We start from the raw sequence: 72,089 nt of genomic DNA, 5'->3' as shown, positions 1-72,089 counted from the left end.
CCATGTTGAAAATGGACAAGGAGATGAGATCATGGTTAGCTCAACTGGAGCAACTCAAGCAACTATGGCAAAGCATTGGCATTTAACACACTTCTGTACATACGAGATTGAGTCCTTTGTCAACGTGGGCCAAAAATAGCCCTCTCTCAATACCTTTAGAGCTAGGTTTTTCCCCACAGCATAGTATCCGCAGAAGCCTTCGTGTATTTCTTGCAAAATAGTCTATGCTTCCTCGGGCAGAACACATCACAGGAGGGGCAACGATTTCCCTCGTCGATATAGGATCCCCTCAACCATAACATACCATGTAGCTTGATACAACACCTTTCTCGCATCCTTCCTATCGTCAGGTAGCTTTTCGGTTGTGAGGTACTCCACTATGGGGGTCATCCGGGTCGGTTTTATGTTAATCATTCTGACCTCAACCATTTTTGTTGTTATACTCAAGCTTTCCAAGAACTCCACCGAAACTACATTGAATGTATCTGCCTCTTTGTAGGCAGAGAGTCGAGCCAGAGCATCAGTGTTGGAATTCTGCGCGGGGGGTACTTGCTCAATGGAGCTAAACTCGAACTCAGACAACTCGCCCTTTACCTTAGCTAAATAGGCCACCATCTTGATGCCTTGAGCTTGGTATTCCCCCAATATCTGATTGAAAATGAGCTGAGAATCACTATAACATTGGATGGCTTTTCCCTTGAGCTCTTTCACCACCCTTAGCCTTGCCAAAATGGCCTCATATTCCGCTTCGTTGTTGGATGCTTCAAACTCGAACCTGAGGGTTGTATGGAATCGATGTCCTTCAAGTGAGATTAAGATTATCCCAGCTCCCGATCTGTTTTTGTTAGACGATCCATCAATGAAGATTTTCCACAATTCCTGCGCTGGCTCCCTTATAAGCTCGTCCTTAAAACTTGTGCACTCAGCCACAAAATTAGCAAGGGCTTAGCTCTTGATTGCCGTTTGCGGCATATATAATATTTGGAACTGGCTAAGTTCGAGGGCCCATTTTAATAGACGTCCCGAAATTTCAAGCATTTGCAAAACCTGCCTTAAAGGTTGGTCGGTTAAGATGGAAATAGAATGGGATTGGAAGTATGGCATGAGCTTCCTTGAAGCCAAAATGAGATAGAACACAAGCTTTTCTATCAATGGGTACCGTGATTCATCTCCGAGAAGCCTCTTACTTACATAATATAAGGGTTTCTACCCCCGATTTTCTTCTCGAACTAACAAAGCACTGACTGCATTTTCCGTCATGGCCAGTTAAAGAAACATACATTCTCTGGATGTTGGTTTTGATAGTACGGGAGGTTTAGCTAGGTGTGTTTTCAGGTTGTAAAATGTATACGCATTCTTCGGTCCATTCAAATTTCTTGTTTCCTTTGAGCAAGTTATAGGTTGGTAGAAACTTGTCAGTGGATTCTGAAATGAGCGGTTTAAAGCTGCCACCTTTCTAGTTAGGCTTTGTACTTCCTTATGCGACCTGGGTGAAGGCATTTCTAACAATGACCTGATTTTTTCTGGATTCACCTTTGTTCCCCTTGTGTTGATTAAAAACCCAAAAAAAATTCGCGATGTAACTCCAAAAGTGCACTTCTAGGGATTTAGCTTCATGTCGTACTTTCTCAATAGACCAAATCATTCTTCCAGGTCAGATACATGGTTACTGGCAGTGTTTGATTTGATGAGCATATCATTGACATACACCTCCATGTTTCTCTCGATCTGTAGGGTTGGTATGTACCTTCAATGTTTTTTAGTCTAAATGGCATAACTTTGTAGCAATATACGTTATGCTTAGTCATGAAGCTGGTATGCTCTTGGTCTGTAGGGTTCATCGCGATATGGTTATATCCAGAATATGCATCCATGAAAGACATGAGCTCGTGACCAGCCGTGGAGTCTACCAACTGATCAATTATTGGTAGTGGGAAACAATTCTTGGGACAAGCCTTGTTGAGGTCGGAGAAATTGATATAAATTCTCCACTTCCCGTTTGGCTTCGGGAGCAGCACGGGGTTGGCAACCCAGATCGGGTTTTTGCTTCCCTCATAAATCTGCATTTAAGTAGGCGAGCTACTTCTTCTTCTAACGCTTCAGATATTACTGTCCCTAAAAGCCTTCATTTTTGGGAATTTGCAGGAACATTCTTGTCCAAGTTTAAAGTATGCATTATTACACTCGGATTGATTCCCACCATATACTCATGTGACCAGGCAAAGACATCCAGATTCTTCCTCAGGAATTCGACCAGCTCCTTCTTCCTTCTGGCTTCAAGATTTTTTCCAATTTTGACAACTCTTGAAGGTGCTTCTAGGTCAATATTTACTTCCTTGAGCTTTTCTATTTCTTTAAGCTTAGATCTATCCTCACCTATTCGTGGATCAATGTCATCTTGTTGGGTGACATCATCATTTCCTTCTCGAGGTTCTTCCGTCCCACAGATAACTTCCATTTCCAGGGACTCCTCATCTCCTTCACTTGTGACCATCGCCTGCTGCCCAGGTTGTGGTTTTCCCTTCATAGCAATGATGTAGCATTCTCTGGCAGTGAGCTGGTCTCCTCTTACTGTGCATATTCCCGAGGTTAAGGTGAAATTCATTGCTAAGTTTTGGATTGAGGTGATGGCTTCAAAAGCCATCAGCGCGGGTCACCCCAAAATCGCATTATACGCGGCCAAACAATAGATTACAACGAACTCAAGTATTTTAGAGACTGTTCGTGACTCTTCTCCTAATGTAACCACCAATCTGATCATCCATATGGTCGTCGCTCCTTCATATGAAAATCCATACAGAGTCATTGAGGTCGCCTTCAAATCAATTACGGACAATCCCATCTTTCATTGGGTGGACCTAAAAAGCACATTTATGGAACATCCATTATCCACCAGTACCCTTCGGTTAGCGAGCTACACATTTACCACCAATGGGTCATTATGCGGGAATTGAACATGGCTAGCATCCTCTTCCGTGAAAATGATTGGTTGTTTTTCCACCCACTGTTGTTTCGATAACCGCTGCTCCAGGAAAAACTCCACATCGTTATGAGTTTTCAACTCATTAATATAACACTTTTGGGCCCCGTTGCTCGTGCCCGCTAAATGAGGTCCTCCGACAATAGTAGTTATATCTCCTCCTACTATCGGGGGAGGGTCGACTTGATTCATCTGAGCTCCAGGATGACCTGTCGGGGCTTCCAGAGTTGGATGAGGATTCTGCTTGGCAGGGTGATTGGGAACTACCCAATTTTGGGCGTACTAGGCTAATGAACCAGCCCGAATGAGAATCTCAATCTCATCCTTTAGTTGTCGGCAATCATCAGTATTATGAACGATGTCATTGTGGAATCGGAAAAACTTTGAGAAGTCACTATTTTCCCTCTAATGCCTTAAAGGCTTTAGCTTCTTCCACAGGAGGCAATTAGAATTGGCCAGGAAGATATGTTCCCGAGTGTCCATTAGGTCAGTGTAGGTGGCATAAACAGGCTTGAATTTCTCCACAAACGTGTTCTTCTTCGTGTCGTTCTGGTCGCCCTAACCATTTGCCTTCCTTTTGTTGTTTCCTGCTTGGTTATTCTATGTAACAGGTTAAGCCATAGCTACAACATCTATCATCGCTCCAGCTAGTTGGATTGGGGCCTGGCTGGTTCCTACGACAACAGATTGGGCCTCTTCAAAATTAACCATACCTAAGCTCGGACCAAGAATTCATCTACACTTTTAACTCCTTTTCATTGGAGTTCTTTCCATAGGTTGCCTCCCACCAGGATTCTTGTCCTCATCGCCATGAGCTTTGAGCTATCATCAACGTCCCTAGCTCGTGCTACAACATTGGCGAATCTACTCAGATATGCTTTCAGTGATTCACCAGGTTGTTGGTTTACATTGGCCAATTAATCGACATCTATACGAGCTGCCTGTGAACCTTGGAATGCTCTCTTAAACTTGGAAGACAACTTCTTCCACGAGCTTATCGAATGCTTCTTGTATTGTTTAGACCACTGTTTGGCATATCCGACCAGAGTTGCGGGGAACAGGATAGACCTTAGATCGAGCCCGAAATTGTGGGCCATCATCATTATGTTGAACATCTCGAGGTGATCGGATGGATCTGTGTTTCCATCAAATGTCGGCATGTTCGGCATCCTAAAGCCAATAGAATACATAGCCGCTGCAATATTTGGAGCGAAAGGTTTGAGCTCATCATCTGAGTCGCAATCATCTACCCCCTTTCCAGATAAGAGCATCTTCATCTGTTCCTCCATCAAAGCTAGTCGCTCAAGGGTTAGGTCCTTGGTCTCTAGTTTAGCTGGGGGCTGTTCAGTAGCTCCCATGCTATTGTATGCATTTGATGGGTTGTTGTCCCTCCAAGTCTGACCTTGGTTAGGTGGGACATTCCCATTGTCACATACGATAGACGGACCTCCCTCATGTCGAGTATAACTAACATCATCGTTACGAGCTAGATACCTTCTTTGTGAGTTCAAATGAATGCGTAGGTTGGGTTGTAGATCATACTGTGGACTTTTTCCTGGGCTTAGATGATTCCTAAGGTCTCTTTCAGACCTGCCTCCATGTTGGCTCCCCATCCAGTAACTTCCATTTGCAAAACTTATGGCCCGCGATTGAGATCAAGGACCTGGATTCTTAGCACGTACCCGTGGGGCGTAAGTATCTACTGACAGAGGAAGATTTCTCCTACTATTCCCGCAAGCTGGAGCATCTCGTTGTGGGCGAGGTGGTGTAGGATGTCTAACCAGTGATGGCAGATGCCTTATTGGCGAGGCTTTCCTCATTCCACCAGGACGAACTAAATTATCCCACCTCGGCTCTAACCCAATGTACCAAGTTTTCTGTGCCTGGGGTTCTGATCGTAGCATAGGAGGATTCGCTGGAGCATTTTTCCTTCGTGAACTTGTCCCAGCCTACACTGGTGGGTTGTTTTGGGCACTCCTGGGAATCTGTGAAGAAGGCATGGAGCTGGGGGTTTCAATTCTGACCGACCGACTGACATGCTGATGATGACCCCTATGATGACTAGTGGGTTTAAAACTCTGATAGTTTTTCTCTGAAGGTATAGAGCTCGGAGTGGCGGTCCTGACAAAACGACTAGGTTTAGACCAATTATTCCTGTGGGACTTATGAGACCCATTTTGCCTCTTTCCGACATTAACGTCGGTTGCAAGATGGGTTAACCAATCCAAGACCTCCTCGATATGTCTATTTTCCCTCGAGATGGCTCCTTAATTTGGAGTTTTCCATCTAGATGGGAGTCAAATATCCTGGATTAGGATTTGGTGGGAGTGATGCTAAACTCCCAGCGTCGTCCTAACCAATCGGTTGCTTTCCAAGACATTGTTGAACATCTGGGCCCCTTTCAGTGGGAACAGTAGTATGATAGGCCTCCTGCCCACCAGGTTGGTCCATCTCATTGTCATGCATTGATCGAGTGAGCACCATGATGAATGTCGACTAAAACTTGTGAAGCACTAATTTCCTCTCAATGAAAGCACCAAATTGTTGACGCGGTTTTTCGCCAATGGTAGATTAAGAAATCTAATAGGGATATTAGTGCTAAATTACAAATCGTAATGAAAGAATAAAAATCCTTTCGTACACACACAACTTTTACGTGGTTCGGTGGTTAAAATCCACCTAGTCCACGAGACAGTATTATTCATTTTCTCTCACAATTTCTCTAGAGTTTTAGTAATACCAAAAAGGCTCCTTCCCTTCTCTGTCCATTATCCATGATATTTATAGGGGAATTTCCTGGACAGGTTTGGGTAACCGCGTGAATAAATAAGGTATACATTTAATATAGATTATTCCCATTTACATTGGGATATGATTTGATAACAGAATAGAATATACTCATGGTTTCTCGGATAATAAATGATAGATATGAAATACAGCCTGGGCATTAATGAGCGTATAAGGAACCTCTGAATCTTTTGGGATCCTTTAGTATGCGTTCTAACCAGGTTTCCATGAGTTGGATATCTCACCCGAGTTAGTGTCCAAAGTTTATCTGAACCTTAGTTCGTATTAAGCTCAGAGTGCCCAAATGTGAATCTTGCCACTATAAGTCTCGAACTGGATTGTTATCCTAAGAGGTGGTATGATAGCAAAATATACATCATGTACGAATTGGATTGAGTCTCAAGCTACTCACATCATTGTTAACCAGATATCGTACTTGGCTATTTTTCCACATATTCATCTGCCAGCTATACCCGAGCTGAGTAATTGAACTCGTGCTATTTTTAGTTTACAACCGACTTCAAGTCACACATTTTCACTTTCAAAGGTTTTGAAAAAAATTTATCGTAGGTTGCATGAATGGTGTCACAAGTATCATACTACCATCCTTGCACCTTTCCTTGGGTAGCATTACCTTCAGTTGAGGTTGCAATGATCTCAACACAAAATGCATTGGACTTGATATCATTATTTAGGTATTCAATGATCTTATCATCAAATGCATTGACCTTAGTATCTTCACTTTCTCTTGCATTGATCTCATCATCAATTGCATTATATTTTCACCTTCACTTATGGTTGCATTAGTCTCATCACTACATGCATGAACTATGTAAATTCTCTTTAGGGTTATCATACATTCCTCATTAAATGCATTAAATTCAATTAAGGTCACAAATATCTCATCATCAATTGTATTAACCCTAATCTTATTGTGGTTAACTTTACAATTACCATATCTCACATGATGATCAATAACTTTACAAACAAAACAAGTATAACAATCACCCTTAAATTGTTCATTAACATTCACCATTGTACTCTTAATATAAGAAATAATATCAAACTCACAAAAATATGGCAGCAAACACATTTCATTCAAATTCTTGAAATCTACACATTTATAAATAATGAATTTGATGATACAAATCTCCTTAAGTATGTAATCCCATTATGTTGTCTCATCATTTGTTGATGAAGACTTTGAAATCATATCTACATTCATGTAGAGCATATCCAGATAGAACTTTATTTGATATTTTATGGTTATGTGTTGAACACAAACCAAATCTTGAAGCAAGGATTTGAAAGTTGTAGAAGATGAACAAATTTCCCTCGTGGTTAATTGTGCAAAACACTAAAAGAAAGTAATTAGAATTAGAGATTTTGATTGTTGGGAATATATGGCTTTACACTATCTAAATCAGCAATTAATAATGAGAATAGTTCAATAATAGAAACCCTAGATGCTAATCAAGAATCTTGTTCAAAGTATGACTACAAATCTTGATAATCAAATAAACATATTCACAATAAAATTTTATAAATAAATATTACAATAGTAATAAATAAAATTTAAAGATTACTCACCTCCAATATGACTCTTGAAGTCACCCAAAATCAATACAAAATTGGCAACTAAATCAACAACCCTACTAAAAAGCTTAAACAAAAACAAATAAAAATCAATTACATAATTAATTAAACTAGTTACATGATCATCAAACAACATATCAAGCTAGCTAGTTATAGAAAATAAAAAACAAATGTCACTAATAATCCAAACATTTCAAGTTCTAACATTGCCAACACTATTACTAATTGAAGCTATGTTTAGAAATTTAAATAGCAAGTCACAACAATTTTTAAATTTTACTAATATATATATAATTAATAACATTATATAAAATAACAAAATAAATAAAAAAAATATAACACAAATATACTAAAAATTAAGTATTAAATTCGGAATAATATAAAAAAATTAACACAAACAAAGTTTTAAGGTAACAAACCTTCTTTGATACTCAAAATAACATCTAAATCAATATTAGCAACTCTAAAACCTATATATAATAAACACATTATATCTATAAGAAAAAAAATATGAAAAAAATATAGAAAATAAAAAAAAATCATACAAACAAAGATTTAGTGATTCATACATTTTTTGAAGCTCAAGAACACAGTCAAATTCCAATAACAATACTCATTTTCGAACCCTAAAAATACCCACACCCAAAGTCTTTATTTTCTCCCTCAAAAATAAAAATGTGGAACTAATATTTTTGTTTTTAAGTAAGAAAAATAGTTTCAAATGGTAAAAAAAACATAAAAAATGGTATTTTTAGTGAAACTCTTGTGGGAGTACGACAACAGTGGAGGTTTTCTGGGTTTGGCATTTGGGATTTTTGCTTCCAATAGACGAATGAGGCAAGAGCTATATATTAAGGGTATTAAAAATCTTTTAGTTCGGTTCTTATATAAGAACCGAAGTAGAAAGTACCCTTTCTACTTTGGTTTTGATATAAGAACCGAAGTAAAAGCCTTTAGGGCCGCGTTTGGTTTGCTCCACTTTTCACTTCGGTTTTTTCATAAAAACCGAAGTTAAAAGTCCCAATATAGTGTGCAAACCAAACATGACCCTTGCTCATTTTCTATTTTAACTTCGTTTTTTTAAGAAACCGAAGTAATAGCTTATTTTTATGTTCTACCATTCCCAAAAGCGAAGTAAAAACTCATTGAAAGACTTTTACTTTAGTTTTTTTATATTCTATGTGTAAAAAACGAAGTAAAAGCTTATATTTCTAGTAGTGAAGATTTGGCCCGAACAGAAATCTTCCCCCACCAAAGCCTCAAAACATCACTAGGTTGCCCTTATCCGCCATCTAGACCATCTTTGTATGTCATCTAGGCCGCTTCTCCCTCACCAGCCATTGTTCATGCTCACCCAAGTTGACAACCATCACTCACCTTCACTAGTCTTTGCTTATGCCCAAATCCCTCCATTGCATGTGGAAGAAGAACCTTCTGGTCGTGTGGAAGGTCGCTCGCCTGTCTCAACCCCAAATAAGGAGAAAAATAAGAAGAAGAAGATTAGTGATATGTTATTTTAAGGTTTAGTTTTGGTAGTATTATTAAAGACTTAATCAAGTATAATAAAAAAATATATTTTTAATTTTTTTTTTAATAAAGTATGTTAAAAGCTATTTTTTTTTTTTTGTATTCTTAAAAATTTATTATTTTGTCATTTTAAAATAGTTTTGTTTTATTTTTAAAGCCAATTGTAGTCTAACTTGTGTCAATCCAATCACCACTCAACAAAACTAACAAAATAAGTATTAGCTACTGTGGCGATATATTAAGTGTTTTTCTTGTAAAAAAATGAGTATTAAAATACTATACTACTATATTGAGTATTTATGTTGCAAATATTCATTTTTGTTACTATAATTCTCTACATTTATTAAATATTAAGCACTTTGGGACCTAAAATAAAGCATTATCTAAATTCTAAAAAATAAGTCCAAATAAACTCCTCAATATGCTTTATTATACATATTTTTTTTACATTAGCTTCATTTATAGAATACTATTCCCCTTTCAAAATATTTTGTTTTATTTATTTCTCTTTTTCTTCTACCATGTTAAGCTTTAAATTTTTATTAATAGAAATATTTGAAATGGAAAAAAAATTAAAAAATATAATATTTAAATAATGTCAAGAAAAATAAAGAAGAAAATGTATGGTGAAATGTAAAATTTGGATGTAAAATAAAAAAAAAATGGAGATTTAGTCTAGTATTTTGAATAATAGAATTAAGAAACCATTCATTATCAGAAAAAGAGTTGAGAAGGTATTGAAAGTGCTCTTAATCTTTTAAATATTTTTAATTGATAATATCTCTTATCTTATCTCATTCTTTAATATTTGAAATAAACAAAACAAAATAAAAATATATAATATAATGTATATTATAAGGAAAAAATAAATAAGTTGATTGATGATTCATTAAATCTAGTGGTGATGTTTTTTTTCTTTTGAAATGTAATGGCGATGAATTTAAAAATAATATAAAACAGTGCTACTGGTAACATTGAAGAAAATTTAAAAGCTGTGAATGGTTAGTAGTATTTGAAGACAGATGGAGAGAAATTTGAAAAAAAAAATAGTTCAATTTAAATATAATTACATATTGGTTCATTTTAAAAACAATATATTTAAAAGAATAAATATCATTTTTGCCCCCCGAACTATAACCATTGTATGATCGTGCCCCCTGAATAATTCGCGATGTTAAAAATTCCCCCCGAACTATGCTCGTTACTAAAATATGGGACTTCTGTTAGATTTCATCCTATGTGGCTAACAGATTGATGACGTAGCATATTGTCTGTTGATGTGGCAGTGTCATGTATAGAATAATTATCAATTTTGCCCTTCGAACTTTGACCATTACCAAATTATACCCCTTTTATAAAAAATATATATGTTTTTTCTTAAAAATAATAATTAATTCCTTAATAAATAAAAAAAATTAATTATCAACAAATAACTCTTTTTTACTTTTTCTTAAACAATATTAATTAAAACTATTTTAGAATGAACATTTAAAACAAATACTAAAACAAAGAAAAAACTTTTAATTAAAGAGGTGGACAAAAGACTTAAATAAATTGTTGACCCTGATTTTGGTCAACTGACACGGAGTCAAAATTGCTTGATGTCGACAGATATGTTGGAATGAGAATAATGACAAAAACAATAAAACACACAGGAATTTATAGTGGTTCGGCCCCAGAATTTGGTAATAACCTACGTCCACTTGACCTGTTATTGATATAAGATTCAAATGAGTGACCAAAGAACTAGGGTTCAATGAGTTTCACAAACCTCTGAAGAACAAAACAATATATCGAATATGATAGCTCTAATATACTTGTAAAACTCTAATCTCAAATAATTAGAAAGCAAAAAAAAGTCCATTCCTTGAGCTATCTCTCTCTATTTATAGGCTCAAGGAAGATTACATTAATTTGTTACAGATATTCTTTCCTAAATAATCGGATACTCAGGAAATCATGGGAGATAGTTTCAGATATGATTATAACTGCATAAGATTTTCTCCAAATATAGCGAGTATACGACCAAGCTGGTCGTATATAAAGATTGAGCATTGCGCCATAGACATCTTTCTGGTCGATGGTCGAACAAGACTTCGGCCAGATGTCAGCCACGTGTACTAAACGTCTGCCATGTCATCCATGCCTGTTTTTTGGATAACATTTGCCCCCCAAGTTTGTTTAATGCGACCAGCAATAAAGAAACTTTAGGGAAACAACCGTTCATATGCCCCACGAAATCTGTCAAAATCCTCGTGCTTTTTTTAAAACCGTGACATAATTATGTCTAATCAAGCCTTTTCGGTTTTCGAGAAATCAATTCGACGGCTTATACACTCCCCCACGTTTCGAAAATGGGAAAGCCATGATTGCCACTTTTTGCCATACTTCAGCCTCTATAAGTAACCTCTTTATCTTTCTTATAATTCTTTACTCACTATTCCAATCAAGAACTTCAAGAACTTTGCTTCAGAGCCCAGAACTTCGAAACCATTCAAACGTCCTGCCGAAGATCTTCCCGACTCAAAATCTTTATTTTTCTAAATCTCCATGATTGCCCAGGTAATCACCTAGTCTTTTAAACTCTTCATTATGCCATGCATGTCGTTACTGTGCTCTATGATTTCCTGCATTTTTTAGTAGAATTTTATGAGGATTTTGTATAAACCATCTGATGCTTAGTAAGAGAGTGTATTTCTGATTTATATAAGTTAGGAGCTAGTTTGATAGTAAGGATCATAGGCTTAGGGTGTAAGATCGATGTAAAAATTCAATCTTTAATCTAGTTGAAAAAACTGGGTTTTTTTCCTGCCTTTTCGGAGTTGAAAAAGTTCCTTTTCATAAAACATTTTATTTCCTTTTTGATTCGTTTTTCAAACTGCTAGCACCAAACTTAGTTTGTGGGTAAGATGCTGCTGGTCAATAGACACGACCAACGTTATCCCAATCTTCCACGTAACTCCGCAGGCTATGTGTCTTATCTCCTCCTTTGCCTGTTTGCAGTTCATATGCAAGACCCTTGGGGAGGAGAAAGACCCATTGAAGATGACCTCCTAGCTCAGCTGCTTGAAGGCGAAGAAAACCCCTCTACTCTGATACCAGATATCCCTTTTTCTCGCCCTAGCCCAAACCCTTCTCCAGTTCCAACCCAAAGAATGGCTCGAACAAAAACAAAAGCTCAAAAAAGGAAAATCCCTAACTCCTCATGCCAGCCTACTGCTGATGCCCCCTTGACCAGTGGTCGAGGTGAAAATTTTCCTGATGCCAATGTTCAAAGGCATGCTCGTCCTCGACACACTGTGCAGCCAGATGTCGAGTGACATGTTGTTCCCCAGAGTAGAGTGACGATGCGAATGATCGCCAACTACTTAAATAAGTATAAACTGACAGGGGTGACCCTGGTAAGACCTTCCATCGACCAGAGGGCTAACCTGCCAAGCGGGGCCTACAGCGCCTGGTCGCTGTTTCACATTGAGGCAGGTGCCACTTTGCCTCTTCACTCATTCTTTCAGGGGGTGGCAAATTACTTTGGAGTTTCCCCCTTTCAAATCATCCCAAATGGATATAGAATGTTGGCTGCACTCTATGTCCTTTACAAACTCAGAAAATGGCCAGAGCCCACTCCCCACGAGGTCAACTTTCTTTTTGACCTTAAGTCCAACCCTAACCAAGAAGGCACGGGGTTTTTCCATTTTTGTCACCAAGAAACCGGGCGCACTTTCTTGTCCGACACTACTCACATCTCCAACGTGGGGAGGTATCACCAAGAATACTCCCTTACTCTCGACTTAGTCGCAGACAACCTGGCCTTCACCCGAGGAGGTAAATATTCTTACGTCACTAGCTTCTTCGCTTAGTGTTTTTCTGCCACAATGTCTTGACATTCCACTATGTTCCAAGCCCATGGTTACGTCCAACCCCAAATCCAGTGATGGAGTCAAGGGCAGAACTCTTAGCCAACATACTGAATGCTGATAAGAGTGTTAAAAATTTAGTTACTGAGGCTATCCTTAGGCTGGTCGGCCTCTGGAATCCTCAACCAGCGACGAGTGAACCTTCGGCGGAGAATGCCCAAGCCGAAGCGGAACCCGAGCAGCAACCCCAACCGTCTTCTCCATGGAGGAGACCAACTGGGGTTACGATCAGGGAACTTGTCACCCCTCGTCGAGCAGAGAAACCCTTGGCCCCCGAGGGCAAAGGAAAACAAAAGGCTGCCGAGCCTACCGAACTTTGTGACTACTCGTCGGATGAAAACGGTATAACAATCTCGCTTTTAAACCATTTTCCAATTCCCTCTCATCTATTTGATGGGGATGGCAACTTTAGGAATGCTCCCTCCTTAAATTCAGATTTCTTCTAGGAACTAGGTAGTTCAGTAAATAATGTTACGACCAGTAGTTGTAGCGCAGGTACTTTACTTGTAATCCTTTTACTTTTATTCTTTTATCCTGCATGATCATTTAGTCTTACTGCTTGTGTTGTTTCCTTTTGTGTAGGTATGGACTTTGAGGACGTCTTTGAGCACTATCAAGCTGCTGCTGCCTCTTCTGTCCCGAAGAAGGATAGCAAGAGGGCTCGAGGGGAAAGCAGCAAGACCCCCTCGAAGAAGGCTCGAACAAACGATGCTCCAATCACCGCCCCTTCCAAGGAGAACTCACCACCTCCGCCCCCTTCCGAGCAGACGACTCCCACTCTCATTAATCCACAACCTTCTTCTAAGGCTGCTGACAAGGAGGCATTGGACAACTTGCCCGAAGGCTCCCTGCCCAGCTTCGTGGTCGGCTCAGCCAAGGAGAGGATATACAAGCTCTCGAAGCACAGACGTAGCCAGGCCGCCATTACTGAAACTGCCTCAATGGAGGCTGATCAAGTCGTCAACAGAGGGTTGAACGAGATAGTTAGCATAAGTTATCTCCTACTACTTTATCATTTATGTCTGATTTCTTTTCCTTACTTTTATCTCATTCTTTGTCTTTAGGGGCTGCTAACTTTAACTGCTAGCTGGCGCCATGTTGGGGCGTTAGTTTCTCGGGGAAAGAACTTCAACTCCAGGCTTGCCCAGACTAAGCAAGCATTTGAGGCTGACTACAACAAGCTGCTCGAGGAGAATAAGGAGCTGTCCAAACAGAACGAACAACTGTACGAGGACCAAGCTACTCTCACCAAGGAGCTTCTGGACGCCCAAGATGCCTTGAAGAAAGCCAACGACTCCTGGGGAAAATTCAGGGAAAGTGCCAGGCTCAACACTCAAGAATGTAAGCAGCTTGAGCTTGATCTGATCGCCAGAAGGCAGGAGACGAGGGAGCTTGAAAAGCGAGTGTAGGAGCTCGAGGAGGACGGGGCCAAGAATTTGAAGAAGTATAAGGAGGCCACTCACCTCTGCTTCTATGAATTCTGGAAGCACAACCGGGAGGCCAACTTCAACTACCTGTCCGAGCGGTTGAAGAGGACTCTGATGGCGCAGTGCGCCATCCGGCTGGAAGAAGAAGAAAAGGCCAAAGTGCCTGCCGCTGATGCTGAAGCTGGTCCTTCGGCTGACCAAGGCACTCCTCCCAATCCTCAGGACCATCCTGTTCCTTAAAAGTATTTTTTTCTTTTTATTTCGTTTTCATGGCCCACGGGTCATTTTGTAAAGACAATTGGTTTTTATTGCTGCAAGGGCAGCTTTTTACTTTTAATTAAACAATTACACCTGAGCAGTACTGTTTGTGGTGTAAAAGAATGCCTTTTGATATTATAATATTTTGTCTATTATAACATCTGTTCGCATGACCGAACTTAGCATAGTACTTTGGCTTGATTTAACAAAATATCAATTTTGAAAAATACTCTAAGTACCGTAGCATGCTTTCACTTATTTTGTTCGTGTGTTTACATACCTCTTGGTATGCTTTGCTATCTATGTACCTTATATGCCCCCTAAGTGATCGAGGAGCTTTAAGTCCTTGGTCATTTGCCTTGACCATGACCTGTGCGAACATTACTGCTCGATAGGAAATTCAACACTTTATATACAACAAAACAACACACGTAACGAACAAATACTTGTAAATTTTTTTTACAAAGGTTGGCAAGAATGACTGGCTGCGCACAGTCCCTTATAATTCTCGTATTAAAATGGACTAAACATGTCTTTACGAGTGATCTTAAAAAGATCTTACACTTATAAGCGATTAGCCATACAGCGTGGCTAACCCTTTTTCAAAACTTGTAAAAAGTAAAAATTAATACAAGCCAGTCCTTTAAAAAGGGTTGTTTATTGATAATACTTGCGTAGGTGTTCTCCGTTCCAATAGTGTGGAACGAGATCTCCATTTAAGCGTGCAAGCTTGTAGGTGCCTGGATGAATGACTTCCTCAATTTGGTAAGGTCCTTCTCAGTTTGGTCCGAGCACTCCAGCAGTGGGGTCGCGGGTGTTTAAGGAAACTCGTCGTAGTACTAGGTCTCCGACGTTGAATTTCCTTTCTTTCACTTTCGAGTTAAAATACCGGGCGACCTTTTACTGGTACGCAGCTACTCGGAGTTGGGCTTTTTCCCGTTTCTCTTCAATTGTGTCTAGGGATTCCATCAGCAGTTGGCTATTTTGGTCTTGGTCGTATGTTATTTTTCGATGTGAGGGCGGATCTAACTCGACAGGCAACATAGCTTCATACCCGTATGCTAAGGAAAACGGGGTATGACCTGTCACTGTTCGATGAGAAGTTCTATACGACCAGAGTACTTTGGACAACTGTTCTGGCCATGCTCCTTTAGCGTCTTCAAGCCTTTTCTTCAGGGTGTCCTTAAGCGTTTTATTCACTGCTTCAACTTTCCCATTTGCTTGTGGATGTGCAACTGAAGAAAAGCTTTTGACGATTCCATGTCTTTTGCAGAAGTCTATGAATAAGTCACTGTCAAACTAGGTGACGTTGTCTGAGACAATTTTTCGAGGCAAACCATATCGGAAAACAATGTTTTTGATGACGAAGTCAAGAACTTTCTTGGTTGTTATGGTAGCGAGCGGCTCAGCTTTGGCCCATTTGGTGAAGTAGTCGACCGCTACGACTGCATATTTTACTCCACCATTTTCCGTTGGCAGGGATCCAATCAAGTCTATACCCCATACTGCGAAAGGCCAAGGACTCTGCATCTGCTTTAACTCGTTGGGAGTTGCGTGTGGGATCTTGGAAAATCTTTGACACTTATCGCATTTTCGCACAAACTCCATTGAATCTTCGTTCATAGTCGGCTAGAAATAGCCCTGCCTTAGAATCTTTTTTGCCAAACTTTGCCCCCCGGCGTGATCCCCGCAGAAGCCTTCATGTACCTCCCTCATTAGCTCTTTAGCCTTTTTCGATGTAATACATCTGAGGAGTGGCATGGAATATCCTCTTCGGTAAAGAACACCATCGACCAGTATATACCTAGCAGCCTGTCGTTGAAGAGTTCTGGCTTTGTTTCTATCTGCTGGCAATACACCATTCGTAAGATACTCCAAGTATGGTGCCATCTACGTATCCTCCATCCAGATTTCCATATTGGTTTCGTCTGCTCGTATGCTCAGCTCACGCAATCTTTCTACTGGCACAATATTCAAAGTGTCAGCATTTTTCGCGCTTGCGAGTTTGGCTAAGGCATCTGCGTTCGAATTCTGATCCCGAGGTATTTGCTGGAGGGTATACTTCTCGAACTGAGCCAACAGATCTCTAGTTTTATTTAAGTAGGCCACCATTTTGAGGCCTCATGCTTGATATTCCCCTAGGACCTGATTCACTACCAGCTGTGAATCACTGTGAATATCCAACACCTTTATGCTCATGTCTTTTGCCAATCTTAACCAAGTGAGTAGTGCTTCATATTCGTCTTCATTATTGGACACAGTGAAGTCGAACCTAATAGCACAGTGAAATTGATGCCCTTCTAGCGTTATCAATATCACCCCCGCTCCTGCGTGAGATTCGTTGGATGATCCATCCGTGAATAACTTCCACGAAGAAGCTTCATCTTGGGGCTCAGAGGCATTAGACTCTTTGCACTGCTCGTTGTCTAGGAGCTCAGTGAACTCGGCAATAAGATCAGCCAAGACTTGTCCTTATACTGCTGCTCGCAGTGAATATGTAATATCGAACTGCCCGAGTTCGACTGCCCATTTTAATAAACGCCCAGCCGCCTCTGGTTTTTGTAGTACTTGCCGAAGGGGCTGGTTAGTTAAGACTGTAATGGGATGGGCTTGGAAGTAAGGATGTAACTTCCTTGAGGCCAAAATCAAGCAATAGGCTAACTTTTCAATTGGAGGATACCTCAATTCAGCCCCGATTAACCTCTTGCTTACATAGTAAACCGCCTTTTGCACGCCTTCTTCCTCTCGCACTAGCATCGCACTGGCAGCAAATTCGGTGATCGCCAGGTAAATGAACAAAGTTTCTCCGTCCATAGGCTTTGATAAAATAGGAGGCTCTGCCATGTGGGCCTTTAAGGCCTGGAAAGCCTGCTCGCAGTCTACTGTCCATTCGAACTTCTTGTTGCCTCTAAGTAGATTGAAGAAAGGGACGCATTTATCTGTCGACTTGGAAATGAATCTACTCAGTGCGGCAATTCTTCCAGTTAAACTTTGCACATCCTTGATCTTTTCTGGCGATTTCATGTCGATCAGGGCTCTTATCTTGTCGGGGTTGGCCTCGATTCCTCTTGAATTGACAATGAACCCCAAGAATTTCCCTGATCCGACTCCGAAGGAACATTTGAGAGGATTTAATTTCATTTGGTACTTGTTCAACACATCGAAACATTCTTGTAAATCCTTCACATGTCCTTCTGCTTTTTTCGACTTTACCAGCATGTCGTCCACATACACCTCCATGTTTACTCCTATCAACTCCTTAAACATGTGGTTAACCAATCGCTGGTAAGTCGCACCTGCGTTTTTCAGTCCGAAGGGCATTACTTTATAACAGTATAACCCTGTATCAGTCCGAAAGCTGGTGTGATCCTCGTCAGGGGGATGCATACTAATCTGATTGTATCCTGAGTATGCATCCATGAAGGAGAGGATCTCATGTCCTGCAGTTGCATCGACCAGCTGGTCGATCCTTGGGAGTGGGAAGCAATCCTTTGGGCAGGCTTTATTAAGGTCTATGAAATCCATACAGGTTCGCCATTTGCCGTTAGGCTTGGGAACCAGTACTGGATTAGAGACCCACGACGGATAAAAAGCTACCCTGATGAACCCATTCTCCTTTAATCTTTCAACTTCTTCTTTTAAGGCTTTCGATCTATCCTTATCGAGCAGCCTTCTTTTTTGTTGCACGGGTGGAAAATTCTTGTCTACGTTCAGGACATGGCTGATAACTGCAGGATCTATCCCAGCCATGTCTTTGTGTGACCAGGCAAAGACTTCCTGGTTCTTTCGCAAAAATTCCACCAATGCATGCTTCGTGGTTGCTTCTAAGTTTTTCTCGACCTTTAAAACTCTGGTCGGGTCTTTTTCGTCAAGTTGGACCTCTTCCAGGTCCTCGACGGGTCCAACATTTTCCTCAAAATCCCCAAAGCGAGGATCTAAATCCCTATCCTTACTTTGGGCAACACCCTATTTGGTGACTCCATCACCAGATTGGGCTTGTGTATCAATAGCCATCTACAACCTATCTGTGGGAGTGCTCTTTGACATTCCCCTCTTCGCCTTTGTGACTGAGGCGTTGTAGCACTCCCTTGCTTCTCTCTGATTACCCAACACGCGTCCTACCCCTGCGTCTGTCGGGAATTTCATGGCCAAGTGCCATACTGAGGTGACGGCCCAAAGATCAACCAGTATGGGCCTTCCAATGATAGCATTGTACGCCGAAGGACAATCGACTACTATAAAAGTAGCGAGTAATGTCCTGGTAGTGGGTGTTGTACCTGCTGTCACAGGAAGTCTGATTGACCCTACTGGGGCGAGTCCCTCACCAGAGAAGCCGTAAATTGTTTGGTTGCAAGGCTCCAAGTCCTTAACGGACAACTTCATGCGTTCCAGCGAAGATTTGTACAGGATTTTCACTGAACTTCCTGTATCAATTAGTACTCTTTTCACCATCATATTGGCGATTTGAACGTCCACGACCACCGGATCGGAATGTGGGAACCGGACATGCTGGGCGTCGCTATCAGAGAAGATTATCTCACACTCCTCTGACCAAGCCTTCTTTGATGCCCTGTCCTCCACAGTCATCATCTCGATGTCCTGGTCGTGGCATAGGGTCCGAGCATATCGTTCCCTCGCTTTTCCACTGCTTCCGGCGAGATGCGGGCCTCCGCAGATGGTGAGTAAAGTGCCAGCTACGGGGTCAGGATGCAAAGGTGGCAAGCGTTGGCGTGTGGGCGCTTGCTCGTTTCCACCTGGAGCTTCTCGTTGGGAATTTCCCGAGGCCCGTATATATTTTCTCAAGTTTCCTTGTCTAATAAGGAACTCAATTTCATCCTTCAGCAGGTTGCATTCATTTGTGTCATGTCCGTAGTCGTTATGATAATGACAGAACTTGGTAGTGTCTCTCTTCAAAATATCCTTTCGAATGGGGGCAGGTTTCTTATAAGGCACACTGGAACTCGTGGCCGGATAGACCTCTCCCCGAGACTCAATAAGGGCAGTGTAGTTAGTGAACCGAGGTTCATAACGATTACCCTTAGCGCACTTATTGTCAGAGGTGGAAGGCTCATTATGTAGCCGTTTCCCCCCATTCTCTCCATTGCCATTGCCGTTCCTGTTGCCTTTGTCGTTGTCGTTGGGCTTAGACCCATTGGCGGCTTTGGCGGGCTCGACTGTCCCCTTATCCTTGCCTGGGGTTTTCCCTTCGCTGGTGATGGCATCCTCGAGCTTGATGTAGCGATCAGATCGATCTAAAATTTTCTGGGTAGTTCTGACCCCATGCTTTCTGAGGCTGTTCCAGAGAGGCATGCAACGCTTAACCCCTGCAGTTATGGCCATCATCTTGCCTTCGTCTCCCACTGTTTTCGCTCCAGTAGCTGCTCGCATAAAACACTGGATGTAATCTTTCAGTGGTTCTCCGTCTTGCTGGCGTATTTCGACCAGCTGATTTTCCTCAGTTGGGTGCACACGACCCGCATAGAATTGTCCGTAAAATTCCTTTACAAACATCTCCCTAGAAACTATACTTATAGGAGGGAATTTAAAAAACCACTCATGTGCGGCATCAGAAAGTGTTGCAGGAAAGATCCTGCACCGAGCGTCTTCGGAAACTTTCTGAATGTCCATTTGTTTCTCAAATTTGTTGACGTGAGATACCGGGTCACCATACCCGTCAAAGTTCAGAAGCGTTGGCATCTTAAACTTGCTAGGAGTTTCTGCCATAGCTATCCTTTGAACGAAAGGAGTGCCCTTTCTCCTATCGTGATTGATATAAGATGTTCTTCCCCCGACCAACTGTTGTACTACCTGGTTGAGGGCATCTATCTGGGCCTGCACGGCGCCAGGATTCGCCGGGGCCTCTGGTGCTGGGGGAACGTACTCGTCCTTCCGTTCCCGGCGATTGTTGAGTACGTCTCTTAAATCCTCGTCTCTTCTCCGCTGCTTGCTAGCTCTGAGCCGGTTAAAGACGTTATTTTGCCTGGGTTGCCCCCCAGCGTCACGTCTTTCGGGTTGGTCATCCCTAGGTGGTAGGCTTCTGCCTCCACCTCTTTCTTCATTTCTCCGACTGGCGTTTCCTCTGCCTGAGTCGACCTCATTATAGTCATGGCCATCTCTGAATCTTGATTGACTATGATGGGATCGACTGTTCCCTCGGTTGCCTTCCCGGGTTGGAACCTCCCGAGCGTTAGAGGGTGGCCTGTGTTGGTCGGTAGGTCCCCGTGCATTATCATGCCGTGGGGGGCTATGGACTGCAGAGCCTGTCTCTGAGTTCCTTCTGTTTCAAGAAGGACGCTGTCCTCTGCTCTGAGGGTTTGGCTTTTCATCCCTATGGTGTCTAAGACTGCGGGGCGGCTGCCCAACCCTATTCTGCCTTGGTTGCGGGGGATTGCCGCGACCAGCCTGGGATGGAGGTTGTGCCTCAGGGTCCCTCAGCGGGACATCGTCCTGAGGCATCGGTGGCTGCTCGGGCCTTTGGGGGCTGGATAGGCGGGCTAGGATTGGGACCCCTTTGGGGCGACTCATTTGTAAGTTGATCAGGCTGCGAAGCAGGTACAGCTTGATTCCTAGGCAACTGCAAGGCTGCCTCGAGGGCTGCCATGGCTTCCCTCTGGCAACGGTCCATCTCCGCCTACCTTTCACTTAATTCTTGGCGCTGTCATTCGATCTCTTGTTGCTGCCGCGCCATAATCTCAGCAGCACTTTCTTGACTGGCCCTCAGATTGGCCAGTTCATCCTGCAATACCCCCAGGGTATTCCTCAGTGCCTCGGAATCCAACTCTTCCTCATCAAATTCCAAATGTGGCTCATCTTCGGTCACGTTTGGAGGAGGAGGAGGCGGTTGAGATGGTGCAGCGCTAGCCGCCTGTCCAGTCTTCTAGGTAGTTTTCGCCATTGATACTTCAACAGTATTATATCAAGCTCTCAATGAAAGCACCAGAATGTTGACCCTGATTTTGGTCAACTGACACGGAGTCAAAATTTCTTGATGTGGACAGATATGTTGGAATGAGAATAATGACTAAAACAATAAAACACACAGGAATTTATAGTGGTTCGGCCCCAGAATCTGGTAATAACCTACGTCCACTTGACTTGTTATTGATATAAGATTCAAAGGAGTGATCAAAGAACTATGGTTCAATGAGTTTCACAAACTTCTGAAGAACAAAACAATATCTCGAATGTGATAGCTCTAATATACTTGTGAAACTCTAATCTCAAATAATTAGAAAGTAAAAAAAAAGCCCATTCCTTGAGCTATCTTTCTCTATTTATAGGATTAAGGAAGATTACATTAATTTGTTACATATATTCTTTCCTAAATAATCAGATACTCAGGAAATCATGGGAGATAATTTCAGATATGATTATAACTGCATAAGATTTTCTCCAAATATAGCGAGTATACGACCAAGCTGGTCGTATATAAAGATTGAGCGTTGCGTTATAGACATCTTTCTGGTCGATGGTCGAACAAGATTTTTGCCAGGTGTCAGTCACGTGTACTAAACGTCTGCCATGTCATCCATGCCTGTTTTTTGGATAATATAAATAAATACAAATTTTAATTTAAGAGGAGGACAAAGGCGAAAAAACTTTGTTTTAGGATTTATTTTTTAATTTTTATATTAACATATATATTGTAAAAGAAAAGAAAAACTAAAAAAAAATTATTTGCTATTAATTAGATTTTTATTTTTTAAGGATTTGAATTTTATTTAATTAATTTGAAACTTTTAGTTTTGATTATTTTCTTAATCTTTTAAAATGATTTTTTTTTTAATTTTTAAGGATTTAATTATCAATTTAAAAACAAAATTAGTCTTAATAAAAATGGCACAATTTGGTAGTGGTCAAAGTTTGGGGGGCAAAATTTCTAATTATTCTACACATGACACTGCCACATCAAGAGATAAAATGCTACATCATCAATGCGTTAGCCACTTAGGACGAAATCTAACAGAAGTCTCATATTTTAGTAAGGTACATAGTTCGGGGGAATTTTTAACATCGCAAATCATTCGAGGGGCACGATCATACAGTGATCATAATTCGGGGGTAAAAATGTTATTTATTCTATTTAAAATGCAAAATTATAAGTACCAAACTACTAATAAAAAACTTTCGTAGTTTCTATTACAATATAATTTTTTTCCCTTTGTTTTCATAAATATACAGTGGAAAAAGACTTTGGAATTTCAAAGTCAATCCTATACGACAAAGTGATCACCTTATTATTTTAAGTGCATGTGTCTTTCCATAATCTATTGTTTTTCCTTTTTAAGTTCATTTACAACTTCACCCTTCAGCCACCTGTGGCTCAGGCGTATAGAAGTATATATCTGTCCAAAACTCAAAACTTTATATCATCACGTGGAAGACTTGAGCTTGGTTTGTGACTTATATGGTCTTTTTTTGCTGGGATTTGTCACTTATATAGACATTTATACGAAATAATTAACTTAATTAACCCAATTAAAGTTATCGAGCACTACTAATGTTCAAATCTTTGAATAAGTTGAGGACGCCTAAAAAAAGTTGGCGATCGATTTCTCTGAAATTTCATTTCTGTACCAATGAAATATAAATATTATATAAGCTTAGAAGTTGTAAGAGTGTTGAGGTTGCAAGGAACTTTCGGTTTTCTATATATCAAAATCTACAGGTGATTGCCTTTTCTTTTATTCTGATAACCATGAGCAGAACCAGCAACAAATATCTTCAGAGACTACCGATGGGTATGGGTATGGTCATGATCTTCTTCTTCTACTTCATTGAAATCACCTACGAACAAAGGCCACCTCCTTACATCCCTGTGGAGAACATAATTATCGACTGTGGATCTTCAGGAGAACACATTGCAAAAGATAAACGGAGCTGGAATGGAGACATAGACTCCAAATTTTTTCCTTTAGAAGGCCAAAATAAAGCATCAGCCCCCCTCAAAGCGGTGGAAAGAACAATTGCGTTGGACCCAGTCCCGTATGAAACAGCACGGCTCTCGCTTTCTGAATTCACCTACACGGTACCAGTAACCCCAGGCCCAAAGTTCGTCCGGTTGTACTTCTTCTCAGCAACATACAGAGATTTTAATCGCTCAAAGGCCTTCTTCGAAGTCAGGATCGACAAATATACTCTGCTAAAAAACTTCAGCGCTTCTCTTACTGCTGATGCTCTTAACATAGATGGTATAGAGAAAGAATACATTTTGACAGTGGAGAAGTCACCCATGAAGATAACTTTCACTCCTACATCTTCTCAGGCAGGTGGAGCTTTTGCTTTCATCAACGGCATCGAAATAGTATCCATGCCCTCTGCTCTATATTATTCAAATGGCCGTGGCCTTGCTATTGTGGGACAGGAAGGTCGCTTCTTCACCCTCACAAACAACACGGCTATGGAAACTATGTATCGAATAAATATTGGTGGCAACACTCTCTCCCCCATCGACGACACCGGCATGTTTCGTCAATGGAACACGGAAGAAGAGTACCTGGTGAGTGAAGGGCTGAGCGTTCTACCAGTTGCCCATAATACCACAACTCCGCTGAAATTCAGAGATAATATTTCATCTTATGCAGCACCTGACAGTGTCTATAAAACCGGCCGGTCTACAGGAAATAAGCCCAATAAAACGTTACTGAGAAGTTACAATCTCACTTGGGAATTTTCTGTGGATTCCAAATTTAGATACATGTTGAGATTGCACTTTTGCGAGATTAACAAAGAGTTTACTGAAGTCGGCGATCGGGTCTTTTATATTTATATAGCAGATGATAGAGTTGAGAAAAAATTCGATATTATCAATTTTGCTCATGGTCAATATGTACCTTACTACAAAGACTACCTATGGTTTGGTAATAATAGCGATCAAAAGAAAGTTAAGCTCTCTGTAGCTCTGCAAGCAAACCCGGATGATTATCGGACGACTTTTGTGGATGCAATTTTGAATGGACTGGAGATCTTCAAATTGAACGATGACAGCAGTAATCTTGCCGGTCTAAATCCCGACCCTACTAATCGTACCGCAATTGCCCGACCATCCACAGATGCGGAGAAGGGGAAAAGCAGTCTAATAACTATTATTGGGGTCGTTTTAGGCGTAGCTGCCGCCATAGTTATGCTCTCCGTTCTGGGATTCTTCATTATCCGGCGTGGGAAAAAAGTCAAAGACGCCGCCAGCACTTCGGAGAAAACTTCTTGGTGGGGCCCCATTTCTTTTAGCACGACCAGGTCAAGCAAAACCCGAACTTCATCTTCGTTACCGTCCGATTTGTGTCGTTACTTTTCATTGGCTGAGATCAAAGCCGCCACAAACAACTTTGAAGACATTTTCATTATTGGAGTCGGAGGGTTTGGTAACGTGTACAAGGGGTACGTCGACAATGGGACAGTCCCAGTAGCCATCAAACGACTGAAGCCCGAGTCATCACAAGGGTTTAACGAGTTCAAGACGGAGATCGAGATGCTCACCCATCTCCGCCATCGGCATCTCGTGTCTCTGATTGGCTACTGCAACGACGAACGTGAAATGATCCTGGTGTATGACTACATGGCGCAAGGGACCCTCCGCAGCCATCTCTACAACACCGAAAACCTACCTCTCGGGTGGAGACAACGGCTCGAGATTTGCATTGGAGCGGCGCGTGGTTTACACTACCTCCATACAGGTTCGAAGTACACGATCATTCACCGTGACGTGAAGACGACAAATATTTTGCTGGATGAGAAATGGGTGGCCAAGGTTTCCGATTTTGGCTTGTCCAAGACGGGCCCCACTAGCATGTCTAAGGCGCACATTACCACAGTGGTCAAGGGTAGTATCGGATATTTGGATCCGGAATATTATAAGCGTCAACAGCTGACGGAAAAATCCGACGTGTACTCATTTGGTGTCGTTTTGTTTGAAGTTCTTTGTGGTAGGCCACCGATAGTAAGAACCGCAGAGAAGAGACAAGTGAGCTTGGCGGAATGGGCCCGTTGTTGTTATCAAAAGGGCACGCTTCATCAGATCATCGACCCACATTTGACGGGTAGGATTGCGCCAGAGTGCTTAAAGAAGTATGGTGATATTGCAGTGAGCTGTATGCTGGATAATGGCACCGAACGACCTTCAATGAACGACGTCGTGTGGGGCCTTGAATTTGCCATGCAGCTACAGAAGAACGCAGAGGACAACGACAGCGTAGGTGGTGCATTAATCAAAATGAAGGGTGAGGACGAAGTCGCTTTAATAAATAGTAACAGTAACAGTGACTGGGCATATAATAATTGTAGCTCGGAAGACGGGACTGAGTCAAAAAGTAGTGGCGTGTCTAAATTACTCAACATTAGTAGTGAGGAAGATTCTACTACGAAGGAGTCCATGAAAGGGTTGTCTGGGACTGTGTTCTCCGAGATCAATGATCCAAAAGGGAGGTGAATAAAGCAAGGTATATATTGATGGTGATTAGTGGTGAACTGGTGATCGTCAATTAAAAATTTGTTATTCATGTTTTCCAGTTTTTTTTTTTGGGAGAATACTTTTCAGTTTGTTGAGCTTAAGTAATTGGTCTTGTGTTGTATCACTTTCTTAGAGTACGTGGTATTTTGTATCTGAAATAACTCCAAAATAAAGTAGTTAAGATATTGTAATTTAAAGACTACCGTGTAACTATATTATATAATTTTGAATATCCTGTTTATAAAGTAAATATATTATTCTCACATATAAACTCGCAGGGAAAATTAATACATTTTTATGGTTGATTATATTGGCTTTCGGAATAAATTTCTTCTGTCATCCGTAATATAAGTCTTTTATCTAAAATTATAAGAATGTTATTTGGCATCTGTCCAACACTAAATGAGATGACATTTTATGATTGGTTAGAGATATCTCATAATTTTTATTAAATTTAAATATGTAAATTCCTATATTAGATTGCACCAATAATTTTTTTTTTAGAAAATCAGAAGAAATTATATTAAACACAAAACAAGTTACAACTTAGTCAAGAACAACCAACTAATTACAATCTTTGTATAATGACTCCACCCAATCCTTATCTATTCTATTGAATCTGTTAGTGTTCATGAATTGAATTCTATTACAAACAGAGTATTTTATGTTATGGACAATAACCTAGACAGTAGGGAGTTTATGCTCCCATAGAACATTATTCCTACTTTGCCAGATGAAGTAGACCAAAGCAGCAATAGTACTCATGTAAACTTTCCTTCTTACTTGAGACACTTTTCTCTTCTTTAGGTTTTTTACTAAACAAAACAAGTCCTGGCTCCTCATATTCCAATCAAGCCATCTACTTATTTCATCCTTAACTTTCCTACTTTAAGAGCAAGAAAAGAAAAGGTGAGAGTGTCTTTCATCATAATCTTCACAAACCATGCAAGCACTAGAACTCACCACTGCAAACCGAATAAGCCTATCTTTTGTTGGAAGCCGAAGTCTCAAAGCTAACCAAGATATAACTCTATGCTTTGGGGTACCAAAAGAATCCCAAATCAGAGCATAATGCCACAATCCAACTGGTTTCGACCTTAATTTTGAGTAGAGCTCAGCAACAGTGTAATGAAAAGTCTGGAACTCCAATTCAGTAAACACTTGCTTGAGTTTGTTTTTAGTTTGCACAATTATTTTCCAGTACTAGCTAGCATCAGCAGGGACTTCATAATTCCACCAACTACAATGTTTAATGTAGACTGAATTAACCCATTTCACCCACAAATTATCTTTCTTATTAGAGATAGCCCAAACATGCTTCCCCATAGCACAAAGATTCCATAAAGCAATGTCTTTGAACCCCAAGCCACCACCTTTTTTTGGATGACAAATCTCAATCCAAGAAACATTCCCAGAGCCATCAAACATGTCATTACCTTTCCAAAGGTAAGCACGACAAAGCTGATTAATTTTCTGAACAACACCTTTAGGCAGGATAACAATCTGAGACCAAAACGAGTTAATGGAAAGAAGAATCGAGTTAATGAGTACCATACGCCCAGCATAAGACAGATTTCTACTACTCCAAGTTCTAATCTTGCTAGTCATTCGGTCCACTAAACAATCACATTTAGCTGGAGATAACCTTTTGGAGCAAATTTTCAATCCAAGATATTTAAAAGGAAGCAAACTTCTCTGAAAACCAGAAGTTATCTTAATACGATTTAGAGTTAAAGTGTCCAAACCTGCCTCATAGACTGTCGATTTCCCTACATTCGGTTGGAGCCCTCAAGTATTGGAGAATAATTTGAAACCTCGTAATAGCAAGATGATAGTATTATAATCTCCTTTGCAAAAAAGAAGCTGATCATCCGCAAAACATAAATGGGTGAGTCGCATACTTTTACATCTCAGATGGAATTGGAAAGCAGGATCCTTAGCAACTTTCTTCAAAATACGTGAAAAATACTCCATTCCAATGAAAAATAACAGAAGAAACATTGGATCGCCTTGACGAAGATCCCTTTTAGGTTGAAGGAAACCATGGAGAGAACCATTAATCATAAAAGAGAATCTAGGGGTGCAAACACAGTCTATGAGTAATGACACAAACTTCACAGGGAAACCTAAAGCCAGCATCATCTCTTGTAGGAAATCCCAATCTAAAGTATCATAAGCTTTCTGTAAATCTATTTTGAACATACAAGCTGATTTTGCCCTTCACATATCATAATCCCGAACCAAATCTCGACACACCATAATATTATGAACTATTTGTCTTCCTTGAACAAATCCACTTTGATTGGCTGATATAATGCTAGGAAGGATGTTTCGGAGGCGAGAACAAATCATTTTAGTGGCCACTTTATAGACTACATTGCAGCAAGCAATAGGTCTATTATTGCACCAATAATTGCATATATTCTTATTATAAAATTCAATGTAATAAATAAAAGCTAGAGAAAAGTAACATGAACGGGCTCATGGTATTTTTTTTTTATAACTGAATTACAAAATTAATAGTTAGTTTTAATTTTGCTTTTTCGAAAAAAAAAAACATAGAGATAGATGAGACATTTCGTATAAAATTTAGTCAAAATATCATATCATATATATATATACCCATAATATTATACAAATTTGATATTGAAAATATATTATTTTTGTAAATGTAGGATTAATTGAAATATGATTTATATATAAATGTTTTAGGTTAATAAGTGATAAATTTAAAAGAGTTATAAATTGGTATTTGTTCAAACATTATTGTCAATACTAAGTAATTTTATATTATTATTATATTTTCTTAAGAAAAATTATTATTGAGAAATTTACATATACACCTATTAATTAATTAGGGTTTATACAATTTTATACTCCTAATCCTGTACTAAATACCATATATAATCCTATATTTATAAAAATTCCATAACAGGCCATATGATTAATATTACTAAAATTTACCAGAGAACTTTTAAAATGAATCATAATTTAAAATTTTCAAATATAAACCCATAATATTATTTAGTTATAATAAAATTAAAGAGTAATTTAGGATTTTTATTAAAAAAAAAAAAAAGTTTGTCTCGAATTAGGTCCAAGGTTAATATCTAGTATTTCGCTAAAATTTAGGGGTATAAAATGGTAAAAATCAATTATTTACAACACTGGTGGAGAAACTAACACTACAAAAAACAAGGTCTATACCGAGAACAAATGTCATCAGTATAAACCTAAATGTTCTCGGTAGAGCTTATACCGAGAACATGTTGTCGGCAGTAAGTCCTCGGTACAGCCGCGTCGGTAGAGGTAAACTTCTACCTACGACAATCAAAATGTTCTCGGTATAGGTTGTGCCGAGGACAATGTCATCGGTATAGAGTGAAAAATGTCCTCGGCACAACCACCCCAAATTTGTCATATTAATGGGATATACCGAGGACAATGTCCTTGGTATAGACTAAAACGAGTTTTTTTTTTATATTTGTAATGTTTATTCACTTATTTATTTATTTTGAATTAAATATAAAACAATAGAATAAAATTAAAACACTTATATTAAACATATAAATAAAAACATAAGAGTATGTTTGCTGAATCAAAATAAAGAGTTGTCCTAAACATGATAATGTAATAGTCCATAGTAATAAAATTCAAACATAAGTCTTACTGAGTCGGTGCTCCAACATCGGGATCATCGGGTGGTGGTGGGGCACATTGAGATCCCGGGGTGATACAATGAGTCCGGACATGCTCCTCTAACTGTCGAAGACGCTCTCTCATCTCAGACATCTCTTCATCTCTAGTTTGTGAAGGATGAGAATCAAATGGAGTTCGGTCCCTTATGTTAAGGATACGTCCATATCCTTTCTGGTGGCCCCGTCGTTTTCCGAAGACAGTTTGTACCAAAGATATGTCTTCATCTTCAGGCGCACTCGAAACTGGTGTGGAACTCTCAGTATCAGTTGTCTGTGTCTGCTATGTGTCGCGATATGCACGCAATTCCTCCTATGATACAATGTATAATGTAATTATGTATTATAAACAAACAATTAAAATTTTGAAAAATGTGTAAAAAAACTTAACGTACCCAAGTTTTTTTGGCTCTCTATCACCCACCCTGTGCCTGATTTATGGTGAGTATCCATCCAGCTATCCGGGATGGGCTCAAGTTGCCCAGTCTCTAAATTGCACTGTCACGTACATATATTTTTATAAAATTAATAATTAAACATAAATAAGAAAAAAAAACTAAAAAATAATTAATTAACTAACTTTTTTATAGCGCAGCGCTGGGATTGACTGAGAACCTCCATAGCTAAGCTCTTTCAGTTTCTTCCTATTTTCCTTGTTGACCACAGAACGTTTCTGCAAAAACTTATCGTTAGTAATATATTTAATTAAGATAGTTAAGTTTAGCAAGAAATTAATACCGTAATTTCTAGGCGTCGGAAAAATTCAATGGCTTTTTGCCACTGCGTATCCGTGCAACCACCATAACGATTTTGTGGCCCATTAATCGTTAAATGCTCTTTAATATCGTACTTCCAGTCAGAATACTTTTTATCACACGAAGTATTAATGCCTCTCAAGGTCCCAGGCATGTGCCCTTGTCCATATCTAGTACGCCCAATATCAAACAAATCATCATAATTTACAAACATTTATTAGTAAATATGATATATAACATAAAATGAGAATTAACATAAAAATACATAAACTACTTACCTCCAAATGTGCAAGTATTCTTTGTTTCGAGGCATTTGGTACTTTTGACCATTGAGGACAGTCCGGATCTGTGTACTTTCGAACAAGTAATCCGAGCTCTCTTGAGAAATTTGAGCTGTAATCTCCGATCTCCTTATATGTTCTCCCCCGCACATCCCACTCGAGAGGGAGAGGATGCCCCAACTGTTACCTTTTTTCCCGCGTGTTCAATCCTTTATGGCGTCCACGTTTGTTTGGAGGCGCTATTGTATGCAAATTCAATATTTTAAAATTAATATGGATTAATTGTTAAAATTTAAGGAGTATATCAATGTGTAAAGTATTACCTCGTTCACAATCAGCTGAGATATCTGACGGTCCACGTGGAGGATCGCATCCTCCACCATCACCCCCGTGAGATCGAGCAATAACATCAGCCATATCTGCAAATTAATCGATATTAAAATTACATTTATCGATTAAAAATAACTATATAAAATTAATTATTGTTAAAAATAATTACTTCAACATATTATAAAATTACCACTTAATAATCACTATAATAATCTTCACTATCATCATCGGTTTCTATGTGTTCATCTTCCTCTTCATATTCAACTTCCTCCTCCTCCTCCACTTCCTCTTCCTCCTCCTCCTCCTCCTCTTCCACTTCCTCTTCCATTTCCTCCTCCCTCTCCTCCTCAATTGCAACATTATCTATCTCAACAAATTGTAATGGAGTCCCCGTACGTTCAAAGCTGATTTGTGGGAACGGTCCAAGATCAACGAATAATTGGAAATTAGAGGAACTAGTGTCGTGCATAACATCTACTTCAACATCCTCCGCTTGTTCTTCAACTAGTGGGATGTCCCACACATTTCTGTGATGCACTTCTTGGATGACTTTCCAATGAGATTTATTTTTAAGGTCTTCAATGTAGAAAACTTGGTTAGCCTGAGTTGCTAAGATAAATTTATCATCTTTGAAAGCCTCCGAACTGGTTTTGATACTCGTTATGTTTGCTCAAACTTTAATCCTGAAGACCGATTAGTGTCAAACCATTTGCACTTAAATAATACAACAGAACAACCAGAAAGATATGACATCACTAAAACTTCTTCCAACTGGCTGTAATAAGTATTATTTTTTACTCCCGCTACAGAGACTCCACTATTTTGAGTTTTGAGATTCTTGTCCCTGTCATAACACAAAAATCTTACTCCATTTACAACACAACCAGGGTACGACGCAACGTGAGTTGAAGAACCGTTTGCTAAACAGATTAATTCTTCATGTACTTCCAAGGAACCTGTTTGTCGAAGATGATAAATCTTTTTATAAAACCAATTAGGAAATTCCTCTCTATGTAATTGGTCTAGGTTTTCAACACCTCTAGTCTGTAGAATTTCCCTATGCTCTCTGCAACAAACAAAAACAACCAATTTAAGAGCTACTAATAAGTGTTATAATAAACATGCAATGAAATGATGAACTACTTTAATTACTTACTGAAGATATGGCAAGATCTCATTGCAGTTGTTTAGAATATACCAATCCGCTATTTTCTTCACTTCATCTTCCAAAATTGTCAAGGATTTCTTACCAATTGGACGACCCTGAGATCGAAAGATCGACATCTTTTTAAGTGATGGACCAACATCTACATTTTGGTCTGGACGATTGAACTTTGTCACAACACCTTTCAAGTACATGGAGCAAAATGTTAATGCCTCATCAACCGCATATCCTTCTGCTATTGACCCCTCTGGACGTGCTTTATTACGGACATAATTCTTCAATTTTTTCATATACCTTTCAAAACGATACATCCACCTCATGTGAACCGGTTCTCCAAGTATTGCTTCTTCCGGTAAATATATTAGTAGATGGACCATGATATCGAAAAAAGCAGGTCGGAAAAAAATTTCTAACTTGCAAACAATCTCAACAATTGAAGTTTTGACTTTTTCTAAATCTGAGACTTTTAAAATTCTCGCACAAATGAGCTTGAAGAAAGTGCATAACTCAATAATAGTTGTACTCATTGATTTCTCTAGGAATGCATGCACACCAACTGGCAAAAGGCGTTGCATAATGATGTGACAATCATGCGATTTCAAACCAGTGATCTTATTGTCATTATCAATCACATTTTTCCTTAGGTTAGATCCAAAACCATCTGGAAACTTCACTGATTTAAGAAATCGACAAAACTTTTGGCGATCTTCAACAGTGAAAGTGAATTTGACCGCAGGCTTTTGTATCCAACCATTCAACTTCCTCAGCTGTAACTCTGGTCTTATCTTCATCTTCTCCAAGTCTACTCTGGCACTAACTGTGTCTTTGGTCTTATTCTCCAGCCCAACTATTGTGCCTACTAAACTGTCGCACACATTTTTCTCAACATGCATAACATCTAGATTGTGTCGCAACATTATGTTGGCCCAATATGGGAGCTCAAAAAATATACTTTTTTTCCGCCAACCTACTTGCTCTTTTGTACGCTTTCTTTTTTGGCCGCCATAACTGACATGCTTACCAGGAAGAGAATCGGGTATAAAACTCATTTGTGTGAACATTTCTTGCATGGTTAATGGCTTTGGTGGTAATCTTTTTTCAACGACACCATATGTCTTCTTGTCCCTTCTAATGGCATGTTTGATTGGTAAAAAATGTCTATGACCATAAAAAGCAACCTTCTTTTGTAAACGAATAGATGGTGTTGCCACATTGCAAGTAGAGCAAGCATGATAACCTTGGCCAATCCATCCAGAAAGGCTACTCCTTGCTGGGTAATCGTTTATAGTCCACATCAAAGCTGCCTGAAGAGTGAAGAAACTACCATAGACTGCATCTCGAGTCTGTACACCGGTCACCCATAATTCTTTTAACTCATCAATCAATGGTCTTAAGAAAACATCAAAATCTTTTCCTGGCGAATGAGGTCCCGGAATTAATAAGCTCAACATGAAATTAGTTTCTCTCATGCACAACCATGGTGGCAAGTTATATGTCATCAACACAACCGGCCACATACTATAAGAAAGACTCATATTACCAAAGGGATTGAATCCATCTGCAGCCAATCCAAGCCGCACATTCCTGGGTTCCATTGCAAATGTTAGATTATTTCGATCAAAGTCCTTCCAAGCTTTCCCATCAGCAAGATGACGCAATACACCATCTTCTTTTATACGTTGCTCGTGATGCCATCTCATATGTTGAGCAATGTGCCTCGATGCATATTTTCGCATTAACCTAGGGGTTAAAGGAAAATAACGCATCACTTTATGAGGCACTTTCTTGCCCTTGGTGTTCTTGTCCACCCATCGATCCTCCCAACAAACAGGACATTTGCTTTTTCTAGCATGTTCTTGCCAAAACAGTGCGCAATCATGCTTGCAGACATGGATTGACTCGTAGCCCAATCCAAGTTTCTGCAACAACCTTTTCGCTGCATAATGCGATTTTGGAAGCTTATTTGGGGCTGGAAATGCATCATGTAACAACTCCAGCATTCCATCAAATATTTTGTTGGGAATTTTTCCCAACACTTTGAAATGCATTAACTTCACTAGGAAATTCAATGATGTGTAATTTTGACACCCGGGGAATAATGGAGCCTCAATCTCAGCAAACAAATCGTTATAATGTTGCCCACCCCTGTAGTCTATTGTAGGTATCTCTTGATCGCACTCATTCTCTTCATATTCGTCATTTTCATTTTGCATAACATCATTGAGAACATCCATCATTTCATCTTCATCATTTTGATCTATCACTTTCCTCATTGGTATTATTTCATCCTCTCCATGCCAATGCCAATTGGTATATTTCCGTAGAAAACCATTTACAAAGAGATGATTTTCTAATACATCAATCGTCTGAAATTCAACGTTGACACACCTCCTACACGGACATTTCAATAATCCCCTTGAGTCAACGCACTGCCGAGCTCTCTGGAGAAAATCCATCACACGAGCCTCATACTCATCGGATAATTGATCTGTCAAATTAATCCAGCTTTTGTCGATCGACATTGTATGAATGTAGCACTGCACGGAACACTAATCATCAAACTTACAATCATTTTGTGTGTGTGTCCTAATTCGGAGAGAGGCAAATTTAAGAGTCTTCAATGACTCACCCTCTCTGAACGGGTCTAAGGCTTCTTGTGATGAACACTAAAAAAATAAAAAATTATCACTAGGTGATAATAACACTATCATATCTTTGGTAATAATTTCTTATTACCAAAGAAAAAAACAAATAAAATTAAATATTTTTTTTTAATGTCTTATGCTCTTTGAAGTTAATTATGTTGTTTTATGATATCTAACTATAATATATTTGAGTGTAAATATTATTAAAATTATTTAAATTTGACTTATTTTTTTCTAACTTCAAATATTAATTTTAATTTTAATAATGATTAACATTGTGTTTAAAATTGGTTTTCTAATAATATAATTGTTAATTTTATTTTTACATATTAATTCAGTATTTATTAAATAACATATTTTACTTATGCTTTATTGAAGAGTTTTATAAATTTACACAAATTTTTTAAGATTTGTTTAAATCGTTATTACTTAATTAAATAAAATTTCAAGATTAATGTTTATTTTTATTAAAATTTGGTTGCATAATGTTATTGTTAATTTTATTTAATCATAATTAAAAATATATTATACTACTTATCAATTCACTATTTCTTAAATTAGAAATTTTATTGAGTATTTTTAATTCTATAAAAAATTGGGCAGCATAACGACTGTATTTTCATATGTCCCAAAATTTAAAAACCTGCAAATAACACATAAAAAAATATCCAGTCCCATAACATACACAAAGCAATACAAATACATTGTGAATGACTATATAATTTATAATTATTACTCTAAATTTTATTAATTATTCAATTTTCTATTTAAAATATCATAATTCTACTAAAAATTAACAACAAAAACAAAGCATCAATATTCATCAACACTAAGAATAAAAAAATTAACAACAACAACAAAATTCAAATTAAATAAACAAAACTCACTCTAATAATCAAACTTTATTAACCAAATCTAATAATCTAACACTAAAATTATTTAACCCAATCTAAAAAACAAACACTGAAATATTATATTTTCATACAAACATATTTTTATAACTAAAAGTCAAATTATATACCTAAAAAATAAACTATTAAATTAATAAAGTTTCATACTAATAAATTACTTATTTATCCACACTACAAGAAAAAATGATTTTAATAACACCGAAAATGTGTTATCAAAACAAACGATAACACTTTCTGATGTGTTAAGACCGACTATGTTATCGTAGGTCAAGGTACTTTACATAACACTTTATCAGTGTTATACAGATGTGTTATTGTATTGTCAACGATAACACAATTTCTGTGTTATTTTAATATATAGATAAGTGTTGAATTATGTTATTTATAGTCGATTATATAACACTTTTTTTGTGTTATACTACACTTTAGTATAACACATTTTTTGTGTTATACTATACTTTAGTATAACACTTTTTTTGTGTTATACTAAACTTTAGTATAACACATTATTTGTGTTATACTACACTTTAGTATAACACATGTGTTATATTAGCTTAGAGAAACATAATTTTTTTTTACTTACACAAAACTAGGAAAACAAATATGAAAGTTGAAGCCAAATAAGGTAACATAAATAGATTTTTATTAATTACTCAAATGTAATTACAATATTTAGTCTACTAGTCTAGGCTTAAGAAATCATATTACAACATAATTTATGCCAAATTCAGATTCCTTTATCACCAAATACAAAACAAGAAATGTATACAAAAATTAGTGAAATACATTCTTCCATTCTTTGCATCAATATCTCGATGACTTTGCAGTTTCTTTGAAAGTGTTATGCTTCAAAAACAGGTCAGTAAATGCCACCCTCAAGTTCTGAACCTCTCTATCTAATTCAATTGGTGTCCTTTGCCTGCAAGATCCTAGAAAATGGAGTAGTATCCACCAAAAACTGAGATAAGTCTACAGATCAGTGCTTGAAGTATCATACAAAAATAAAACTGTAAAACCCACATAACTCTTACCATTTTCTGAAAGTTTTTTCAAGACTACAGTATGTATTCCATCTTTTAGATACCACAAATTGTCAACAGCAGCAACAATTAAATTACTTGTAACTAAACTATACTAAATTTCTATGACTAGAATGATAGTAAATGTAAAAGAAAATATTACATCCTTATGTTAAATTCAAGACTCTAGTGATTGACCTTAAATTAAAGAGTCATAAAAGAGTTTCAAAGAAATAGAAGACCTTATTGAAAACCCAAATTTCACCACTAATGTTTCAAATGCTAATTAAATAGAAATTTACAAAGGAACAATGCTGCATAAATATCCAGTTTTGACATTAGACTCCAAATATTATAAAGTCAAATTTATATAAGAGGATTAGATAAAGCCAAAGCTTTACAACCTTAATTAACAATCAGAATACCTTCAAGACAGACTGCTTATTAGCTTTCTGAATGTGAATATTGGCAAGGAGAAGAATTAGATGTTCCCTCTGGTTGGCAACATTGCCTTCCTGGTTAGAAAACACATTATGAAAATTCAGAGAAGCATCAAAATATGAGCAATGCAGAAGAAAATAGCTAAAACAAGAAGTTACCTTTGTAAGTTTTATCAAACATTTAACAACCAGATCAGAGAACTTCTGATTTCTGACAGCAAATGTCTCATTTGATGCAGGTGAGGGCCACCTTGAAGGATCTAATGGATGTAAGAGATTGATGAGAACAACAAAGGATGAAGTTCGATCTGCATTATCCTGTAAAGTTGAATAACAAATCAAACTAAAATAAGACATGCGAGTCAGGATAAGAATAAATGAAAAAAAGAAGAGGGAATAAATGAAATGGCAAGTCTTAACCAGAATCTTTAGCATCAGAACATTCAAAGCTTTTAAAAGCTAGCTTCCATCATCCATATGTGGAACTCTCTCATCCAATAGCAATAGAAGGAGCTCAGTAATTAGACTATCAAGAGTGCTTTCCTTGACAGCATAAGCCAGTCTCTTGTTTTGAAATGTCTAAAAATCAATTAGAATTTTACATCAACTAGTTAGGTTTATAGTAAGGTATATAAAAAAATGGAAAAACAGGGTATAGTGTTAGCATTAAGACATTCAACAACAACATAAACCAAACTTACCTGCATGAGGGTGTTGAGAACATATTTACAAGATCTAGATGATGCTCTTGTCAAGCTGAGCCTCTAATACCTTGGAAGTACTGGGCCAGAGACAGATTGTGTAACCTCTCCACTTTGCTCTGCTACATCCAATCTACAATAAATCAAAATAAATAAAAGTTCAAAGTTAGTAGTCTAATAGGCTTGTATCAAAAGGACTCTCTAGATCCTGGTGACGAATTTTTTTAGCTATAAAAATAAAGTAAATGTCCTCAAGCAAGTTCAAAAATATTGGACGCAATGCAATGCAATGCAACAATTTGAAAACCAAATAAGTGCAGCCCAACAGCAGGAATGAAGAAGCACCAATGTGACCTCTGTTTATGTCACAGCTAACTATAAAGAGACCTTTTAAACGCGACAACAATCAGCATGTTTTTTTATTTGATATGAATGAGTACCAAAAGAAACAAGATTGAGAAAGCTTTACAATGAGACAAACAATTCAAAGAAAAGACAGTTGAGAAAGAAACAGAAAACTACACAAAAATTTGACAGAAAATAAAATATTATACTTTATTAAAATGTTGATAATCATCATTAGAAATAATAAAAGTAACAGAGACACTACTAAAGATAAAAAAGTCAAGCAAAAAAACATACCCAATTTCCCTCACAGAACGTCTCAAAGCAGCTTTGGCTTCGCCAGTCTTCCCTTCCTTCCATTTTTCCATCTCTCGAACCTAAAAGATGCAATATCATTAGAAGGATGGAATATCATCTCGAACCTAAAAGACATCCAAGAACCTTTTTTGTAAACTAGGTTTACCACGCGCACCCCAACACCTGACCCAGAGACAATTCAAGTGCACATATAGGAGAACGAATTCAGGGCCTTTGGCCCCTAAATAGAGCTGCCCTTACCAGCACCTAAGAATATGTAATGATGAACTAAATCCCATAGATATAAATAGTAGGTAGGATGTAAAAAAAAAAAAAAGGTAACAAGGTTTATAGGGTAATGTTCTAGCAAAATACTGTGACCCTAATGTTTTACCATTCACATACAAATACGAACAAGCATCAAGCTGGTGGGAGTGTGGGTTTTGAAGATGAATTGTTCAGCCTTTTGTGGGAACTAATAATGTGTTTCCCAGCCTTCCTCAGGACTTGTAAAAAACCAGCAACCAAAAAGTAGTTGAAACGTGACATGGATGTAAGGTGATATGGAAATAAGTTCTACAATGCTATTCATTTTCATTTTATTTTATGTTAAACTACATACAGGGGAGATGGGTGAGGACATGTGGGGGATGGAGCTTATTTGAAAAGAATAATAACAATACAAGAGATTTTGCATAGTTATGTATATTAAAAGAAAGCATCTATAAAAAGAACCTTGAATATTATAGGATTACGACCTCCTGAGTAGTGTACATCCTCCAATTCCCCAAAGGGGGCAGGCAAAAGGGCGATGGGAATCTCACCAAAGTAGAGATATGTGCTTCCCTCACTCCTTTCGAATAACTCTGGATGATTACAGGCCTGGCACCACACAATAAAAAATAAATAAAAATTAGCTTCCTCACTTGATTGCTTGTAGCAATTAAATTAATTTCAAGAAAGGAGGTGGAAAAGCATAGCTTACCTTCCTTAGATGAATGAAAATATTCATTAAATTAAGGAGTTTTTTGTCATTAAGTTGTCCACGGTTGTTGTCAAATAACTCAAAAAGAGATATCTTGTTCTTGATAGCTCGATAAAAAGCTTGTTGTCGTGAACTCAATTTGCAGTGCACTGTGATCTCTGTTTTCCTGCTAAGCTCTGAAACTACATCTGTTTTAACTCGACGTAGCATGAAAGGTTTTAATATTGAATGTTGTGAGAAGAATCAAAAGCACAATACAAGTCAGAAATCAATTTTTAGATGCATTCACTCGTACATTTAAAGGCAACAATAATTGCATCATCTCTTCATTAACAATATGTAAACACTAATAGCAGCAATATTAACAAAGCCTATTTCTCAAAAAAAAAAAAAAACCTAAAGCTAGAAGAGACCTAAATGGTAAAAGCAAACAAATACCCTCACAGACCTCACCAAGGTCTCAAGCTCACGAAAAGTTGATACGTCAACACATGATTTGAGGCAGCACATTTCTAATTTTAGCATTGCAAGTTAAAGCAATTGAATAATGTTGCATAAAAGAGAATCTTTGAAGATAAAGAAGAATCTGGGGAGGTGTTGTGGGAGAAGATCAGATTTTGGGTTACTATGTGTGTGTTCAAAGTAAAAGAGTTCAAAGACGTCTTCTCAGATAATGTTCAGAATTGGCAGTGTATTTAGTAATATGTTTCTAAAGTTCTTATCTTTTCTTTTGAATGGTTCTTCCTTCTCTAAATTAGAGTCTGGCTTAGTTTTGGTACTGTTAGTTTCAGGAGTTTGTTTACATTTCTTCCTGTTTTTGCTATAGATTTCTCAATAGCTTGCTCCTATACCCTAAGTCACTCTTTGTATTGTTTTTCTCCATCAGTAATACAAGTAGTACTATTTTATTTCAAATAAAAATAATGTTGCATAAAAGATGCTTACCAATCGGTTAAGCTGGTGCTCATTCAAAGTACCACCATGTTATGCATGGCTCTCAATTCTGCACGTGATAAAATATAGTTAATAAGAATACATAGCGCATAGGAATATTAACTATTTGTCAGCTATGTCAGAAAACTTAAAAAATTAGGCATACCCTTTAGAAAACCACTCATTAAACTGTTCGTGACTATCAAATAAGGTTGGCATAATGAAATGTAGTAAGGCCCACAACTCTGCCATATTATTTTGGATTGGAGTGCCAGTAAGCAGAAGCCTATTTCGGCAATTAAAACTAAGCAGTGTCCTCCATCTTATACTGTCCAATCACAAGCAAGACAACAAAAAAGTATGAGTACAGAGAATTAAAAATAGAAAACAACCATCCAGAAAGTAAAGGGATTCAGGAAGATAGATATACTATATAGCTTTTAAACCAAATAAAGATAAGAAACAAGCACCTCAGCAACATGACCACTAACGTACAGTTCACAGGAATAACTTCTTTCATTAAACCTTCTTCCAAATCAATAAAATGTATATTGTTAATCTTTAACCAAGCACATCAATTTACAATAAAATCAAGCTTAAGACTATCAGATAAGGAGAAAACAATCGGCACCATTGAAATAAAAAATTTCCTTTTTTCTAAAGGTTGCGCATCTATCTTGCTTGGCTGCCATTATGACAATTAAATGTTAGCACAAACTACAAAGTACACTGACACGAATGATTTGAATCAAACCTGTTTGAACTTTTAATTGCTTGGGCTTCATCCAACACCATATATTGCCATTTCACCCGCCGAAAGTACTTCTCATCAGAAACAAGTAGCTGATAGCTGGTGATAAGAATGTGAAACCCAGCATCCCTGGAAGAGAAGGAAAAAGTAATTACATTGAAAAATATCTTAGCCCTTGACTAGAATTTAAAATGCAAATAGGACAAAATGCTTCTTTTACCAAATCACCAATGATCTTAGAAAATACAACAGAACTAAAGATACTTACCTGCAGTATAGTGTCTTCGGGTTGATTATTTTCCTCAGAACTGTACGGTCCTGAAGCCCACCCCAATATGGAAGAGTTTTTAAGTCAGGGCAAAAGCGGGTAATTTCATCTGCCCAGTTGTTCAATACAGATGCAAGAGCAACAACAAGAAAAGGTCCCCATATATTTTTATCCTGAATTATAAAATAGAAATTTAATAAATTAAAGTTAGAATCCTAAGTTACACCAAAGAAAAGCCAGACACCAAGCTGAGTAATTACTTCCGCTAGATGAGCCAAAAATTCCATAGCCTGAATGGTCTTTCCGAGGCCCATCTCATCAGCAAGAATGCCATTCAAACCCTACAAATGACAAAACTTCCCAAATAAACAATCGGAAAAAGAAGAAAAATAAAAAACAGAAAGGAGAAATTATATGTATAATTTAAATATGTGTTGTATTTATCAACCTGCTCATAACAATTGACCAGCCACTGAAGACCTTTCAGCTGATATTCTTTAAGGGTGCCTCTAAACAATAGTGGTGTTTGAACAGTTGATGTCACTGGCATGGTGGAACTACAAAATTAGAAACAGAAATTATATCAAATTGAGAAAAACACTTTACCCCACTCATCTGTTCTAAACAAGAATAGAAGTATGAGAAAAACAGATCAAAACAAAACTTACGGATGGAGTAGATCTATGTTACTAGCTCCTGCAACCTCCTGTGGAGCCTCAGGTTCACTAGTTTGCCACAGCTTCATACATTCATTATCAAATGAACTTGTCAGTTTTTTCTACTTAGAAACTGCATCTTGCGCAGCTTTCAAGCCCTAAATCAACTTTTTCCAACCATATTTGTAATGAAGTGAGACCGGAAAAAAAAAAACACAATAAATTATGAGCACAACAGAGTGATCGGAACATAAAAATACCCCATAAATACAAAAATGGATATTAAAAAAAAAGCTTACTGTAATTGAGAGAGGGACACAAATTGGAGAAACCCTGAGTGAGAGAAAGAGAAAGGCAGTTAAGAAACCCTGGGCGATGAAGAATGACCGAACTGAAGTCTGATGGAGCTAGCTGGTCTTCGATGTCGTCGTTCACCTCTGGTGTCGTGTGAGGGCTTGGGCCCGTCGACGGCCTCTGAAGATCCCTAGCCAGCGCGTGTAGGGGAAGGTCGGGCTCCATAATCGAACACTCCATTTTCAAAACATGAGAATCTCAGGCAACCTAAGAAAAAGAAGAAGAAGATGTACCTGTAACTAAACCAGAAATGAAGAAACCCTAGAGACCGAGTCGAATCGGTCTTCAAGCTCGGACGAATAAAGCGGTATCTCTTTCAAAACGAGCTCCTTTCCTTTCCTTTCTTTAATGAAAAAAAGAAAAAAGGGAACGAAATGAGAAAGAAGATGTTTTGAAAAGGGAAATATTGAATTGAGAAGAAAAAAAAAAAGGCTCGGTATTCTAATTCTATTACAGAAGAGTGAAGGAGAGAGGTAAGAGATCCGAGAGAGAGGAGAGAGAATGATTGAAGGAAAAGAATTGGGTCTCACGGTCTCTCAAATGAAAAAAAAAATGCAAAGTGGCGGGATGGTGAATTATTACCACCTTTTTTCATAAAGTGGCCCAACATAGTTGTAGAGTCCAAGAACTTTACTTAGCTAGTTAGATAGTAGTATTATAGTATTTATAACATTATCTTTGTAACTGTGGATTTTTGGTTCAGACCGGGAATTATTTGGACACTCATAGTAGTACTTATAGATTTTCTAAGTTTAACCTATAGTTTAAGAATATTAATGTTAACCTAAGGTTTGATTATATGACTGATATTAAGGATAATATTTATTATACTATAAGGTTTAGATAAGAACCAATAGGATTTTAAACACATGTTATGAATGGGTGATTAAGGATTAAGTATTTTGAGGATTTAATTTAATAAGGGGTAAAGTTTGAATGCTATAAGGTCAGTCAGCAGCTTTGAATACGTTGAGGGCTTAGTCAAGGCTGTTTACTCCATTCAAATTTAGCTAAAAATGTGTAATTTCGTGTTTAAATAATCAGCGTGTGCCGATATATCACAGCTATAGGGGGCGATATATTGCAGCACATAGATACGGAAAACACGAGACGATGCACGACAGCCTCGGGCATACTGGCCCAGGTGATATATCGCCTCCTTCAGTGTATTTTGAAACATTTTGAAATCGTTTTCCATTCAGCCCTTCAACCTCTTGATAAGTCCAGCACCTTTTTGAACGAGTCTTCAGCCTCTGCTGAACGATAATTCAAATTATTTTCACCTAAAAAGCTATTATTTTTATTCAAGTAAAATTAAGATCCTTTCATTCCTAAACTCTATAAATAGGACCTAGTACCCAGCCATTATTCATCTTTTGCTCTAAGTTCAGAGGCTGCAAGTGCTAAGTGAGTGTGAGAGTGTAAACACCTGGGTTGGAGAATCATAAGCTTGATCATCATAAGCTTATCAAACACTTTGGGAAGTAAGGTTTTATAGTATTTCGGTTTGAGGTGTAGATTGGTCTTACAAGTCTTCAAGGTAACCCAAAACTCTAGTTCATTTCTGTACTTGTTCTTTTAAGTTCTCATAGTCTTCTACTCAGCCTCTAACCTTAATCTTTATTTTGGTTAGGAAATCTAAGCTCTTGAGCAAAAAGGTTTTGGTAAGTATGTTTCTCAAAGGTTTAGCTTTTCCATTCCTTTCATTTCCCTTTTTCTTGTATACTCACCCTTTCATAATGGTTATTAGGAGTGTTCCAAAGTCCCAACGCTGTCCTCTTATCCCGGTAACTTTGGTAAGGAAAATAGGATAGAAATACATATGTTATATGTTTTATGTGTTATCTTATGTTTCTTATGTTATGATAAGTATTATGATATGTATGTTTGTAGGCTTGGGCATATGACCCATATGACTAACAAGACCCCAAATAGATTATGGGCATATGACCTACTTAGCTAGTAGGACCCCACTAATCTAATGGGCATATGACTTGATTAGTCTATGGGACCCCAAGTAATAATGGCCATTATAGTATGTGTATGATAAAGTGTTATGTTATGTCTTTATGTTTTTATAAAATTTATGTATATGAAGTATGTGTTAGATTTTCCTTGCTGGGCATTAGGCTCATTCCTTTTTGTTTATGTGTGCAGGAAAATAGCTTTTAGTGGCTGTAAAGAACGCCCTAGACTAATGCTTACAAAACATTCGCATAACGTAATTTATAAAAGAATACCATCCATTATTAAAGTCTCAGGGGGACTTATTTAAAATCATGCAAGTTGGCGCCATAAGTTTAAAATAAAACATAGGTTTTTATGCAAGGTTCAAAGAAAAACCAATTAAGTTAAATAACAGAGTCCCACTGATAATTTTAGGAAAGTCTCTTAAAACAAAACATAATTTAAATGGCGTTCCACGTTGATCGTTTTATCATCCATAGGATTGCCCCACGCCATACACCCCATGATGAAGAACTCCTCACGTCACCACGCGTGCCATAGAGAAATCCTATTTGCTACCTGGAAGGAAAGTAAGGGGGTGAGCTAAAAGCCCAGTAAGGAAGTACAAGCAAATAAGCAAGTAAGAAAAAAACAACAAACAACCAAACACTAACGTTCATCTAAAAACATCATGGTACATCATAACATAATCGTAACATTTCATCATACCATAACATAAATGTGACATATCAACATATCATAACATAAATGTGACATATCAACATATCATAACATAAATGTGACATATCATCATATCATATCATAACATAAATGTGACATATCAACATATCATAACATAAATGTGACATATCATCATATCATAACATAAATGTGACACATCAACATATCATAACATAAATGTGACATATCAACATATCATAACATAAATGTGACATATCATCATATCACAATCATACAGCATACATGATGAGCATGGAACGCTAGTTGTCCATGTCACCCTATGAGGTAAACAGGAGATCACTGGTCCTTGAATAACCTTGGCGCGTCCGCCCTAGGAGTCACGTCTCAATGTCCTTAGTAACTCGTTCGATGTATCTGACATCGAAATCTGTTTGATGTATCTAACATCGTAATCTGTTTGATGTGAGCTACGTCTCAATGTCCTTAGTAACTCGTTCGATGTATCTGACATCGAAATCTGTTGATGTATCTAACATCCATACACATATCACATTCAACATATCATCACATTAAGACATTCATAATTCATAACAAATCATTCATACAACAGTCTTACCATTCATAGCATAAAATCATAGAATCTATCTAACTTCCTTACCTCAGGTCCAAGCTAAGAATTTCACAATCTTTCAACGAGCCTATATCATAATCAAAATAACGTTTCTTAGGTTCATAAAATTACTATTTTGCCCTTCCATACAACTCATGTGTGCGTGGGTCATGCACTCATGATAACAGTTACACTAAACATGCAATTATCGCCAAAAAGAATAATGCTCGTTCTACCCATTTTACTAACATGATTGTTTTATAAAAATCACATAGTTGAATAATAATCATGATTTTGGACGTAAAAGTTGATTTGCATGTAACATGCATACGTGGGAACATTGCGTAATAAAGACGTTTTTCAAAAACGATAATTCTACATTTCTTTTATTATTTTAAAATCAATAGACATATTACATGCTTTATTTTCTTTAAAATTTCTAAGTTGATTAAATTTCTCAAAAACTTTATTTTATTTTAGCTCAAAATAAAATATGTGACATTTTCATTAAATAAATATTAATTTATCAAGAATTACCCAACAAGCTTGGATTTAATTAAAATACCTATTTTAATATGTTTCTTTAGAAAAATATATTTTGTCATTGTGTTACATAAATGATGTGAAAAATATATTTTAAGTGTGGAAAAATACATTTTGATTTAATTTATTTAAGACTTAGTTTTTAAGTAGCAAAAATCCATATGTGACAATTTAATAACAATTGTTAACCTTTTTAAAACAAACTTTCAGCCACCATTTATTTTATTCAAAAATCACAAATAAATAGAGTCTAAATATTTTTCTCAATCAAAATAAAGAAAAATCATTATTTAACAAAATATGCATTTATACCATTAAAATATCATTTTTCAATATTACCATAACTTAGGAAAAATAATTTATTCCAAAAATTACTCAAATTCATTTTTAGTGAAACTTACTTCATATTTTATTACAAAATTCCAGCAACCATTTTTTTATCATTAAAATCACCATATTCAATTTTATAAACTCATTTTTTCTCAAAATTCAATAAAAATTCTGTAGGAAATTAATTGGGTAAAATATCATAACATGAGACTTAAAATCCTCTTTTAATTTCATAAAAATTAACACATTCATCAAGAACATTATTTATGCATGCAACTCATCTTTTTATCAACTTTTACCCAATTATTTTGAAAAAAACAGCAAGCTTAATTCTTTGTAAAACTCAACTTTTGTCTTAAAAATTTCATAAAATCATTCATGCCTAAAATCTCATTATGCTCTTATAATATGCATGATTCTAATATCACTAACATATTCACATGAATCCTTTTAAAAACCATTTGTTGCAATTCCATGAAAACCAACAAAACACTATCAATGAAATAACATATAGTAATTTATAAGCACCATATTCACATATGCCTTATATTAACCTAACATGTTTCTATCATTATTTTCATGCATCTTATAATTTAATCATTCAAAATATAACATGCATCTAACAAAATTTCATGATCAACATATCAAGATTACCACTTATTCTCTTACCCATATATCATAGGTCCTAAAACATGGATAAAATATATTGTAAATCACACAACATATCAAGAACACCCTTGGGTGTACCTAGGCCGAAATCACCATACAAGTATTCATAGATTATTACAATTTTTTTTATGCATAGCAAAATCAACATCACAACCCTTAAACACAAATCATACTCTCACAAAATCCAAATCCTATACATCAATCCTACCAAAATCAACCATTAGAACCATTAGCAAAACCTCATATACAACCCACCAAAAACAATATAAGGCTAAGGAAAAGACCATTACCTCTCTTGATTGTAAAAAATCAAGAACACAAAAGATCAATACCCCAAACTCCACACCCTTGTTCAAGCCTAGGGTTTTTATGGGAAAGCCACCATGAGGAGGAGGAAGAACCCAAACACACACAAGAAAATAACACAAATCAAAATCATATTATAAAAAAAAAGATTATGCAAAGAGAAAAACAAGAAGACATACTCTAGGGGGTTCCTCTTCACTTTCTCCTTCCTTCTTCCTTTCTTTCTTTCTTCCTCTCTCTCTCTCTCTCTCTCTCTCTAGGTCACGGCAGCCACACACACACACAAGAGCAATGGCTCTTCTCTCCTTTCATAGCCCCTTTATCACAAATCCTCCCATAAAGTCTACCCAAACAATAATAAGGTAAGTTTCCATTTCTCTTTTATTTTTCTTAATTTCTCTTTATTTCAAAAAGATACAAGGGAATAAAATGTGATCATGCCTATCCCCAAATGATCATGGTCTTCAATTTTTGATTTTTACCATCTTAAGGAAAGTATTCCTTTCCCACTAGGTCACACGCCCACTTCCTATTTCCCTCTTCTTTTCCTTTTTTTTTTATAAATAAATTACCCAAATAAATCTAAAATAAGGAAACATAAAATGTGTAGAAAATATACACATGTGCACCATGCTACCATGCACTAGCACACACTAAATCACTAGGGTGCATTACTATCTATCATGCACCTTAGTGCATTCCACCATAGCTCACATAATTACCTCATTTGTCACACTTAAATAAAATGTAACACTAATAGTAAAATAACATGTTACACAATTATTCACTTATTAAATTAATTAACCAAAACATTTCTAACAATTAAATAAAATAACAAACAATCAAATAGAACAAATAAACAATTTAAATAAAATAACAACACTTAAATAAAATAATTCATCACACTTAACATTTAAATCAAATAAAGCACAAAATTTAAATAATCTAAAAAAAAATTTTGGTGCACTACAGTGGCGGTAATGTTCTTGGATGCTTGGAGATTGTGTATCGGTGGTGAATGGATTCAAGGAGTCGAGAGTTCGATTTTCGAGGATGCAGTCTTGTTTTTATGGTCTTTATATGTATTTTCCGCACTTGTTATGTAACTCTTTTTATTTTAAATTATGTTTTGTTTTTAAGACAATGGGATCCCATATCCTACTTGATATTTTATGAGAGTAACTTTTATTTCTACAAGTTTCTAATAAATTTATGGTATTTTTGCAAATGTAAGTTTTATTAAGGATTTGTATGTATAGTTTCGTTAATGGTCCAAAAGTCTAGAGTAGTGGGTCATTACAATAGTATCCTATTAAAATACTTTTTGATTAGTATTATATTTATGTGTTATGAAAATGGGTATTTGGTGTAGTGCCATATGATTACACTAACTAAATCCTAAAGCTATATATTTATTTTACTAAAATACTACACAACATTATTTCCTCTAAATTGGATATCACTAAACTTTTAACTAATTTTCATTACTAATTATTATTCTTACCTATTTTAAATGCATAATAAAAAATTATATATATAATATGAAAAATAACAATATATTAACAATATTAAACAAATTATACATAAAACCCCAAATATATTTATGCAAAAAATATTAAAAAAAACCAAAAAATTATAAAGAAAATTCGTGATACCTGTAAAACCACTTGTGAATAATGCAACACCTGAAAATAAACAAAGAAAAAACCCATTAGAGAAGACCAAAACAGAAAGAAAAAAAATTGATAAATTTATACACAAATAAAAATGAAATATATATAAATGCATACCTTAATAGACCTTATTGCTGAATAAATCTTCTTTGGAAGTAAACATTTATCAAAAACCAAGCTTTTGGGGGCCGAAATCCAGAAAATGGGAAAAAAATGGTGGAGAAAACGGAGAAAACAGGTGGGGTTTTTTTTGGTTTCAGAGAGAAATGAGATCTCTGTTTGGGGAAGACGAGTATATAAAGAACCTATACCGAGAACATGTTCTCGGTATAGCGTCATCGGTACATCAACTAAAATGAAAAAAAACCGCGTAGATATGGCGCGGTTCTGAATTGTCTATACCGAGAACGTGTTCTCGGTATAGTATTATCGGTATATGCTTTATTTTTTGTAGTGTAATAATTAATGGTTAAAAAAATAATATTTGAAACATGCATGTAACAAAAATAGTAGATGAAAATATTTACAAAAGTACATAGTGATAGGACTAAAAAATTACAATATTTAATAACATAAAAATTAACTATTATTATTAATAGGAATATTCGCAGCGAAACCAAAATTCTAATATTGGAGTACACACCAAGTTAATTTTTAAGCTGAAAAAATATATTTCATTCATATTTTGGTGTGGCTGTTTGTGTACTCTCCTTTAAGATTACTTACATGGCACATTTGTAAAAATAAATAAAACTTTTCCTTAAAGAGTTTCTCCAAACTAAAACCTAGTCCTATTTTAGAAAATTAAATTAAATTAAATAAATAAGATCTTAAAAGTAAATAAAAAGATATTAGAATCTGTAGATTGTAAAAGTTAAATTCAATCCAGTTTAATCTTTTCTTCATGTTCATAGTATAACACAACACAAATGATTCAAATTCAAACCCAAACAAATAATTCATATTTAATCGATATATTTTTAATATACTTCCCCAAAATTACACATTGTTATACGTGTTTTTAACACATTGAAAAATCAGTTTACGAATAGAAATCTCATAGGATGATTGGGAGAATACACTACAAGAGAAAGAGGCCTTTACTTCCGTTTTTATGGTGGATTAACTTCGATTTTTGCGAAATTCACAACCGCAGTAGTTCGGAGTAAAGTAAAAAGTAGATAAAAACTGAAGTAGAAAGATTTTAACAATTGGCCGTGCATACCTATCTGAACCCTTTCTACTTTGATTTTTATGTAAGAACTGAAGTAGAAAGCCCCCCCCCCCCCCCCCCCCCCCCCTCCGCCCGTAACTATTTTTTTTTGCTACCAAATTTTGTGAAATTGGTTATTAATTCTGATTTTTTAAAATGACCAAATTATGAATTTATATATATTTTGCAATTGGGATTAATTCTGATTTTTTTTAATGAAAATAGGCTAACTCTTATTAATTAGAAATGGCATACAAAAGCATGGACACAAATTCAAAAGAGGTATGAAAACAAGAAACTCTAGCCTAAGTATTTTGGTACAATAGACGTTTATACATTGATATAAGTACGTAAGTAAGATAGCCTAAACATTAGACATTTATACATTGATATAAGTACTTAAGTAAGATAGCATAAACATTAATACATTGACATAAAGCTAAACTTAGAACTAAATGAACTTATAAACAAAATAGGCTTACTAATAAATGTATGTCATCAATCGGCCTAACCATTCGTGTTGGATTGGCAAGAGGTCTGCAATCTCACAATATTCTTTTTTTCCACCAAACTGTAAAATTAACAAATATCAATTAATAACAGTAGTGATTATTTTATAGGGTATACGATACCAAAATAAGTTATAAAAAATAAACTTACTTTTTCTGTTAGGATTTCTAATGCATTTGATGCCCGTACAAGATCTCTAATGTACTTCAACACATAAAAACCACATTTGTTACTCTCAAAATCATCTACACCTCGCCTACCTAATGGATATGGGTCATCATTTAATAATTCTCCATGCCAATACCATCTAGTATAACTTCTATCAAATTCCCGAAAAAATACATGATCCTTATCATGGTAATATTCCCCTTTACTCCATTACCATAATCAACACATGAACAACGAATTCTTTCTGGATCACTACAATTTTTTAGGAAAAATTCTAAACATTTGTTAAATCCATCTTGTGGTGTTTCTCTCCTCTCAAGCATCCATAATTTATCCATAATAATAACAATATTAAATTCCTAATAAGTTAGAAAAAAAAACTTATATAAGTTGCAAAAATAATTCAATCATGTAAAGAGTTATACTCTATGCATGATAACTCTAGGCATGTTTAGGTTCTATTCTTATAAAAATAAATAAGACACCAATTATTAAAACCTAAAAAAAAATACCAGAGTTTCCTCTGTTTCTATAGCATACTGTAATTTCATAATTACCTATAAACTCAACATAAACAAACACAATAATCAAGCACAAATGATTCCTCCTTATTTCACCGCAGCACACAAATTTCTCAGAGCCTACTTCACTAATTTTCAAACATAACTTTCATTAAATCAAATATGCATGATTTAATTAACCCTAACTTTATACATAAAACTTGTAGTAATATAAATAAAATTAAAAAATTACCCACCTCCAATATTATTCTTCAATTTACTTGAAATCAACAATAAAGTCACCACTCAATCGATGATCCCCTATTAAAATATTACTTACATAATTAGTAAACTACATAATTATCAAACCACTAAATTAAAAAAACAAATCAAACTAGTTATAGAAACTAATTAACAACTTTTAATCATCTTCAAGCTATTTATTTTTTCAAATATTAAAAAAGCAAGTTCACCTTGTCACAATTTTTAAAATTTACAAATATATATATAGATATAATCAAACAAATTTTTATCACATTATATAAAATAACAAAATAAACATATAACTAGAAAAACTCATAAAATATTACTAAAACCAATTATTAAATTCAGAATAATATAAAATAATAACTCAAAAAAAGTTTGAAGAATTAAACCTATTCTTTGATGCTTGAAATAGCCTCTATAACAATTTTGAAACTCAAACACCTATAAACATTCAACGCATTATATAAGAACAAAAAAAATTGAAAATAACATAGAAAAAAATTATCATCCAAACAATGATTTAGCGATCTATACCTATTTCGAAGCTCAAAAACACCCTTAAATGTCAAAAATCCAGTCAAAATCCGGCAAGACACCCAAGAACCCATGGCCTAATATATCCACGGCCAAACCCTTTTATTCTCTAAAAATCTAAAATGGAACAATTTCTAGGCTATATTTTAGTTTTTCATCAATGAAAATTGTAAATATTGGTGAAAAAAAAGGTTTGGGAGGTGAAAATGGGTATGTCGCACGGTCTTAGGGCTTAATGGAGTCCCTAACGTCTATTTTGGGTGCAGAGAGAAGTGAGAGAAGTGGGAGGGTCGGTTTAGGGAAGGAAGGTTTTAAAATCATTCTACTTTGGTTATTATATAAAAATTGAAGTGGAAAGTAAATTTAGGGGCGCATTTTGCTTGCCCCTATTTAACTTCCCTTATTCTCTCAAAACCAAAGTATAGGGCCTATGCAACCAAACGTGGCCCTTGTTACCTTGCATTTTTAACTTCGTTTTTTGAGAAAGTGAAGTAGTATCCAATTAATTTTTTTAGAGCCAAACCCAAAAGTGAAGTAAAAGCCTTTTAAAAGGCTTTGACTTCAGTTTTTTTTATTTTTTATGCTAAGTATAAAAACCCATGTAAAAACCTATATTTTTAGTAGTGATATGTCTTATGAGCAAGCTTTGAGAGTCTCCAAAAGGAGCAAATTTAATAGAGAATTAATTTAATATTAATTCTTAGATATTTTTCTCAATAATAAATAAGTTATTTTAAACTAATTAATCAATCCCATCATATAAAGGAATTTAAAAGATATTTATTTTAAATAAATATCTCATTTTCAAATTCAAACTAATCAAAGTTTGAATACGATTATAAATATCCTATAATTGTTGTTCAAAGTGAGGCTTTATGCTCTATAAATAGTGGGTATTAGACTATAATGGAGTAGGTCAACTTTTTTGGGTCGAACAACTTCGGTATTGTTCTTCGCTTAGCTTCGTTTCTTTTCATCTTCTCAAACAAGAATCCTATTGATCCATCCTAAAATTATTCGTTGATGAAAAATTATATCGACACACATTTATACCTAAGCACAAATTCTTTCAAGTCTCAAAAAACATAAAATTGAAAATTGATGAACAACAAGAATCTTGAGCTCAACATATTCTTCAACCGTATTCAATAAAAAAATATTTTAAACCTAACAAATTCTACTCAACATTTCATTTTAATTCATGTTTGAAACAAATTGCCAAAAAAATAATAATTACATTTTAGTTTATCTATCACAAAAGAAAATTACATCTTATAACACAATTTTCAAACCAAAAAGAAAAAAAATCCAACAAAGTCATCCACGAATCCAGATTCTTCAGAGCCCATCTTAATTACCTATGCAAGTGAGCTTGACCGCCATCTGCCATAGGGAGCCTCAGTATGCAAGCATAGACGTCAATCTACCCTAGCCTAGTGCCAAAACCCCTGCCCATGATCTTGTCCTTTGTCCATCCCAGTATACAACCTCTTCTTCCTAGATTTGAGCCATACATGACCTTTCTTCTGTTGATTCAAAGTCTTTAATGTTTGACGAAAGATCTTCATTGTTGATTTAAAGTCTCCACACCCTTATTTTGATGATATAGATAGCAAATATGTGATTATTATTCGTTACGAACCAATTATTTATTTTGTAGCATATATATTAAATAATATAGTTAATTGCTTATACAAAAGAAGTGGATCAAAGCTCAAAGTTCAAGTACTCCAAGAAGACCGAGTGGATTTTAAGAAGACCAAGAAGATTCAAGGCAAGCATTGTAAAATGCCCTATTCTACTATCCTTTGCAAATGATAACTAATCGATATTTATTTAGAAAAATACCACAAGGGTTTAAAAAATTAAGTGGGACCTTGTTAAAACATGCAATACGGGCGTATAACGTCTTTTATGCAATTTTAAAATAAAATTTTAAAGTTCCACTGAAAATATAAGTAAATAGGATAAATTCATAAAAATGTTTTTTGGCGTTTGCTAAATCGCTATTCGTTCATCAGCACCCCATGACATTCATGCACAGATCACAGAACGCCTCACATCACCATGTGTGCCAACCAGAAAACCTAACGCCTACCTGAAAAGGGAGAAAGTAAGGGGTTGACCTAAAAGCAGAGTAAGGAAGTACAAACAAAAACAATAATCACGAAGGCAATGCAAAACTATTCTCCACATACATAAATTGAAAATGGCATAACATAGTCATTTCATAATCTCATACACTTTATCTGAATATTCAGTATAACAAATAATGCAAACAATTCTATCAGGTAACCAATAAAGCACAACCCGATAAATCCTCCTCTTGCCCCTCGCGGGCCTCTTTGGTGTGTCTACCCTATGAGTTTCGTCATACCTTAGTAACACCTTTGTTGTGTCGCGTTTCAGCACGCTAACAACACTATGCTTTTCATACAATCATACAATACATACATACATAACAACTTATCTCATAACTTGTTTCTCTTTGTTGTGTTGCGTACATACGCTAACAACACTCTGTTCTCTTTCTTGTGTCACGTTCATAACGCTAACAACACTCTGTTCTATTTGATACAATCACACATCAGATAAAAAAAAATATCGAAACAACTGATCTCAAGATCTCAGTTTAACTTTCATACATCCAAAATAAAACTCAAAGAAATCTAACTAACTTCCTTACCTTAGTCCAAGCTACAGAAAAGTGAGATGACTTTCACGACGAGCCTAGAAAAGTAAATCAAATACTCGTCCTAATACCAAATAAAACCAAACACACCTTATGTAACACTCTCACTAATATTAACCTTACATAATGTTATTAAAGAGATGTCATGTTTATTTATGATTTCTAACTGGGTTCTTAAAGTCTAAATCATTTTTTTCAAAACATAAATTATAATAATAACATTTCCTCAACTTTATTTATCTTATATCATAGGTGTTTATAATACATAATACATGAGTCTCAAGACTTTATTTATCATACTAGAGTCTCAAACAAACATAACCTCACAAGCCAGTAAAACAAACATAAATTACTATCGATCACTCCCACACGACCTTTATTTATTCATATGTACAACCAAAGTCGGAACTAGGTGTAGTGCACCAAATTTTTTTTTAGTTATTAAAATTTTTGTGTTTTATTTTATTTAAGTGTTAAGTGTGGTGAATTTGATTTAAATGTTTATTTATTTGATTTAATTGTTTGTTTTCTTTGTTTAATTATTTGTTATTTTATTTAGTTGTTAGAATTGTTGGTAGAATTTTTGTGAATTTATTTGTTAAATGATATTTAGTTTTTTCTATTTTAAATTGTGATTATTTGAGTTTTGGTTGTATGCACTAAGGTGCATGGTAGGTAGTAGTGCACCCTAGCATTTTAGTGTGTGCAAGTGCATGGTAGTATGGTACACATGTGTAGAATTTTCTACACACTTTGAAGTTGCCTTTTATTGAGTTATTAGAATTATTAGAAAAAAATAAAATAAAAAGAAAAGGAAACAAGCTTGGGCGTGTAAGACATAGTGGGAAAGGAAGATGATTTTTCCATATTTTTTTCTTTAAGAAAGTAAATTAAATTGGAAGATAATAGCTATTTTGGGTAAGGTGTGATCATATTCTTATCTTCTACCAATTTTAATATAATCAAAATAAGTAATAATTAAAAGAAAATAAATAGAAAATAGGAAACTTACCTTTTCATCACTAGGCTATTATGGGCTAGGTTAAGGATAAAGGGGGAAGGAAAGAGGAGAAGAGCCATTTGCTCTTGTGGCTGCCGAAATTAGAGAGAAAAGGAGAGAGAGGGACGTGAGCTAGGGAGAGAAAGAGGAGAAGGAAGAAAGGAAGAAGAAGGAGAAGAGAAACCAAGTCTAGAGTATGTTTTTCTTTGTGATTTTGTTTGTCTATTCTTTTCTTTTGATTCTAGTGATATTGACTTTGTTTCTATTGTGTGTTGTTGAATCTTTCTTCTTCTCATGGTGGGTTTCAAAAAATCCTAAGCTTGAACAAGGGGTGGTAAAATTTGGTATTGGACACCTTGTGTTCTTGATTCTATCAATCAAGAAAGGTAATGAACCCCTAGCCTTTTTGGTTTTATGTATTGATAGTTTATATAAATGGGTATATTGATTTGTTTGATCTTTTTGATGCTGGGATTGAAAGGTTGTATTGGGTGCATGTATGAGAGATTTGATCTAGGCATGGCTATGATTTTGTTCTTATGCTCATGGTGATGAGTTTGAAAGGGAAGGTTGTCATTTGAGGGTTTCGGCCTAAGGGGTTTGGGCATATTGAATTGTTTGTTTTCCTTGTGTTTCATACATGTTAGAAACATGCTAGGTTTATGTGAAGGTTGTGTTGGTGTCTATGTTGCTATGATCATTTTGAAGCTATTGTGTAAAAGCATGCAAGGGTTTGGTTTTGATCCACTAAATATGATGATCTTGGTATTTTATGAATGAGGGTTTCGGTCTATGTATGTCTATGGGTTCCATATGTTTTATTATTTTATGTTGTCAATATGTTAGATTCATGTTCTAGGACCTATGAAATTTTGGTTTAATAAATAATTAGACTCTTGTTATTGAATCCATGAAACTTGGTAAATATGTTTATATGAATATGTATCAATAAGTCATTGTATGCATGTAAGATGATAGCAACATGCTAGGATGCATGTGAAAGTAAATGAGAATTTGGTTTGATATTTAATTCATGAAGGTTTTGGTTAAAAGGGTATAATGCACGATGAAGATGTTGATTTTGTGTTGCCCATGCATATTAGGAACATGTTAGGGTTTGTGGATTAATTGAATAAGATTTAAACATAAATGGTAATGATGTAAATTATGTGAAATATAATGAAAGGAATGTAGTTTATGATTTAATGTGCTTGCTGATTTTTGTACAAAAATGATGTTGTATATGATGAGAATAATGTTTTGAGTGCTTAAATAAATTTTGCAAGTGTTTTGATGTTTTAAGAAATTAAATGGGAAATTAAAGATGCCTTGAAATGATATTTTGTGTAAATAATTACCTACAGGATTTTTTTTTATATATTTTTGAGAAAATATGAGTTTTTAAAAATAAGAATGGTGATTTTGAGGTTAAAAATAGTTACTGGAATTTTAATAAAAAGTGAAGTTGTGATTTTAAATAAAAGGGAATTTTGTGTATATGTTGAAATAAATTAACACCCTAACCCATGAAAATATTAATAATGGAATTTTAATTATGACTATGAGTGTTGATATTAATAGTTATGATTTTCTTTGTTTTTAATTAAGAAAAATGGTGAAAATATTTTACTTGTGATTTTTAAATAAATTAAAACATGACTGAAAGTTTAGTTAAATATTTATAAAAATAATCATTGTATTTTTACATATGAATTTGTTCCACTTAAAATTAAATCTTAATAATAAAATAATTAAAAGAATATTTTTCAACATCTAAATTAGATTTTCTCATATTAAATTTATAAATTTGATAATTGAATTATAATGTTATCTTCTAAGTAAACATGTTAAGTTATGGGTCTTTTTTGTAATTGTTGGTCTTTGTTATTTTATGCAAATTAAAAGTGATTAATGGAATAATTCTATTTTTTTTTTATGGTTGATTAAATTAATTTTTATGAAATAAAAATAATGCTTTTGGAAGATTAATCAACTTGAAATTTTTTAAAGAGATAAATAATGGTAATCAAAGCATGCTACAATTTTATTATTTTGAAAATGATAGAAGTAAGACGCGTAGAATTATCATTTTAAATGCCACTTTTACACAACGTTCCTACGTATGCATGTCACATACAATTCTACTTTTACGTTAAAAAATGTGTCTTTTATGCAACCATGTAGTTTTTATAGAAAAATCATGCATGCAACATAAGTATAATGTGCATTATTCTTTTATGACCTTATGTGGAACTATGCATATTTGTATGTTGTGAGTAGCTCTCACCATGCACACATGAGTTATATGAGTGGGTAAAATAGTGTTTATGTGAAGCTAAGGAATGTTATTTTGGTTATGGTATAGGCTCTCGTTGAGAAGTTGTCGTTTTACTTAGCTTGGACCTGAGGTAAGGAAGTTAGATAAAATTCTGCTTGTTATGCTATGAATGGTAAGATTGTTTGTATGAATGAAAGTGTTATGATGCCTTGCGCTATGAATTATGAAATGCATTGATATGATGATATGTTTGGATTGTATGTTGTATGCTATGAATGGATGTTAGCGTGATGAACGCGACACATCAAAAATGGATTGCTAAGGATATGAAGACGTAACCCGAGTTACTAAGGATATGAAGACATAACTCCAAGGGTGGACGCGCCGAGGTTATTCAAGGACCAGAGATCCTATTTACCTCAAAGAGTGACATGGACAAGTTAACGGGCCATGTTTAGAAGGAAATGTTTATGATGATGGTATGGTGTTTATGCTATGATGATGTTATGATGTTTATGTTATGACGATGATGTTAATGTTGACGTGATTATGTTTATGTTTATGATATGGACACCATTATGGAAATGATGCTATGATGATGTATAAAGATGGATGAATGTGTTTGTGATATGTTGTATCTTACTTGTTTGTTGTTTGTACTTCCTTACTGGGTTTTTAGCTCACCCCCTTACTTTCCCTTCCAGGTAGCAAATAGGTTTCTCTATGGCACGCGTGGTGATGTGGGGAGTTCTATCGTCGTGGTGTGTATGGCGTGGGGGCATCCTATGGACGAGAAACGATCAATTAAAACACCATTTTCTTTTTGTTATGTTTAATGGGACTTTTCAAACTTATCAGTGGGACTTGAACTTTTGGTTGTTTTAGAACTTTGCATTGAAACTAATGTTTTCTTTTAAAGCTATTGGGCCCAACTTGCATGTTTTAAGCAAGACCCACCCCACTAAAATCTTCATAGTAAGTGGCTTTCTCTTATAAACCAATAAATATGTGAATGTTTTACAAGGCATTAGATTAGGGCGTTTTACACTAGGCTTTAGTTCACTGGTTCATTTACACATCATTTCACTGACATGCAACAGAAGACATTTATGAGCTAAATCTCAACAAGTAAAGTAATGCATGCTATAGAAAATGTCTGCTCTACATATTATGCATAATTCTCATATTTTTCTATGATATTCTCCTTATTATCTTTGGGCCCTCTTATCTCATGCACACTGTTCGATTAGGTCAAATCCTACAGGACTTGCTTATAATTTATAAAATAAAATCTCATGGGTTCTCCTCCAGCTAGCCATCACCAAAGAGGGGCTCATTACCAAACCTTATTTCATCATTGCCTCGTCGGGCTCAAGACTATAAGGCGGCCACACTCTATGGTTTCATATAACATATCTAATGTGGAGAAGAAAGATAAAACATATAATCTGTTCACTCGAACCTAACCTACCCTAATGGGTTGCCATATTGAGCCTAACTCTAGGCTTACATATAAATCTACATTCTCGAAACAGTTGAACCTCTTAATATACTTAGAAAGTAAAAATTAGTGAGAAGATAATTAAATATCTAACTTTTGATAATTTAAAATGTATTTCAAATAATAATGCACAAGTAATAATGATATGAAATATCATGCAATTATTGGCCTCAATGACTAATGGATAAAGTTGGATATTACACCTTATAGACATATCTCACGTGTGCATGTGCCATGCACGCATGGCACAAGTTGCATCTTAGTTCATCCATACAATAATCTCACATAAAATTATAAAGAATAATACAAATTCTACTAAGAATATCTCAACAGTTTCAAAACAAAGGTCACGCACTTGATCAAATAGCGTCCATTTGAATGTAAAAATCAACTTGCATGTAACATGCATAAGTGAGAGGGTTCTTAAAACTCGCTTTGAAGTTTGTAAATTCTATTCCTTTATTTTTTTGTTACTTTCATAAAAATTCAGCAAGTAATAAATAGTCTACCAACTTGGTTAATATTACCATAGTACCTCCTTAAGCCATAAATTTCATTCTAAATTTTATTTCACGACCGTTATTTTATTAAACTAGTTCTTTTAGCAATATTTGTACCAAATAATAAAAAAAATGACAACATTTTTTATATCTCAATAAATAATTAATTATACAAATAAATTAATTACAAAGTTCTCTATTTAATTTGGCAAAAACTAATTAAATAGATAATACAAAAACGTGACATAATTTGACCTTTGTTAAAAATAAGACCTCTAGGTCACAAAATTTCATATTAATTCATATTATCTAAAAATTGGAAAAATGGCTAATTATACTCACATTTTATCAATTAAATTCTTTAGTCATTTTGAAAATTAATTTTCCTTAATTATTTTGTCAATAAAATATGCACATATATATATATTTTAAAGAGAACACATTTTTAAAGTATGGAAAAATCACATTTTACTTATATTGGTTGTAAAACATGAGTTTATAAGACATATGTTTGCTATCCTTTTAATTAAAAATGCAATTTACCATAAAATAAGCAAAAATGTACTCAAAATTCACAATTTTCTCCTAAACCATTTTAACAAATTCACCTAGCATGCTAATATACCTTTATGCATTGAAATATGACAATCAGTATTCAAATAAATAACTAAATCATTTTTAGAAACATAAACCCCAATATCATGCTTTGGCAGAGACATACACTATAGAAAATACAAAAAAAAATTACAAACCAAGAAAATCAATAAAATTACATCATTCTAAGACACACCATCCCCTAGCCGAACCATATGCATGTTTCTAAGTTAATTTGCATTTTGATTTCCCAAAACATCAAGATCTAAAGAACAACAATATTCCAATATGAATCTTTATCACCAAGACAATAAATTTTAACACATATATTCATAGTAACACATATCCTTATTTTTTTACATACTTTACTCATACATATTTGCATTTCTAAATTCCTTCATGCTTGTCCAAGCACACATACACGCCCAAACACACACACCCAAGCATAGAACCACACACGCGTAGGCCATATACATGAATAGATATTCTCTTTGTAAATTATTTATAGAAAACTAGTCATACATAACACACATGTATATCTCTTTTTTATGTTTTCATGGATTACAAGATAGAGAACAATTAACAAAACATATAAGGGAACATAAACCAATCAACGAATAAAACAATACACCAAGATTATATCCAAAGAGATCATAGCAACAATAAAATAATAATAAGGATAGAGGTTCCATTACCTCCTTTGATAGAAAATCATAGACTCAAAACTATAGCCACCCTCTTTGGACAACACCTAGGGTTTTTGAAACCCACACAAAGAAAAGAGAAAAAAATGGTCTTAACATCAATAAGATGAGGGATGGATTAGAGGATTTCAACAACTAAAGAATCAAGAACACAGACCTAGACTTGAATTCCCCCTTTATCTTCTTTTCCTTCTCCTCTCCTTCCTTCTTTCTCTTCTTTCTTTCTCTCTTTTTCAAGCCCTCTCTCTTTCACTCTCTAGATGGGAAGCTAGGGTTTCAAAGCTGATAGGAAGAGACTTAAGGACCTATTTATAGGTGATAGCTAGGTTAAGGGAAAAAGAAGAATGGAAATTCGAAGTGGGTTTTTCGTAACCCAAACATCCTGTAACTTTAGACCCATTTTTGACCCGGTTATACCACGATTTTAGAAAAATACTATTTCTAACACGTTGTAGATAATTGAATTATTTTTCTAACTATACCAAGATTTTTGAAATCGGACACCTACCGCTTTAGTTATGGTTATTTTACTAAGGCTGGAAAGTTACGGGAATTCTAAAAAGGGCAACTCTTTTCCTTGCTCACCACTCATCTCTCTTTCTCACTATCTTGTCCAAGCATGACAACTCACACAATCAAATTCCAATTTCCCACTTACTCAAAATTAGCAAAAGGAAACTAATATAATTAATCACATAATATCTCTTACTCAATATTATTTTCTCTAATTTCAAACAAAGAAAAGAAGACAATAATAAATAAGGAAACTTTTCTTTATTTTGCTCTTACAAACCTCACGCCACTCTCCCTCTCTCTCTTACTATTTGTACATCAAATTCTCACCTGTGTGAACACAATTTGTTCTAGAATAATTTTCTTTACATAATTTTCTAAAAATAATGAAGTTACTAACATTCCCTCTATATAGTATAAATTCATGGTAATCTATTACATGCTCACGATGCATACCATGTACATGCACACACACAATTACACAACTCTATCACTACTAACCATGCACTCTAATGCACACAATCGAAGCTCATTCACAAAATTTAAAAAATAATATAAATAAATAAAACAAATAAAATCAATTCACACAATTAAAATTTAACACTTAAGTAATTAAATTAAAATAACTAAACACTTAAACAATTAGTAAAAAAAATTGGTGCACTACAATATACCCTCCTCCTTAAAAGGAATTTCGTCCCAAAATTATTTTTTACCAAATAACTTGGGGTATCTTTCTCTCATGTCTTCCTCTAGCTCCCAAGTTGCCTCCCTCTTTGTACTATTCTTCCACAGGACCTTAACTAATGAAATATTCTTGAACCTCAGTTCCTTGACTCCCTCTTCAATGATATGCTTAGGTTGTTTATCGTAACGCAAGTCCTGCTTCAGCTGTAACTACTCATAACTCAAGACATGAGAGGGATCTGACACGTACTTACGCAACATCAAGATGTGAAAGATGTTATGCATTTCAACGAGTGCTGAGGGCAGTGCTAAACGGTACACAACTTGCCCAACTCTGTCCAAAATCTCTAATGGACATATATATCTCGGGCTCAACTTTCCTTTCTTGCCAAAACGCATAACTCCTTTCAATGGAAATACTCTCAAAAACACAAACTCGCCTACAAAAAACTCGATGTCCCTTCTCTTAAGGTCTGCATAACTCTTTTGCCTACTTTGAGCAGTAAACATTCTTTGGCGAATTTTCTCAATTGCCTCACGGGCTTCCCTGACTGCCTCAGGGCCTAATATTTGTTTCTCCCCAACTTCATCCCAGTGCAAGGGAGATCTACACTTGCATCCATAAAGCATCACATAGGGAGTCATTCCAATAGTAGACTAGTGACTATTCTTATAGGAGAACTCCAGCAAGGGTAAGTACCAGCTCCAAGACTCTGAAAAGTCCAAAGCACAACATCTCAACATATCCTCCAAGATCTGGATAGCCCTCTCAGACTGCCCATCTGTCTAAGGGTGAAAATTGGTACTGAATTTCAATCATGTACCCATTGCTTCTTGTAATCCTTTCCAAAAGTTTGAATTAAACAATGAGCCTCTGTCAGAGATAATCGACTTTGGTACGACATGGAGTCTCACGATTTTGCTAACATATAACTCTGCATACTGCACTACTACAAAAAAGGGCAATTATGTCAGTCAAACGCATCAGTCAACTCAGTTGACCAAGAATTAGCATTTGTGGCAGTTGGGCACTGCCACAAATGCGAGGGCAATTGTGTCATAAATCACACTGACGGCATTGAACGGGGTCGTTTGTGTCAGTGGGCCACTAACGCTGTTAACGGGACCGTTTGCGTTAGTGTCCCACTGATGCAAATGGCCCGTTCAGTAAATTAAGCCCCATTTCATCCCCGACAGAGCCACATTAACCTAAAAACTTTTAGAGAAAAAAATGGAGAGCACCAGCGGCGCCCCATTCGGTTTTCCCTCAATTTGGTAAGCTTTTTTCATTTTTTTTTTCAATTTTAATGTAAAAATAATGATGTATATATGTTTATGAATCTTATGCATAGTTTTTTTTTTAATATTTTGTATAGATTTTGCATTTTTGAAGATTATTGTTGAAAACCCATAAACTTAGTTTTTTGGAGTTTTCTGGTTTAAGAACCCACATTGCTCAATTACCACAAGTAATTGCAATTTTATTAATTTTTATTATTTAAATTGAATTTTTGTGAATTTTTTTTTATAAATTGACTATATTTCGGATTTTTTAATTTTTTGATACTTTTATATTAATGATTATATAATTGTTTTAGGTTGAAACTTTGCATTTTAATATTTTATTTTTTTATAATTTTTTTATTATAATTGCTTTATTTTTTTGTTAACTTTTTCAAATTTTTTTAAATTTAATGTAATTTCAGATTTACTTATGTAAATGATTATATATATTAATTTATATATTTTGTATAAGTTTCACTTTATTAATTATTTAGTTTGAACATTTTGAGTAAATTTTTGTTTATATTTTGTTAACTTTTTAAATTTTGGGTTTAATTGGTTAAATATGTATATTAAATTGTTTGTTTTCTTTAAGTTATATTTTATTATTGATTTAGCTAGGATATTTATAGTCGATTTTTCTTTATGTGATTTGTTAACTTTTTTTTTTAAATATTTTATTTCGGGTTTAAGTATTTAAATGAGTACATATAACAAATTATTTGTTTTCTCTAAGCACTTTATTGTTTATTTAGTTACAATATATCTTTAATATATTTTGTCCACTTTTTATTATTTTTTTGTTTATTGTTATATTTGAGTAGGTATTTTGTTGACAAGTTTGTTGGTGAGATCAAGCTTTGGAGAATTTTATATTAGAGGTTATATTTTAAACCTTAATGTATAATTAAGATATTGAACTTAGTAGAATGTATGAATTATAAAATAGTGGAGATATGTTCTGGGATTGTGTGCTGTGGTGATATAAGACTGTAATTATACATGTTTGATTGATTAATTGGTTTGTTGTGTTTATGTGATGAATATATGTTTATTTAAATTTTGGGAAATATGATAGAAATAGGGGAAATGCTGCCCAATTTTTTTTTTTTAAGATTTAGTAATATGGGAATTGTGCATGTTTGATTGATTTGTTGAATATTTTTGTGTATACCATGTGTTGTATAAATGCATATTTTAAATTTGGAAAATGTGATAGAAATCGGGGAAATGCTGCCCAATTTTTTTTGGACATATTGTTTCCTTTATTTACTTGTCAATTAGGTAATCCACGAACCTAATTGTTAATGTTTGTTGCTTTGTTTGTTTGTTTGTTTTTTGTGTTAAGTTTGACAATAGATAGAGATTGGATGTCAGCAGATAGGTTATCCGTGAAATATAGGAATGGAGTTGAGTTTTTCTTGGAATTTTGTGCAAGAAATACTCAATCTCCTAATAGTATTCCTTGTCCTTGTGTTAAGTGTGGTAACATTGTGAGGATGCCAATTTTTAAAATAAAAGATCACTTATTTAGGAATGGAATAGACAAAAGTTATAAAGTATGGTTTTTGCACGGAGAAAGAATGAAAGTCACTGATGATGGATCATCTAAGAATAATAAGTATTTTGATGTGGATTATGAAGTTGATGATATTACAGAAATGATTGATGATGCACAATATGAATCACATGTGGATCCAATTAAATTTTAGTCAATCTTAGAAGATGCTGAGAAACCTATTTTCCCTAATTGTACAAGGTTCACTAAATTATCACAACTGCTTAGGTTGTATAACTTAAAAGCCAAACATGGGTGGAGTGATAAGGGAATGACACAGTTGTTAACATTTTTAGGAGAATTATTACCCGAAGGTAATGAAATATCGTCTTCATTTTATGAAGCAAAGAAGACATTGTGTTTGTTAGGCATGCAATATGAAAAAAAATACATGCTTGTCCTAACGATTGCATCTTATATCGAAAGAGATTTGTTGATGCAATTGCATATCCGATATGTGGCGAGTCTAGATGGCAAAAGAAAATAAAATCAGACGTACTTAGAAATGGTGTCCCTGCAATGGTTTTAAGGTATCTACCACCAATACCTCGTTTGGTTAGGTTGTACTGAAATGATAATCATGCTAAATATTTAATTTGGCATGCCAAAGATAGAGTAAAGGATGGCAAACTAAGACATCTAGCTGACTCGCTAGCTTGGAAAATAGTAGCTATTAAATGGCTTGAATTTGGCAATGAACCGAGGAATATTCGTTTGGGCCTTTCTGCTGACGGAGTTAATCAACACACTTCCCTTAGTAGTAAATATAGTAGTTGTCTTGTAATGCTAGTCATTTATAATCTACCGCCATGGTTGTGTATGAAGAGGAAGTTTACCATGTTGGCCTTGTTGATATCTGTTCCTAAACAACCTGGAAATTGTATTGATGTATACCTAGCTCCTTTAATTATTGATTTGAGCACATTTTGGTATGAGGGGATTAATGCTTACGATGCTTATAAGAAAGAAAATTTAAATCTTAAAGCAGTGTTGTTGTGGACTATTAATGATTTTCCAGCCTTAGGTAATCTTTCTGGATTTAGTGTGAAATGGTACAAGGCGTGTCCCATTTTTGAAGAAGGGACTCATTCTGAATATTTAAAAAATTCTAGAAAGATTTGTTATATGGGACACCGAAAGTTCTTATCCGAAGAACATAAATTTCAAAGTTTGACAGATGACTTTAATGGTAAACTTGGATTTGGAAAGGCTCCACCACCTTTACTTGGAGGACAATTGTTGTAATGACCCACTACTCTAGACTTTTGGACCATTAACGAAACTATACATACAAATCCTTAATCAAACTTACATTTGCGAAAATACCATAACTTTATTAGAAAAACTCGTAGAAATAAGAGTTACTTACATAAAATATCAAGAAGGATATGGGATCCCATTGTTTGAAAAAAAAAACATAACATGATTTATAATAAAAAGGGATTACATAATAAGTGCAGAAAATACATATAAAGACCATAAAAACAAGACTACATCCTCGAAAATCGAACTCTCGACTCCTTGACTCCATTCACCATCGATACACATTCCCCAAGCATCCACGAATCTTACCGCCACTATAGCTATTTTCCTGCACATATAAACAAAAAGGAATGAGCCTAATGCCCAGCAAGGAAAAATCTAACACATAGTTCATATACATAAATTTCATAAGAAACATAAAAACTTAACATAACACTTATATCATGCACATACTATAATGGCCATTATTACTTGGGGTCCCATAGACTAATCAAGTCATATGCCCATTAGATTAGTGGGGTCCTACTAGCTAAGTAGGTCATATGCCCATAATCTATTTGGGGCTTGTTAGTCATATGGGTCATATGCCCAAGCCTACATACATACATATCATAACACATTTCATAACATAAAAACATAAGATAACATAAGCATATAACATATAGATTCTATCCTATTTTCCTTACCAAAGTTACCGGGATAAGAGGACAGCGTTGGTACTTTGGAACACTCCTAATAACCATTAAGAAAAGGTGAGTCTATAGAAGAAAAAGAGAAATGAAAGGAATGGAAGGACTAAACCTTGGAGAAACATACTTACCAAAAACTTATGTGCAAGTTCTTAGATTTCTTAACCAAAATAAGAATAAGGTTAGAAGGCTGGTAGAAGATTATGAGAACTTAAAGAAAATAAAACCAATGAACTAGAGTGTGGAAATACCTTGAAGACTTGTAAGAGCAATCTAAACCTCGAACCGAAATACTATGAAACCTTACTTCCCCAAGTGTTTGATAAGCTTATGATGATCAAGCTTATGATTTCCCCACCCAAGTGTTTAACTCTCACACTCTCCTAGCAACTTGCAGCCTCTGAACTTAGAGTAAAAGGTGAATAATGGCTGGGTACTAGGTCCTATTTATAGAGTTTAGGAATGAAAGGTCTTAATTTTACTTGAATAAAAATAATAGCTTTTTAGGTGAAAATAATTTGAATTGTTGTTCAGCAGAGGCTGAAGACTCGTTCAAAAAGGTGCTGGACTTATCAAGAGGTTGAATGGCTGAATGGAAAATGATTTCAAAACTTTTCAAAATAAGCTGAAGGAGGCGATATATCGCCCCTGTAGGCGATATATCGCCTGGGCCAGTATGCCCGAGGCAGTTGTGCATCGTCTCGTGTTTTCCGTATCTACGTGCTGCGATATATCCCCCCCTATAGCTGCAATATATCGGCACGCGCTGATTATTTAAACACGAAATTACACATTTTTAGCTAAGTTTGAATGGAGTAAACAGCCTTGACTAAGCCCTCTAACGTATTCAAAGCTGCTGACTGACCTTAGAGCATTCAAACTTTACTCTTATTAAATTTAATCCTCAAAATACTTAATCCTTAATCACCCATACATAACATGTGCTTAAATCCTATTGGTTTTTATCTAAACCTTATAATATAATGAATATTATCCTTAATATCAGTTATATTAATCAACCTTAGGTTAAAATTAATATTCTTAAACTATAGGTTAAACTTAGAAAATCTACAAGTACTACTATGAGTGTCCAAATAAATCCCGGTCTGAACCAAAAATCCACAGTCATAAAGATAATACTATTAATACTATAATACTACTATCTAACTAGCTAAGTAAAGTTCTTGGACTCTACAATTCTCCCCTACTAAAAAGAATTTTGTCCTCGAAATTTACTTACCAAATAATTCCGGATACCGGCTTCGCATGTCCTCCTCCAACTCCCACGTTGCCTCTCGTTCAGAACTATTACTCCATAGGATCTTGACTATAGGAAAGCTCTTGGACCGTAACTGCTTCATCCCTCTATCTAGGATGCTAACCGGTCGTTCCTCATAACTTAAGTCTTTCTGGAGCGCTATTGTATCGTACTTGAGGATGTGAGATGGGTCTAACACATATTTGCGTAGCATCGAAATGTGGAACACGTTGTGACTATCGGCTAGTGCAGGCGGTAGGGCTAGTCTATACGCAACTGGTCCCACTTTGTCCAATATCTCAAAAGGACCTATGAATCGGGGACTTAGCTTGCCTTTCTTCCCGAACCGCTTGACACTTTTCATAGGAGATATCTTCAGGAAGACTTGATCTCCAACTTGGAACTCCACATCGCGTCGCTTGGTATCTGCATAGCTTTTGTAACGGCTTTGAGCAGCAAGCATACGCTGTCTAATAAGCGCTACTGCTTCTTGAGCTTGTCTAACAGCTTCGGGCCCTAGAAGCTGCCTTTCTCCTACCTCGTCCCAGTGCAATGGTGATCGACACCTTCTTCCATAAAGTAAATCATAAGGTGCCATTCCGATCGTCGACTGGTACCTGTTGTTGTATGAGAACTTGATCAGCGGCAAGTACTTGTTCCATGATCCTCTGAAATCAAGTATACACGCGCGTAGCATATCCTCTAAAATCTGAATCGTACGCTCGGACTGCCCATCTGTCTGAGGATGAAAAGTTGTACTAAGACTTAACTTAGTACCCATAGCTTGCTGTAAACTCCCCCAAAATCTCGATGTAAACACCGATCCTCTATCTGACACTATCGTCTTGGGGATTCCATGCAACCGTACTATCTCTTGGATGTAGATGTCTGCATATTGGTCTGCCGTGTATGAAGTTCTAACAGGCAGGAAATGAGCCGACTTGGTTAGTCTATCTATTACTATCCAAGCGGAATCATGCTGCTTATTCGTCTTTGGCAAACCCGTCACGAAGTCCATGGCTATATCATCCCACTTCCATTCTGGTACGCTAAGCGGTTGCAATAAACCTGCAGGCTGCTGATGCTCCGCTTTCACTTGCTGGCATATAAGACACTTAGATACATACTCCGTTATGTCCTTCTTCATCCCTGGCCACCAATAGATTGCCTTGATGTCATGAGTCATCTTGGTTGACCCTGGGTGAACTGAGTACGTAGTACTGTGCGCTTCTTCTAGGATCATCTTCTTAATACTTTGATCATTTGGCACGCATACCCGATCCTTATATCTCAAAGCCTTGGCTAGATATTGAGAAATCTGTAGTCTTGCCTTCTCTGACTGCATCCATATGTGCTGCTAGCGTGTCATCATGTCTCTGACCAATCCGTATGTCCTCTAGCAGATTCGACTGGATAGACAAGTTAGCCAGCTTGCCTATAACTACTTCTATTTCGGCACTGATCAGCTCCTGCTATAGCGGCTTTTGTATTCCGGATAAGGCTGCTAAATTCCCATAGCTTTTCCTACTAAGCGCATCAACAACTACGTTTGCCTTTCCTGGGTGGTATAGGATTTCCCAGTCGTAATCCTTCACTAACTTTAACCACCTGCGCTACCTCATGTTGAGCTCCTTCTACGTAAAGAAGTATTTTAAACTCTTGTGGTCCGTATAAATCTCGCACCATTCTCCGTAAAGATAATGGCGCCAGATTTTTAACGCAAAGACCACCGCTGCCAACTCCATATCGTGAGTTGGATAGCGTTGCTCATACTCCTTCAACTGACGTGAGGCATAGGCTATCACCTTGTCATTTTGCATCAGCACGCATCCCAATCCTAGCTTTGATGCATCGTAGTAGACAGCGAACTTATCGTTGGGTGTCGATACACTAAGTACTGGTGCTGAGCAAAGCTTATCCTTAAGCAACTGGAAGCTTTCTTCACACTTATCATTCCAGTTAAACTTTTGTTGCTTCCGGGTCAGGTTGGTAAGCGGAGTGGCTATCTTAGAAAAGACCTCTACAAACTTCCTATAATAACCTGCTAACCCTAGAAAGCTTCTTACTTCAGATGCGTTCTTTGGTCTGGGCCAATCCTTCACGGCTTCTACCTTTGATGGGTCTACTGCAACTCCGTCTTTTGATATAATGTGCCCGAGGAACGCCACTTGCGAAAGCCAAAACTCGCATTTCTTGAACTTTGCATAGAGTTGATGCTCCTTTAATCGCGTCAAAATCATCCTCAAATGTTCCTCGTGCTCTACTTCATCCTTGGAGTATATCAAAATGTCATCGATGAACGCAACGACGAACTTATCTAGGTAATCCTCGTGCTCTAATTCTTGTTTGAGTGTTATTATATTTTAGCTTGTTAGAATTTAATATACTTTGTTTTATTTTATTGTATTCTAGGTTCTTAATAACACCACAAACAAAGTGTCTGAAACACTAAAATGGATAGCATGAGGTCCTTCAATGAGTGTAATTAAGTATCAATGCTATTATATTCACGGTACTCAATTCAACACCATGGAACGTGATAATATTAGAAAGACACAAAATAGTGGTGTTACTATTATCGCCTAGAATTTTCAAATATCTAGTTCCAAAGATAAAAATCCCATACAATGAGATATGACATTTTATGGGGTGATCAAAGAAATTTGGAAACTAGATTATGTGACTATTTGAATTCTGCTTTTCTTGTGTGATTGGGTGAAAAGTGATAATGGGGTCAAAACAGATGACTTAGGATTCACACTGGTGGACGTAAACTAAATAGGACATAAATCTGACCGCTTTATAATGGCGTCACAAGCCAAGCAAGTGTTTTATGTGAGTGATCTAGTAGATGCTCGATGGTCAGTTCTCCTAACAAGTCAACCGAAAGATTATCTGGTCAAAGAGTCTGGGAGCGATGATATAATACTTGAACAAGAAACATTTACAATTGCTTCACCGCCTGTTGATGTCACCATTGATAATGATGATGACTATATACGCGAGAATGGTGAAGGGTTGTGGGTAGATAATTAAAGGTATATATTAATTTTGTGATTTTGTTTTTATGTATTTTGTGAAGTTTATACCAGATAATATTTGTGTTTACTTAATTGCAGATTTATTGATT

At 35.7% G+C, this 72,089-nt stretch overlaps 4 protein-coding genes and 2 long non-coding RNA genes across 6 annotated transcripts; 1 reads left to right on the top strand and 5 right to left on the bottom strand.

Moving 5' to 3' along the window:
• Positions 1-22,823: 22,823 nt before the first annotated feature.
• On the top strand, positions 22,824-26,132 carry LOC133817864 (receptor-like protein kinase FERONIA). Its single transcript, XM_062250483.1, has one exon. The coding sequence runs from the start codon at positions 23,188-23,190 to the stop codon at positions 25,912-25,914; it is 2,727 nt and encodes a 908-aa protein (XP_062106467.1). The 5' UTR covers positions 22,824-23,187; the 3' UTR covers positions 25,915-26,132.
• A 3,467-nt stretch (positions 26,133-29,599) lies between these two features.
• Positions 29,600-30,539, bottom strand: LOC133814285 (uncharacterized). The gene is made up of 4 exons (XM_062247269.1): positions 30,369-30,539; positions 30,211-30,303; positions 30,055-30,128; positions 29,600-29,943 (listed from the first exon to the last, which is right to left on the bottom strand). The coding sequence occupies exons 1-4, from the start codon at positions 30,537-30,539 to the stop codon at positions 29,778-29,780; spliced, it is 504 nt and encodes a 167-aa protein (XP_062103253.1). The 3' UTR covers positions 29,600-29,777.
• Positions 30,540-36,343: 5,804 nt separating this feature from the next.
• On the bottom strand, positions 36,344-37,672 carry LOC133816049 (protein MOR1-like). The gene is made up of 4 exons (XM_062248750.1): positions 37,597-37,672; positions 37,336-37,494; positions 37,162-37,251; positions 36,344-36,646 (listed from the first exon to the last, which is right to left on the bottom strand). Exons 1-4 carry the CDS (start codon positions 37,609-37,611, stop codon positions 36,614-36,616), a joined length of 297 nt encoding a protein of 98 aa, XP_062104734.1. The 5' UTR covers positions 37,612-37,672; the 3' UTR covers positions 36,344-36,613.
• Positions 37,673-37,679: 7 nt separating this feature from the next.
• LOC133816048 (uncharacterized) lies at positions 37,680-38,601 on the bottom strand. Its single transcript, XR_009884981.1, has 3 exons — positions 38,520-38,601; positions 37,878-38,010; positions 37,680-37,755 (listed from the first exon to the last, which is right to left on the bottom strand). It is a non-coding gene; the product is annotated as an uncharacterized LOC133816048 (long non-coding RNA).
• Positions 38,602-40,449: 1,848 nt separating this feature from the next.
• On the bottom strand, positions 40,450-41,320 carry LOC133816047 (uncharacterized). The gene is made up of 3 exons (XR_009884980.1): positions 41,192-41,320; positions 40,604-40,765; positions 40,450-40,507 (listed from the first exon to the last, which is right to left on the bottom strand). It is a non-coding gene; the product is annotated as an uncharacterized LOC133816047 (long non-coding RNA).
• A 132-nt stretch (positions 41,321-41,452) lies between these two features.
• LOC133814283 (chromatin-remodeling ATPase INO80-like) lies at positions 41,453-42,201 on the bottom strand. Its single transcript, XM_062247268.1, has 4 exons — positions 42,125-42,201; positions 41,905-42,013; positions 41,717-41,797; positions 41,453-41,629 (listed from the first exon to the last, which is right to left on the bottom strand). The coding sequence occupies exons 1-4, from the start codon at positions 42,199-42,201 to the stop codon at positions 41,453-41,455; spliced, it is 444 nt and encodes a 147-aa protein (XP_062103252.1).
• Positions 42,202-72,089: the final 29,888 nt, after the last annotated feature.

The sequence above is a fragment of the Humulus lupulus genome, chromosome 2, assembly GCF_963169125.1.
Source record: "Humulus lupulus chromosome 2, drHumLupu1.1, whole genome shotgun sequence".
Lineage (NCBI taxonomy): Eukaryota > Viridiplantae > Streptophyta > Magnoliopsida > Rosales > Cannabaceae > Humulus > Humulus lupulus.
Note: the sequence above shows the minus strand (reverse complement) of the source record. Positions and strands in the feature narration are given on the sequence as shown.

Bases quoted from the DNA above. Each gene is read 5' to 3' on its own strand.
- LOC133817864 (XM_062250483.1), top strand. From the start codon at position 23,188: ATGAGCAGAACCAGCAACAAATATCTTCAGAGACTACCGATGGGTATG.
- LOC133814285 (XM_062247269.1), bottom strand. From the start codon at position 30,539: ATGCCTGGGACCTTGAGAGGCATTAATACTTCGTGTGATAAAAAGTAT. The intron at 30,304-30,368 runs GTATTAATTTCT...AAGTTTTTGCAG, and splicing joins TCCGACGCCTAGAAATTACG to AAACGTTCTGTGGTCAACAA. The intron at 30,129-30,210 runs GTTAGTTAATTA...TGTACGTGACAG, and splicing joins CAGCGCTGCGCTATAAAAAA to TGCAATTTAGAGACTGGGCA.
- LOC133816049 (XM_062248750.1), bottom strand. The intron at 37,252-37,335 runs GTAACTTCTTGT...TTTTCTAACCAG, and splicing joins GTTTGATAAAACTTACAAAG to GAAGGCAATGTTGCCAACCA. The intron at 36,647-37,161 runs GTATTCTGATTG...TCCATTTTCTAG, and splicing joins ATAAGCAGTCTGTCTTGAAG to GATCTTGCAGGCAAAGGACA.
- LOC133814283 (XM_062247268.1), bottom strand. From the start codon at position 42,201: ATGAAGCTGTGGCAAACTAGTGAACCTGAGGCTCCACAGGAGGTTGCA. The intron at 42,014-42,124 runs GTAAGTTTTGTT...CTAATTTTGTAG, and splicing joins AACATAGATCTACTCCATCC to TTCCACCATGCCAGTGACAT. The intron at 41,630-41,716 runs GTAATTACTCAG...TTTATAATTCAG, and splicing joins TTTTGGCTCATCTAGCGGAA to GATAAAAATATATGGGGACC.